Raw genomic sequence first — 72089 nt, 5'->3', positions numbered from 1 at the left:
TATCGAGTCTTGATGTTCTATGACTCTGAGCTGCGAGATGCGAAGATGGTAGGTAGATCGGACGGTGATGCGGAGGCAAGCGAGGAGCGACCGTCGGATGAATGGATACAACGAAACGAACGGTACTTGATGGAGTTAGGTACTGTAGTGTAAGGCGGAGATATCAATCTTCGATGCACAGCAAGGAAGCGACCGTTGGATTCAACTACCATCTAATCTGAAGGCTTGGAATTTCATCGCTGTGGTGCTTGGCAGAGACTTCAGATTTTGATGCTCTATGAAGGAGCGACCGTCGGATGCTCCTGAGAACCGATCTGATGGCTGAGAACGGAGGCGCTTTTGTGTGTAGAAAATGAGGTTGTGCGCACCATTCTTCGCGGCTTCCTTGCGTAATTTCTCCCGGCTTTTCACTACTTTTCTGCTCTTTTCGCTTCGCGACTCATCCGAACTTTATTACCTAAAAATGCAAAATTAATTAATAAAAATATTTATTCTTGAAAACAATGAAAATACAGAATATGGAATATGAGATAAAATGTAGAATTAATGCCCAAAAGATGAGTTAAAATGCCAACAAAAAGGGATAAATATATACAATATTTGGCACTCATCATGGATGAAGTGATGTTGTCTTCAATAAAAACACAACTACTCTCCTCAACTATCTCTTCAATGTGAATGATGAAAGTATCTTGAAAACCTACAAGTGGTGCTGCTCTTTCCTTTGGTTCTCTGAAAGATAATTGAGTATCAGAAGTTTTGTTGCATAAGGTTTGAACTGCAAAATTCTTCTTAACATTGATTATCACCTTCGAATGCACGTGTAGTTTCTTGAATATATGTCCCTCTATAAAAACCATATTTAGAAGGACTTTCTTGGTTTGATTTGGCATGCAATCAATACTTTAGATGAGATGGATGCTTAACTCGCCAAACCTCTTTTGCCTGTTGTTTCCATTTTTTCACCCGTCTTTTTTTCTTGCCATGGTGAACTGTCTTTCTCACATTCGAATTTGAATTTGGTAATTCCCCTGTAACAGAAGCCGCTGGCTTAGATGGGGTTATTTTAACGTTTTTTCGGAGCTTTTTACTCCTCCAGTTAGGTGATGCAGGTGGACTTTTTGACCTTATTCCGAGTATCATGATTTTTTGAAGATCCGATGATCAGATTATCATCTTTCTTTTTGATGATGTTAACTACTGAGATGAAAGATATATAGGTTCCTTGCTTGGTTTGTATCTTCACTGATCTGGGAATGAAATTGATGTCGTGTTTGTTTCTGATATTCATCTTCATAGCATATAGGTCAATCAGACTTAATGTTAGGGCATTGCTCGGCCGAACACACAAGTGTTGCTATCTCAAGTGTTGCATATAGGTCAATCAGACTTGATTTCTGGTCTACAATTAGTTAAGTCTTGGATTAGGATAGAAGATGTAGCTGAGAATCGAACATTTCGTTCTACCGTTTGAAGTCGAAGATCAACCGAAGCTTTTGGAAAACTTCTTCAACAAAAGGTAAGTGAATACTGAACCACCTATTTCTCAAGTGATATTCATCCTTCTATCTATGAGACGTTGTCGCGTTACTAGTTAGAATATCGTAAAAATATAAAGAATTTCGAGTCAAGTTTATCTTGGTAATTAGTTCTGGAAATATCTATGACTAAGCTTAATGAACATTTGTTCATACTTGATGAATTTTGGTTAAGAACAATTTATTATTCATAATCTAAATTATGTGTCAAGATTATCATTCAAAAATAGCCTGGAATAGTTATATGTGTCACTGATGTTATTTGGGAATATTTCAAATTGATCTAGAGAGAAATATAGAACTACTGAAAAAATGGATGTAGGACAGTATGCATACCATTTTCACAAACTGGGAAAACTGTTATTGGTCCGAAGCCGCAGTAATGCACCCAGTTAACATACCGGTATATCTATAGTTCGGTTGCGAATTAGTAGTACGCATATCCGATATCTATACCACAAAAGTATGTGAAATTGTGAACCTGGAATGGTACGCATACTTAGTATGCATACCGAAAAAGGATTGTTGGTTTTGAAACCGGTATGGTATCCATACCCGGTACGCAAACCGAAAAAGTTATGTATATTATGGAACTTATGTTTGTCTTAAGGGTACACATACCCGTCACATGTACCATGACAAATATAATCACGAACAAGGTTGAGTACACATACTTACAATGTCGAATATTTTCAGGTGCACATAAAATTATTTATGTGAGATAATTAGCATTTGAATAAATCTCTAAGAACACTACATAGACATGATTGGTTACATTATAACCTATGGTTGTGATTCAAACTTAAAGTCTTAAGTGTTTACAAAAATGATTAAGCTTACAGTTCAATCGGCTAGTTTCGGATAACTGTTTATGAACAATGTATTTATATACGGTCCGGTTACGGTTCATCCTAACCAGAGTGTATATCTTGATAGGTCAATCATATTTCAAATATTCATCTAGCGGTGGATATTGTTTGCTTGCTTCCAAAGCTATCTTAGCTTAAACTTAAAGTAACATATGCTTTAAAAGTCTATAAAAAGAGCACCTCGAGCGACTGAGATTTTGAATCCCGACACTATCTTTGTATGTCCTGGTTGTAAACTATAGTCGTCCTATTCCTAATAACCTTTTAGGGTTTATCGACTTCATAGGGATTCGTGAAGCTAGGTCCAACTATCTTTATCTTGATAGTTCGAGTATCCTGATCTTGTTTGATTGTTGAGCTTGCTCCATCAATCAAGATAGATAGAAATCACAAAGTTCTCTTCGTCTCAGACTTTGTTAAAGTAAGGTCACTCATGTAGTTCTCTTGGGAATGGCATCAAATGGGGGAGAGTTATTGAACTTGTTCTTAATTGTTATATGTTTGTGGGGTGTGTGTAGCTGTGGAATTTAGAGGGGATGCTTGTATCTTAAATCTTCTAGATGAGCGCTAAGTATTACATACTATGTGATATCATCTAAATAAAGTTGACATACGGAGTTACATATTAACTATGTTATTATGTATTATCTCTAATTTCCTTTAAATCTTGAAGTATCTTTTGGTTGAATTCATTATGATCCCATGACTTTCGTACATTTGCCAATTTTTATTGACAAAAATGGGGAGAATTAATTAGTATTTTTGTAATATATACATATATGGTTTACGAATCATTATGTAAGGAGGAGTGAATCAATATTTATAGGTTTCACCTATTATGCAAAATATGTAAGTATTGATTAAGGGAGAGAAACATGTATCCGTAGTATTACTTCCAAGTTATGATATAACTGAACTTTGGAGAAGATAATAATAATACGTTTATGTATAACGACGATTGAGATTATTTGTTTTCAAAGCTGTTATATCTAAGGATCTTCAACAACAACGATGCTGAGTTGAACAGTGTTAGATCACTGCTCGGTCGAACTCGCAAGTGTTGCTATCTTAAGCTTGTTTGTCAAGTTTAGTTGTCAAAACTATAAGTCTTGATTTGGATAGAATGTGTAGTTGAGCTTTAGACTTCGCGGCGTTCATAGATTGAAGACGAAGAAATACTAAGGGGAGCTTGTGGAACTTTATCAACAAAAGGTATGTGGAGACTTGAACTCATCTATCACTCAGAAGTTTATTTCTATTTTATCTCCTATTGAGACAAAAATCGTATAGTTATATAGACTTTATATTATACACATTTGATATTTCGAGCTGAGTTTAACTCGCTTACATATTTCTCGAAATATGTGTTGGTAAGATTTCGCTTTAACCAAGTTCATCTTTTATTCTTGGCGAAAGTCAAAATATGATAATGCGAAAAACGCCTGATAACATCTTACATGATTTGTTTGAGACGGTCATTTGATGTAGAATCGGAATGTTTCGTATTGATCATTTGATCACTTGAAAATTCCTTTGAATCTAATAGTTTGTGTGAGACAGCTATTCTCGTCTTCCAAGAATGTTTCAATGATTGAAATGGGAGTTTGGAACAATTAACATTTGATTGGATATAGCACAGTATGCGTACTTGTATGCTAACTGTTGCAAGTGTATTCCAAGCCCGGGAATTTAGTATGCATACCCGTATGCTTACCGATTCAACAGTTGAAGTCCAAGAACTATAGTATGCATACCCGTATGCATACTGATTCAACTGAGTTCGGTCATGAACGACAGTATGCGTACATGTTTGCATACTGGCGAACAAGACCAAGTCCTGGAACTTAGGTATACGTACCCGTTTGCATACCTGAGTGAGTTAAGTTCTAAAATCGGTTATGTATGTTTACATACTCATGAAAAAATATATTTATATAATAAGGAATGCAATCTTTGCAAACCGTAGCTATAACGTTCTTGAATCGATTCGAGTGAATCAAAACCGATTTTGCTTCAATTGTGTCTTGTATACTTCTATGATAATATAAACAATTGAACAAATATATACTAGCTTCATTTGAGTCATTTGAACTAGTTGTGTTTAAGATGAACAAGGTTGATATGAAAGTGTTCATATGACTAACTTCGGTTGACTATTGTTGATCCAACCAAGTGTACACGTTTAGGTACGGTTACCCATATCTAAATAAATGCACATTTCATTTGTGTATAACAAGCTAAGTCAATCTAACGGTTGAAAGACATTAGCTTCACTCTAATTAGGTTTTCATCTAACGGTGAATACTGATGCTTTGTTAGCAAGGTAACTGTTAGAGCATTGCTCGGTCAAACTCGCATGCGTTGCTATCTCAATCATGTTTGTCAATGTTAGTGATCAAAACTATAAGTCTTGATTTCTATCCTATTTGTAGATGTCTCGGACTAGGACATAGATAGTGTAGTTGAGCTTAAATCTCTCGACGTTCATCTCTTGAAGACGAAGAACTACTTAGGGTAGCTTGTGGAACTTCTTCGACAAAAGGTATGTGGAGACTTGAACTTATCTATCACTTGGAAAGTATATTTCTACTATCTCCTATATTGAGACATAAGTCGTGTTATAATATAGTTTTCTCTATACACATTTGAGATTTCGAGCTGAGTATATCTCGCTTACGTATTTCTCGAAATATGTGTTGGTAAGCTTTCGCTTCGACCAAGTTCATCTTATATCATGAGAAAATTTCCGAGTAACATCTTACATGGTTTGTGTGATACAATCATTTGGTATAATACTTGGAAGGTTTCAATAATGCTTATTTCAATATCTTGAAAATTGCTTTGATGTTGATAGTGTGTGAAAACTACTATTAACATTATAGAAGAATGTTTCAATGATTGAAATAAAGAGTTGATGATGTAACCATCTTCGTACATAAGCATATATAGTGTGTTCGCACATTAGTGTATAAGTCCATCAACCGGATGCCAAGAGTATGCATATCTGTGTGTACGGATTTGGTGAAGGAGACAAGTTAAGTATGCGTACCCATACGCATACTGGTGGAAGTTCTCAAACCGAAAATTTCTTCTGAGTTTGGTTTTGGCAAAACTCACAAACCAGACACCTTAAGTATGCGTACCCGTACGCATACTGGCGGAAGTTTTTGAACCAAAAATTTATGCTGAGTTTGGAAACTTTACAAACTCAAAACCGGTTGCTTAAGTACGCATACCCGTACGCATGCTTATGCTGGTTACTTTGTCAAATCGGTCAAGTCCATGAACTTAAACATTTAAATCATAAAGAATGCAATCTTTGCAAACCGTGGATAGAATGTTAATGATTGATTCAAGTGAATCAAACCGATTTGATTTCAAGTGTGTTTTCTAAACAATTGAACAACTCTTAACTAGTTTCATTTGAGTCATTTGAACTAGTTATGGTTAAGATGAATGAGATTGATATAAGAGTAATCATATGGATAACCTCGGTTAACTATTTGTGAACCAACATGGTGTACATGTTTAGGTACGGCTACATAAACCTAAATGAGGGTACATATCATTTTTGTGTAACAAGCTAAGTTCGATCTAACGGTTGAAAGATATTAGCTTGGTTGAATCAGGTTTTTCATCTAACGGTGAATATTGGATGCTTTGTTACCAAGGTAACTTGGATTACAAACCCTGATTTGAAAACTATATAAAGGAGAACTCTAGCAACTAGGAAACCTAATCCCCACACCTCATGTGTGTTACCAGTTGCATAACTAGAGTCGATTCTCCTTTAACCTTAGGTTTCTTCTCGAGACCCTGTAGGTTAACGACTTGAACTTCATTGGGATTGTGCAGCCAAACCCAACTATTATCTTTGTAGTTGCGTGATCTGATCTTGATGTTTCTATCGTGTTGAGTGCAATTGAAATAATTGGCTCGAGATTTTATATCTCCGATAGGCAAGATAGAAAAGTAATCACAAACAAACTTCGTCTCATTGTTTGTGATTCCACAATAACTTGTTTCGCTAGTCGATTAATTTTATTGTGAGGTGATTGATAATAATAGGTTGTTCTTCGGGAATATAAATCCGGTTTATCAATTGGTTCATGTTCACCTTGATTTATCAAAAGATGGAACAAAAAACTCTTGGGTATTTCTGTGGGAGACAGATTTATTCAATCCTATAGACTTTTCTGTGTGAGACAGATTTGTCTATCAAGTCTTCGACTTTGGGTCGTAGCAACTCTTAGTTGTGGGTGAGATCAGCTAAGGGAATCAAGTGCGTAGTATCCTGCTGAGATCAGAGACGTAAGGAGCGCAACTGTACCTTGAATTAGTGTGAGATTGATTAGGGTTCAACTACAGTCCAGTCCTGAGTTAATTGGTAGTAGGCTAGTGTCTGTAGCGGCTTAATACAGTGTGGTGTTCAATCTGGACTAGGTCCCGGGTTTTTCTGCATTTGCGGTTTCCTCGTTAACAAAATTCTGGTGTCTGTGTTATTTCTATTCCGCATTATATTTTGTTATATAATTGAAATATTACAGGTTGTGCGTTAAGATCAGTCAATTAGAATATCCAACCTTTGGTTATTGATTTACGTTGATTGACACTTGAACATTGGTCTTTGGTACCGTTCAAGTAATTTCTCTTATATTCAATCAGGCTCGCAGATTTCTATTTGTTGATTGCGGATTGAATTAAAAGTTAGAGATATTAAACTCTTTGATACACTTTAATCTAGATTGAGTCTGATTGTCTAGTTGATTTTCTAGAAAGTATATTGGAGTAAGTCCTCTCAGATTGCCAAACGAATTATTGGGTGTGGTTGTTGTACCCCGCATTTCAATTGGTATCAGAGCAGGAAAACACATTAAAGACCTTATAAGTCTGTGTTTGTGGCGATCTGATATGGACAAAGGTGTTGTATTTATAAACGTACCACCAGTCTTCGGTGGCTGTAATTACTTATGGTGGAAAATTGCTATGCGTGCCTTTCTTCAAGCGCGTGATTTTCAATCATGGGTTTATGTAGTTAATGGCTATGATGCTCCCGTTGTGGCAGTAGGGAATGTGAACGTTCCTAAGAACATTGGTGAATAAAATGTTGCCGAGATACTTGTTTCGAAGCAAAACGTCGACGGTTTGAATGCCATCATACATGCCATTACCCCAGATCTTTAGCACCATGTGACTACGTGCACTAGGTATAAAGATGCTTGGGATATCTTAGAAACCGTATTCGAAGGTAATACCAGTGAAAAGGAAGATAGGCTTCAAAACCAAAATTCCGATTGGGAAAACCTTCGTATGGCAGATGAAGATTCATTTGATGAGTTTAATCACAAAGTGTCTGAAATTGTTAATGCATCTTTTGCATTGGGTAAGACTATTCCTGAAAAGGACATTGTGATGAAAATTCTCAGATCACCGCCATCTAGATACAATTCTAAGAAGCATGCCATCATTGAAGGAAATAACCTTGATGCTCTTTCCGGAAACACGTGGTTGGAAAGATAAAGATCTTTAATCATGAGCACACATCCAAAATCGGAAAGGTTGTTGCCTTTTAAGCACAAAAGAACACTAAATTACTTGACAAGAGTAAAAGTGTTTATGTCTCTGAGGATGATCTTTCTGAGACTGATTCATCAGATGAAGATCTTGACAAATCAGTCTCTATGATCACAAGACAGTTTAGGGATCTTCTATTGAAGAGAAGTAAACGGTTTTCAAGAGACAAACCTAGGTCGTCAGTTAAACCTCACAATCGCGTTCCTCCTAAAAACAGGGATGCTGACGAGGCTGATGACGAGGATATGCCACAGTGCTTTAAGTGTAAAGGTTTTGGTCATTTTGCAAATGAGTACCCAAATCGTAGAAATACACTGGAAACAAAGGTCTTGCTGCAACTCTTGATAAAATGTCTGATCACTATGATTCCAATGAAGACGAAAAATCAAGTGTTGCACTTCTTTGTGAAGATATCGATTTTGATAACTGTAGCAATACATACATAAATCTTGATATTCTTCCAGAAAGAAACTCAACCAATCTGGAAGAAGAAATTAACCTTTCTGTTGGAAACTCTATGTATGATTTTTCAGGATCCACTGTGTGCCTAACAGCTTGCACATCTCGGGAGTTCGAATCAGCATATCCATTGACATGTTCTTATTGTTCACTTAAGGGTAATGAACTTTCAAAGTGTTTCAAGTATAAACACAAGATGAGACATGTCAAGAGACTTCAACGAAGAGCAAATCGCCTAGCAAACAAGCTCAAACTTGTTCAAAAAACCGCTGAAGTATGTAAGATTTTATCCTCTTCAAAGAAGTTGGTTTTCAAAGATAGGTCAAGACCATTAGAGAAAAGAGTATGGTCTAAACACTTTGATAGACAGGGATCTATGAATTCCTTTTAAAAGGGTCATGGTGGACAAATTGTTGCTCACCACAGCACAACTTAATTGTGTTGTTTTTGTGCATCTTGTCTCATGTGCCTGATTAAATGAGACAAGAACTTGCACACCTTAGGCTTAAAAAGAAAAGAAAAAAAAATATTTCTGTTTTGCTTTTCTTAGATTTGTTGTATGGTTTGGAATTCTTTCATATCTAATTGATATTGGAATGAACCTCCCTGTTTATCAAAAGAGGGTTATTCTCGACTATTTCACTCTCTTTAGGGTCGTGAATCGTGCATGCGTGAACCGGTGTTAAAAGGTTCCATAACCCTACATTCTTTTTTCTTTCTCTGAAACTCTTTTCATCTTAAGACTGCCTGTTGAGTTTATAGTGTGATTTCCTCTCACAAACCCATATATGTATGGAGACTCTAAGCATCATGAGTTACGATGGAAAAGATGTTAATATGATTGTTAAGCCATCAATCATAAAGGAAAAATAAAAATCTCCGTTGCCTCCGACTTTGAAAAGAAAAAGAAGGAATGTGAGGAAGCCAAGAGATGTTCCTTCAAATTCTCAGAAGTTTTCTGATATTCTTGAAGAGTTGAGAGAAGCAAGAAAGGATTAAGCAAATAAAGTCTTTTTTTATGAGAACTCTCGAAATTCAGAAGGCCCTGGTTCGACATCATCAGCCTAGAAGGTTTGTTGGAATGGACTCCTTTCTCCATGAACCCTATGTACCTATGGCTGTTAACGACAAGGAGTTCGGGGACGATAAAGAATTATTCAGAGGTCTCAATGTCTATCAAATCTTCTTTTTGTGTTTTTAGAAGAATAACTAGGGTTTGGAATAGCCATTATTGTGAGTACACATAGCTATGTCCAACGATTTTCATCTTCATTGTTTTTAGATTTATTTATTTAAACTCAAAAGTATTTTTTGGAAGATGATTTTTGCAATTTTAATCTTTATGATTTTATATTGCAAATTGTTATGGGATATGTTATTTACGTCCGTGAACCTGTGACTGTCCCATACTTGTTCAAAAGTTATCTCTATTATGTCTATATGAATGTATTGATGAAAGATAGAATGAACATTTGACATTACAAAAGTTAAAGCCTTTTATGTCATGTTTTTGATAAAAAAGAAAGGATAAAACTTTTGTTTACAAGGATTAAGTATATTATATGTCATTGTGCAAATAGTGATGCAAAATAGAATGAATCCTTGTCTATTCCGCAGTATTTGGTCGATCTCCGATCCACAATCCTTGTGAATATACTGTGTTGTTCCATAAGGTTTCTTATGTTGAGCACAATCGACTGAGTTGATTATTTTCTTATGATTAACTTAGTTGTTGCTCCGTGAGGTTCCCTATGTCGAATATGATCAACTAAATTAATCATTCTATTTTAGTTATTTAGTTGTTGCTTCGTAAGTTTGCTCATGTCGAGCATGACCAATTAAATTTATCATTTTTTGTGATTAATTTGGTTGTGTGTTCGAATTGAATTAATCATGGGTTTTCTTGTGGTTAATTTGATTGGTATTTTTTGATTGAACTAACTATGGGTTCCCTTGTGGTTATTTCAATTAAATTTTATGGATACAAATTCATGTTTTCATGTGATTTGTTTGTCCAAAAGAAATCCTTCTTTTCTTGTGAAAGTAAGTTCGCCTTTGTTGTTCCTTCGGGGATGACATTTTATGGGGGAGAGTTCATTTTGAACTTGTGTTTAATTTCCAAATCTTTGTGGGGAGTGCGGCTGTGGAATTTTTAGGGGTTATCTTGTATCTTCTTTAACTCCTTGACGAATGCATTTAGCTTCGGCTTTATGATTGCATCTAAACTTGTTGGTATGTTAATACACCTTTTGGTCATGATGTATCTCCGTGGAAATTTCATTAGGATCCCACTAACTTTCGTACCTTTGCCAATTTTGTTGACAAAAAGGGGGAGAATTAATATTTAGTTCACACTACAAATACATATGGTTTGCGGATCATTATGAAAGAGGAAATGGTTTTCATGTTGAGATATGTATTGACTAAGGGGGAGTGATGCATATCACCATAGTGTTATTGTCAAAGTTGTGATACAATCGAACTTTGATGTTGTGTAATAATACAATGACACTGTATAACAATGATCGAGAATATTTTGTTTTCTCATTGTTATAGCTACGGATCTTCAACAACTGTGATGTTGAACTTACAACCTTTAGGATCATGGAGTACTTAGAAGTGACGAAGATTTCGAGTCGCGTTGAAGATGCCAAGGAGATCAAGCATGTGGATAAGAAGCTTTTTTTATCTTTTTTGTAATCCATATGTATTGATAGTTTTGTCACTAAAATTGACAAATAGGGAGATTGTTAGAGCATTGCTCGGTCAAACTCGCATGCGTTTCTATCTCAAGCATGTTTGTCAATGTTAGTGATCAAAACTATAAGTATTGATTTCTAGCCTATTTGTAAATGTCTCGGACTAGGACATAGATAGTGTAGTTAAGCTTAAATATCTCGACGTTCATCTCTTGAAGACGAAGAACTACTAAGGGGAGCTTGTGGAACTTCTTCGACAAAAGGTATGTGGAGACTTGAACTTATCTATCACTTGGAAAGTCTATTTCTACTATCTCCTACATTGAGACATAAGTCGTGTTATGATATAGTTTTCTATATACACATTTGAGATTTCGAGCTGAGTATATCTCGCTTACATATTTCTCGCAATATCTGTTGGTAAGATTTCGCTTCGACCAAGTTCATCTTATATCATGAGAAAATTGCCGAGTAACATCTTACATGGTATGTGTGATACAATCATTTGGTGTAAGACTTGGAAGGTTTCAATAATGATTATTTTAATATCTTGAAAATTGTTTTGATGTTGATAGTGTGTGAAAACAGCTATTAACATTATAGAAGAATGTTTCAATGGTTGAAATAAAGAGTTGATGATGTAATCATTTTTGGATATAAGCATATATAGTGTGTTCGCACATTAGTGTATAAGCCCATAAACCGGATGCCAAGAGTATGCATATGTCTGTATATGGATTTGGTGAAGGAGACAGGTTAAGTATGCGTACCCGTACGCATACTGGCGGAAGTTCTCAAATCGAGAATTTCTACTGAGTTTGGTTTTGGAAAAACTCACAAACCAGTCACCTTAAGTATGCGTATCCGTACGCATACTGGCAGAAGTTTTTGAACCGAAAATTTCTGCTGAGTTTGGAAACTTTACAAACTCAAAACCGGTTGCTTAAGTACGCATACCCGTATGCATACTTAAGATGGTTACTTTGTCAAATCGGTCAAGTCCATGAACTTAAACATTTAAATCATAAGGAATGCAATCTTTGCAAACCATGACTATAATGTTCATGATTGATTCAAGTGAATCAAACCGATTTTATTTCAATTGTGTTTCTAAACAATTGAAAAACTCTTAACTAGTTTCATTTGAGTCATTTGAACTAGTTATGGTTAAGATGAATAAGGTTGATATGAGAATGGCTAACCTCGGTTAACTATTTGTGAACCAACATGGTGTACACGTTTAGGTACGGCTACATAAACCTAAATGAGGGTACATTTCATTTGTGTGTAACAGCTAAGTTAGATCTAACGGTTGAAAGATATTAGCTTGGTTGAATCAGGTTTTTCATCTAACGGTGAATATTGGATGCTTTGTTAACAAGGTAACTTGGATTGCAAACCCTGATTTGAAAACTATATAAAGGAGAACTCTAGAAACTAGGAAACCTAATCCCCACACATCATGTGTGTTACTAGTTGCATAACTAGAGTCGATTCTCCTTTAACCTTAGGTTTCTTCTCGAGACCCTGTAGGTTAACAACTTGAAGACTTCATTGGGATTGTGCAGCCTGACCCAACTATTATCTTTGTAGTTGCGTGATCTAATCTTGATGTTTCTATCATGTTGAGTGCAATTGAAATAATTGGCTCGAGATTTTATATCTCCGATAGGCAAGATAGAAAAGTAAACACAAAAAAACTTTGTCTCATCGTTTGTGATTCCACAATAACTTGTTTCGCTAGTCGATTTAGTTTATTGTGAGGTGATTGATAATAATAGGTTGTTCTTCGGAAATATAAGTCCGGTTTATCAATTGGTTCCTATTCACCTTGATTTATCAAAAGAAGGAACAAAAAACTCTTGGGTATTTCTGTGGGAGACACATTTATTTAATCATATAGACTTTTCTGTGTGAGACAGATTTGTCTATCAAGTCTTCTACTTTGGGTCGTAGCAACTCTTAGTTGTGGGTGAGATCAGCTAAGGGAATCAAGTGCGTAGTATCCTGCTGAGATCAGAGACGTAAGGAGCGCAACTGTACCTTGAATTAGTGTGAGATTGATTAGGGTTCAACTACAGTCCAGTCCGGAGTTAATTGGTAGTAGGCTAGTGTCTGTAGCGGCTTAATACATTGTGGTGTTCAATCTGGACTAGGTCCCGAGGTTTTTCTGCATTTGCGGTTTCCTCGTTAACAAAATTCTGGTGTCTGTGTTATTTCTATTCCGCATTATATTTTGTTATATAATTGAAATATCACAGGTTGTGCGTTAAGATCAGTCAATTAGAATATCCAACCTTTGGTTATTGATTTACGTTGATTGACACTTGAACATTGGTCTTTGGTACCGTTCAAGTAATTTCTCTTATATTCAATCAGGCTCGCAGATTTCTATTTGTTGATTGCGGATTGAATTAAAAGTTAGAGATATTAAACTCTTTGATACACTTTAATCTAGATTGAGTCTGATTGTCTAGTTGATTTTCTAGAAAGTATATTGGAGTAAGTCCTCTCATATTGCCAAACGAATTATTGGGTGTGGTTTTTGTACCCCGCATTTCAATTGGTATCAGAGCAGGAAAACACATTAAAGACCTTATAAGTCTGTGTTTGTGGCGATATGATATGGACAAAGGTGTTGTCTTTATAAACGTACCACCAGTCTTCGGTGGCTCTAATTACTTATGGTGGAAAATTGCTATGCGTGCCTTTCTTCAAGCGCGTGATTTTAAATCATGGGTTTATGTAGTTAATGGCTATGATGCTCCCGTTGTGGCAGTAGGGAATGTGAACGTTCCAAAGAACATTGGTGAATACAATGCTGCCGAGATACTTATTGCAAAGAAAAACGTCGACGGTTTGAATGCCATCATACATGCCATTACCCCAGATCTTCAGCACCATGTGACTACGTGCACTAGGTATAAAGATGCTTGGGATGTCTTAGAAACCGTATTCGAAGGTAATACCAGTGAAAGGAAGATAGGATTCAAAACCTTAATCCCGATAGGGAAAACCTTTGTATGGAACATGAAGATTCATTTGATGAGTTTAATCACAAAGTGTCTGAAATTGTTAATGCATCTTTTGCATTGGGTAAGATTATTCCTGAAAAGGACATTGTGATGAAAATTCTCAGATCGCGGCCATCTAGATATGATTCTAAGAAGCATTCCATCGTTGAAGGAAATAACCTTGATGCTCTTTCCAGAAACACGTTGGTTGGAAAACTAAAAATCTTTGATCATGAGCACACATCCAAAATCAGGATGTTGCCTTTAAAGCACAAAAGAACACTAAATTACTTGACAAAAGTAAAGGTGTTTATGTCTCTGAGGATGATCTTTCTGAGACGGATTCATCAAATGAATATCTTGACAAATTAGTTTCTATGATCACAAGACAGTTTAGGGATCTTCTATTGAAGAGAAGTAAACGGTTTTCAAGAAACAAACCTAGGTCGTCATTTAAACCTCACAATCGCGTTCCTCCTAAAAACAGGGATGCTGACGAGGATATGCCACAGTGCTTTAAGTGTAAAGGTTTTGGTCATTTTGCAAATGAGTGCCCAAATCGTAGAAAATACACTGGAAACAAAGGTCTTGCTGCAACTCTTGATGAAATGTCTGATCACTATGATTCCAATGAAGACGAAAAATCAAGTGTTGCACTTCTTTGTGAAGATATCGATTTTGATAACTGTAGCAATACATACATCAATCTTGATATTCTTCCTGAAAGAAACTCAACCAATCTGGAAGAAGAATTTAACCTTTCTGTTGGAAACTCTATGTATGATTTTTCAGGATCCACTTTGTGCCTATCAGCTTGCACATCTCGGGAGTTCGAATCAGCATATCCATTGACATGTTCTTATTATTCACTTAAGGGCCATGAACTTTCAAAGTGTTTCAAGTATAAACACAAGATGAGACATGTCAAGAGACTTCAACGAAGAGAAAATCGCCTAGCAAACAATCTCAAACTTGTTCAAAAAAACCGCTGAGGTATGTAAGACTTTATCCTCTTCAAAGAAGTTGGTTTCCAAAGATAGGTCAAGACCACTAGAGAAAAGAGTATGGTCTAAACACTTTGATAGACAGGGATATATGAATTCCTTTCAAAAGGGTCATGGTGGACAAATTATTGTTTACCATAACACAACTTAATTGTGTTGTTTTTGTGCATCTTGTCTCATGTGCCTGATTAAAAGAGACAAGAACTTGCACACCTTAGGCTTAAAAAGAAAAGAAAAGAAAATCTTTCATGCTTTGCTTTTCTTAGATTTGTTGTATGGTTTGGAATTCTTTCATATCTAATTGATATTGGAAGGAACCTCCCTATTTATCAAAAGAGGGTTGTTCTCGACTATTCCACTCTCTTTAGGTTCATGAATCGTGTGTGCGTGAACCGGTGTTAAAAGGTTCCATAACCCTACATTCTTTTTTCCTTCCCTAAAACTATTTTCATCTTAAGATTGCATGTTGAGTTTATAGTGTGATTTCCTCTCACAAACCCATACATGTATGGAGACTCCAAGCATCATGAGTTCTTATGGAAAAGATGTTAATATGATTGTTAAGTCATCAATCATAAAGGAAAAAGAAACATCTCCGTTGCCTACGACTTTTAAAAAAAAAAAAAAAAGGAATCCGAGGAAGCCAAGAGTTGTTCCTTCAAATTCTCAGAAGTTTTCTGATGTTCTTGAAGAGTTGAAAGAAGCAAGAAAGGAGATTAAGCAAATAAAGGCTTTTGTTATGAGAACTCTCGAAATTCAGAAGGCCCTGGTTCGACATCATTAGCCTAGAAGGTTTGTTCGAATTGAATCCTTTCTCCATGAACCCTATGTACCTGTAGTTGTTGACGACAAGGAGTTTGGGGACGATAAAGAATTCTTCAGAGGTCTCAATGTCCAGCAAATCTTGTTTTTGTGTTTTTAGAAGAATACTAGGGTTTCGAATAACCATTATTGTGAGTACACATAGTGTACACGTTTAGGTACGGTTAAGTATTTGTGAACCAACATGGTGTACACATTTAGGTACAGTTACATAAACCTAAATGAGGGTACATTTCATTTGTGTGTAAAAAGTTAAGTTCGATCTAACGGTTGAAAGATATTAGCTTGGTTGAATCAGGGTTTTCATCTAACGGTGAATATTGAATGCTTTGTTACCAAGGTAACTAGGATTACAAACCCTGATTTGAAAACTATATAAAGGAGAACTCTAGGAACTAGGAAGCCTAATCCCCAAACCTCCTGTGTGTTACTAGTTGCATAACTAGAGTCGATTCTCCTTTAACCTTAGGTTTGTTCTCGAGACCCTGTAGGTTAACGACTTGAAGACTTCATTGGGATTGTGAAGCCAGACCCAACTATTATCTTTGTAGTTGCGTGATATGATCTTGTTGTTTCTATCGTGTTGAGTGCAATTGAAATAATTGGCTCGAGATTTTATATCTCCGATAGGTAAGATAGAAAAGTAATCACAAATAAAATTCGTCTCATCGTTTGTGATTCCACAATAACTTGGTTCGCTAGTCGATTAAGTTTATTGTGAGATGATTGATAATACTAGGCTGTTCTTCGGGAATATCAATTGGTTCCTGTTCACCTTGATTTATCAAAAGACGGAATAAAAAAATCTTGGGTATTTCTGTGGGAGACAGATTTATTCAATCCTATAGACTTTTCTGTGTGAGACAGATTTGTCTATCAAGTCTTCGACTTTGGGTCGTAGCAACTCTTAGTTGTGGGTGAGATCAGCTAAGGGAATCAAGTGCGTAGTATCCTGCTGAGATCAGAGACGTAAGGAGCGCAACTGTACCTTGAATTAGTGTGAGATTGATTAGGGTTCAACTACAGTCCAGTCCGGAGTTAATTGGTAGTAGGCTAGTGTCTGTAGCGGCTTAATACAGTGTGGTGTTCAATCTGGACTAGGTCCCGGGTTTTTCTGCATTTGCGGTTTCCTCGTTAACAAAATTCTGGTGTCTGTGTTATTTCTATTCCGCATTATATTTTGTTATATAATTGAAATATCACAGGTTGTGCGTTAAGATCAATCAATTAGAATATCCAAACATTGGTTGTTGATTTACATTGATTGACACTTGAACATTGGTCTTTGGTATTGTTCAAGTAATTCCCTTATATTCAATCAAGCTCGCAGATTTCTATTTGTTGATTCCGGATTGAATTAAGAGTTAGAGATATTAAACTCTTTGATATAATTTAATCTAGATTGAGTCTGACTATCTAGTTGATTCTCTAGAAAGTGTATTGGAGTAAGTCCTCTCAGATTTCCAAACGAATTGTTGGGTGTGGTTGTTGTACCCCTGCATTTTCAGTAACATTGATTTTTAACCCTGGTTTGAAGAATATATAAGGGAGAACTCTAGCAATTGGGAAGCCTAATCCCCACACCTCCTGTGTGATACTAGTTGCGACTAGAGTCGATTCTCCTTTAACCTAGGTTTTTCCTAAAACCATTATTGGTTAACGACTTGAAGACTTCATTGGGATTCTGAAGCCAGACCCAACTATTTTCTATGTAGTTGCGTGTTTTGATCATACTTTTTTCTATCGTAGTGAGTACTATCTTCTCTAATATTTTCTCGAGATTTAATCTTCGATACGTAAGATAAAAAGTATTCGCAAAGCTCTTCGTCTCATTCTTTGTGATTCCACAATATCTTGTTTCGCTACCATACGATTAAGATTATTGTGAGGTGATTGATATTACTAGGCTGTTCTTAGGGCATATAAGTCTGGTGTATCAATTGGTTCCTGTTCACCTTGATTTATCAAAAAACAGGACAAAAACTCATAAGTATTTCTGTGGGAGACAGATTTATCTATTCAATAGACTTTTCTGTGTGAGATAGATTTGTTTATCAAGTCTTCCACTTTGGTTCATAGCAACTATTAGTTGTAGGTGATATCAACGAAGGGAATCAAGTGCGTAGAGTCCTGCTGGGATTCAGAGGCGTAAGGAACGCGACTGTACCTTAATCAGTGTGAGATTGGTTAGGGCTCAACTAAATTCCAGTCCGAAGTTAACTTGTAGTAGGCTAGAGTCTCTAGCGTTTTGATACAGTATGGTGTTCAAATCTGGACTAGGTCCCGTGGTTTTTCCGCATTTGCGGTTTCCTCGTTAACAAAATTTCTGGTGTCTGTGTTATTTCTTTTCCGCATTATATTTTCTATACAATTGAAATATCACAGGTTGTGCGTAGTTCAATCAATTAGATAATCCAACCTTTGGTTGTTGATATAAATTGGTTGACACTTGAACATTGGTCTTTGGTACCGTTCAAGTTATTTCTCATATTGATTCGGCTCACAGATTCCTATCTGTTTGATTGCAGATTGATTTGAGAAATGAGATATAACTCTTGGATATATTTTGCTTGATTGAGTCTAACTCACAAGTGTTGATATCTTAAGCTTGTTTTCAAAACTATATCTTGATTTCTAGTGTACAATTAATTAAGTCTCAGATTTGGATAAAAGATGTAGTTGATAATTGGACATCACTGTATTCTATCGTTTGAAGTCGAAGATCAACCGAAGCTTTTGGAGAACTTCTTCAACAAAAGGTAAGTGAAGACTGAACCACCTATTTCTCAAGTTATATTCATCTTTCTATGAGACGTAGTCCCATAACTAATTAGACTATCAGAAGTATATCAAGAATTTCGAGTCAAGTTTGGTAATTAGTTCTTGAAATATATACATGACTAAGCTTAATGAACATTTGTTCATACTTGATAAATTTCGGTTAAGAACTTTATTATTCGTAATCTAAATTATGATTCAAGTTATCATTCGAAAATAGCATGGAACAGTGATATGTGTCATTAATTATTTTTGTGAGATAATTAGCATTTGAATAAATCTCTAAGAACACTACATAGACATGATTGATCATATTATAACCTATGGTTGTGATTCAAACTTAAAGCCTTAAGTGTTTATGAAAATGATTAAGCTTAAACCTAAAGGAACATATGCTTTGAAAGTCTATAACAGGGGAACCTGAACCAACTGAGTTCTTTGAATCCAGACACTATCTTTCTATGTCCTGGTTGTAAACTAGAGTCGTCCTCTTCCTAATACCCTTTTAGGGTTTAGCAACTAAAAAGACTTCATAGGGATTCGTGAAGCCAGGTTCAACTATCTTTATCTTGATAGAAATCACAAAATTATCTTCGTCTCAGACTTTGTTGATTCCACAATTTTAATACTTGTGATGTGAATAATAATCTAGGATGCTCTTCGGGAAGCATAAGTCCAGCCCGAAGTTAATTGGTAGTAGGCTAGTGTCTATATCGGCTTAATATAGTTTGGCGTTCAATCAGGACTAGGTCCCGTGTTTGTTATTTTTTGCATTTTCGGTTTCCTCGTTAACAAAATTTCTAGTGTCTACGTTATTTATTTTTCCGCATTATATTGTTTATATTTATAATTGAAATATCACAGGTTGTATGTTAATTAATCAAAGTAGATACATCCATCCTTGTTTGTTGGATACGACTTGATTGATTATTGGATATTGATCTTTGGAATCGTCCAAGTATCTTATACGCAAATCATGTTCACAGACTTGTCTTTGTAAAATTTGTGATTGTGGGAGAAAGAAATATAACTCAAAATATTATTCCTTGATTGAGATTCATTAAATTGAACTCTCGGAATCGTATTTAAGTTTGTCCATACAGGTTTCCTAAGAAAAAGTTGGTGGTGTATTTTTGTAATCTCACGTTTTCACTTAGTGTTGCCAGATCAATGCATAAAACCTCGCCACATATTCTACCCACTGCATGCATAAGATCCGAGGGCCATAGCTGGTGCGGAATTCCATGTATTTCTATCCGGAAATCAACATCTATAGCCACCATATTGGAAGTCCAAAAATTTGAACTTTTTATTATAATCATTATACAATTGTTAGTTTCAACAATTTCAATTACTACCGATTGTACAATAAACACCAAATGAAAAAAAAGAATTCTTTCTTAATTGGCAGTTTCGTCAAGTTATATATATAGAAGTACTCTCGTCAAGTTACCGATTGTACAATCATAAAACTACTGATTATGGAAGTAGCCCCAAAAATAAATTTTCTCAATAAATTTTCTGGATTTTTCAACATTCGTAATCTGTAGTTTTAGCAAATTAATTATCTACCGATTATGAATGTAAGCCGGAAAATAAATATTTTCAAATTTATAAAGTTTCGAATTTTCTACTTTCATAATTAGTTGTTCTACTAATTAGATATCTAACGATTATGAAAGTAGTCTCAGAAACAATTTTTCCCAAACTTTTGAATTTTCAAATTTTTCTACTTTCATAATTGGTAGTTTGGCTAAATTGATATACACCAATTATGAAAGTAGTCCCAAAAATAAATTTTTCCAAACTTTTAAATTTTCATATTTTTATACTTCCACAAATCCATTGTTTTAGCAAAATTAGTTATCTATAGACGAGGAATATAGCGTCTGGAAATAAATTATTCCAGATTTATAAAATTTCAAAATTTTCTACTTTCATATTCGGTAATTTGGCTAATTAGATATATACAGATTATGAAAGTAGTCATAAAAGTAAGTTTTCCCAAACTTTAATTTTTTTGAATTTTTCTTCTTTCATAATCGGTAGTTTTAGTAAATTACATATCTATCGATTATGGAAGTAATCCCAAAAATAAAAAAAATCAAATATTAAAATTTTGAATTTTTCCACTTTCATAATCGGTAATTTGGTTAATTAGATATCCATTGATTATAAAAGTAGTCCCAAAGATAGATTTTTCCGAACTTTAATATCTTCGAATTTTTCAACTTTCATAACCGGTAGTTTTAGCAAATTATTTATCTATTGGTTATAGACGTAGCCTCCGATATTTTTTTTCCAAATTTTAATATTTTTTTATTTTTCTATTGTCATAATCGGTAGTTTTAGAAATTTTTTGACTTTCTTATTTTTATTTTGTCTACCAATAATAACAATCGGTGGTAATTAAAACAATATCTACCGATTATGCCAAAAATTAGGAGCAAAAAGAAAGCTACGGGATATAAGCGGAAGATTATAACTAACTCAATCTACCGATTATAGTAGAATAAAATAAAAATTAAGAAAATGTAAAAGAAATATATACAAATTTGTAAACAAATTATAAAAACACCAGGATAAAACCAGGTACATTTGTCTGTCGTTTTAAATTTTCGTGGGGTGTAAACCTTCACGCTCAAAGAGGGTGGACATATTGCGTTCTAGATAGCATGTGGTGGATTCAGGTGAGCACCCTATTGTACCACAGTTGCGAATTCGTTTCCACGTTATCACTTTCAAGCGTCTGACTTTGGATTTTGATTACGCATCAATTTTCAACGTAGTGGTTTGGTTTCTTTTCTTTTTTCCAAGTACTGTGTGCTTGCATTTGAAGGCACATGATATGAAGTGGAGACATTTAAAGAGTACAGGTGAAACAACTAAAGTAAATGTGTGCACATGATCATAGCCCTAAAACTATACCATTATTCATTTCACTAGCACTAACTTTTATAAATAGTCTTCCCTTCTTAAGCCTTAAATCTGTTACAAAGTTCCTTAAAATGAATAGTAATTGAATGTGTGCACATGATCAATGCCCTAAACTATACTACAATTATTCATTTTCACTGACACTAACTTTAAAAATATTCTTCCCTTGTTAAGCCTTACATCAGTTACAAAGTTCCTTAAAAAAATAAGTTGTTGTAAATCAACATCAGCGACATCAATACGCACTACTTGTCAATTAATGATATTCCCTAGCCCCTCTATAAGTACTGGACTAATGAGCTTTATTTGCTTCACAACCAAAACCTCATATCTCTCTCCATCTTCTACATCTACAATCTTTTACAGTTATGGCACTCAGAGTTTCCTTGGTTTCTTCTCCTCTTCTTTCCCTTCTTCTTATTTTCCTCCTCTCTAACAACCATCATCAACCTGCTTTAGCCGTCCCACCACCACAAAATTTCATATTAGCGATTCAATGGGCTTACTTACACTGTATGCACAAACAGACCTGACTGTCTATCAACCTTTTTCCGGACAGAGTTTACTGTGCACGGTTATGGAGTCATCCGGAAGCAAATCCATGTGTAGGTCCATATCCTTTTATTTATGAAGTGTTGTTGCAAAATCCTACTCTCCTGTATACGATGAAATGGACCCATGGAATATGTATCAAGTTCGGAACAAAAAAGGCCGATACCAAAACGTATTTTCAGAAAGGAATGGAAGCTTACGCTACGGTACCTCCTCTCGGTAGCATTCTACATCCAATGTTTAACATTCAACCTGTTATCGACGAAGCAACTGTCTATAATACACTAAGACCATGGTTTCAGAACAAAGATTACGCGATGATTTGCAACAATAATGGGCAACTGCAAGAACTTCGAATTTATTTTAAATACCAAGATGGAGGTGCTAATCCTGGTTGGACTTTTGAAGATATCCCACCAGAAGATATGAAAAGGTGCTCTGGAAGTATTACTCTTCCTGTTTCATAATCCCATGTTTATCTATTGATATGCGAAGAATATGAGGAGATAATATAAAATCTTTCAACTTTCTTTATTTATTGTTATTTGTTAAAGTTTGTTGATGTTAGGGTTCTAGACCTTTTAACACTGGAGAAAGCTTAAACACAAGGAAAAGAACCGGATTAACCCTTTGAGTTGGGGGTTAGCCTCCAGCTTGAGAAGAAAACTAATAAACTTAACTTTGTTATATTGATTGATGTCTCAATTACAGGATTCGAGCAGTATTTAAAGCTGCATAAACTTGCAAATAAAGAAAACTAGTTTGAACTAACTAAGGAAACCAAACTATACTAAATATAGGAAAGCTAAAATAAGTAAATTGTTGTAGATAGGTGTTGGACCGTAACATCCCACCCTGCTTGAAAGAAGGCTTGTCCTCAAGCCTCAAATTCTGGAAATCGGACAAGGAAATCAGCTGCATCTTCCCAAGTTGCTTCATCTTGTGCATGATTTTTCCATTTTATGAGCCATTTGGTACGAGCTCGATTACCTTTCTTATACATCATTCTGTCCAAAATAGTATCAGGATCCCACTTATCGTAATCGATGATTGCAGGCAAAATCTGTTCCACATAAGTAGTCGTTCCTAACTTAAGTTTAAGCTGCGACACATGAAATACTGGGTGAATGCGACTAGTTGTAGGAAGATCTAATTTGTAAGCAACTGAAACAATTTTCTCCAAGATGCGAAAAGGACCATAAAATCTAGGAGATAGCTTAGAAAAAGTTTGAGTCGACATTGTTGTTTGTCTGTAGGGTTGTAACCGTAAATAGACCCAATCATTTACTGAAAATTCACGTTCTGTACGGTGAGAATCAGCAGATTTCTTCATTCTGGATTGTGCATCATGCAAATGGGATTTCAGTAGTTTGAGAGTATGATCACGAGCCTTTAAATTTAAGTCAACATCATTCACAGAAGTTGAACCAGGTAAATAAGTTGTAATTGATGGCGGAGGGCGACTATACAAAGCTTCATAAGGAGTCATTTGAATAGCTGAGTGAAAGCTTGTATTATACCACCATTCAGCCCATGGTAGCCATTTAATCCTATCGGTTAGCTTTACTCCAGCAAAACACCTCAAATAACACTCCAAAGTGCGATTAGTTACCTCTGTTTGCCCATCAGACTGAGGATGGTACGCTGAATTGCGACATAATTGTGTGTTCTGAAGTGTAAAGTATGCCTCCCAGAAATTTCTCATAAAGATTGGGTCGCGATCACTCACTATAGTTCTTGGCATGTCATGGAGTCTGACAGACTAGCAGAATTTGGGTGAGTGAGAGTGTATAAAATGAGCATACTTTGACAAACGATCAACTACCACCAATATAGAGTTTTTTGTGTTTGATGAAGGAAATCCATCGATAAAATCCATCGATATATCGATCCACACATCTGTAGGAATAGGCAAAGGACTTATAAGGCCTGGAGGTGAAACAGCTTCAGATTTGCTTCTTTGGAAAACATCACAGTGAAGAACAAAAGTCTTGACGAACTGCTTAAGCCTTTTCCAATAGAAACTATGTTGCACACGTTTATACGTACGTAGAAATCCTGAATGTCCACCAATTGGTTGAGTATGAAACTCTTCCAATATTTTTGTGCACCAAGAAGAAGTTGAGACTACCACAATTCTTCCTTTGTAACGCAACACACCTTCAACATAAGAAAAATTTGGTTTGTAAGTAGGATCTGCAATTAACTTTTGAATGAGTTCTTTGTATTCAATGTCAGTGTGACATTCTTGCACTATCTCAGTAACTCCACCGAAAATAGGTGCACTTAAGCTATAATGTAAGTTGGATTGTCGTGATAGAGCGTCGGCTGCAGCATTGTCTTTTCCTGGACGAAAAATGATTTCATAATCATAACCTAAGAGCTTACATAACCACTTTTGTTTCTCTAAAGAAGATAATTTCTGGTCTAAAAATACTTTAGACTCCTGTGGTCTGTGTAAATTTTGAAATGCCGCCCAAGTAAGTAATGTCGCCACTTCTGAATTGCAGATATAATATCCAACATTTCTTTATCATAAACCGATAAATTTCTGTTCTTCTCAGCCAACGGTTTACTGTGATAAGCAATAGGCCTGCCCGATTGTAATAAAACAGCACCCAATCCAAATCCAGACGCATCACACTCAATTGAAAATTCCTTACATAAATCAGGAAGAATCAAAACTGGTGTTGTAGTTAACGCACGTTGTAACAATTTAAAAGCACCAGTAGCCTGATCAGTCCATTCAAAGGCGTCCTTCTTAAGCAGCTTAGTCAACGGAGCACTGATCTTACCAAAATCCTTCACAAGTTTTCTGTAATAGCCTGCTAATCCTAAGAATCCCATTAATTCTCTGATTGTACTAGGAATGGGCCATGAAACTATACACTCTATCTTATCGTTTTCAACTGAAATACCCTTCTCAGAAATTACATGGCCTAAATAACCAACTGAAGACTGAGCAAATTGGAATTTAGACTCCTTGACAAATAGTTGGTTAGAACGAAGGATTTCAAATACCAATGACAAGTGAACTAAATGATCAGACATGTTCTTGCTATATATTAAAATATCATCAAAAAAGACTAGCACGAACTTACGCAGATGTTGTCTGAAAATATGGTTCATCAAGCTTTGAAAAGTAGTCGGAGCATTGGAAAGACCAAATGGCATAACTAAGAACTCATAATGACCATCATGAGTTCGAAAGGCTGTCTTAGGAATGTCAGATTTATGCAATCCTATTTGATGATAGTCTGAGCGTAAATTCAATTTAGAGAACACAGTTGCACCATGTAACTCATCAAGTAACTCATCCACAACCGGTATTGGAAATCTATCTTTGATTGTAAGCTTGTTCAAAGCACGGTAATCAACACACATACGCCAAGAGCCGTCTTTTTTGCGCACCATCAAAACTGGAGAAGAGTACGGACTAGAGCTTGGGCGAATAAATCCAGCTAATTGTAGCTCAACAACAATTTTCTCAATCTCAGATTTTTGAAAATAAGGATATCGATATGGTCTCACATTGACCGAGTAGAACCAGAAACTAGTGGAATACGATGATCGTGTATCCTTTCTGGAGGAAGAGAAGTTGTTGTCTCGAATATATCAGAAAACTCATGTAACAACTGTTGAATTTCAGGTGAATGACGTACACTTGGAGTGGAAGAAATAACTGAAGTAATCTGGAGAAAAATTGCATAACTTTCTTTGCTCAATAACTGTTGCATAGGTGTAGCATCTAATAACCTAATCGAAGCAGAATTAGTGCCCTGCAAGAATACCTCTTTATCTTGGTTTTGAAAATGCATAGTAAGCTTAGAAAAATCCCATGTAATAGGACCTAATGTGCGTAGCCAATGAACACCTAAAACCGCATCGCATCCACTGATATCCAATAGATGAAAATCTGCTGAAAAAGAATAGCCCTGTAGTGTGAATGGAATGCTATGACAGGAGCCCTTAGTCTGCATCTGACCACCATCTTCTGCTGTAACGCATAAGGCAGTATCGTTCACTTGTGGAATGTAACCACATTGCCTAGCCAAGTTGGGGTGCAAAAAGTTATGAGTAGAACCTGAGTCGATCAAGAATGTGAGGGGCTGACCCTTCATATAACCCATAATACGCATTGTTCTAGGAAAAGAAGATCCCATAAGTGAAGTAAAGGAAATCTTTGGTTCTGATTCTGAAACTTCAGCGTGATCAAAGGAAATAATTTCTTCAGATTTCTCAGCAGGAATATCAGTGTCTTCCGCATCGATATCCAAGAATGTTAATCTAGGGTTCACACAAACTTGAGTAGGTGTGTGCAATTGATCACAGTTAAAACAAAGACCTTGAGATCGTCTCTCTCATTGTTCAGCTGGTGACAGACGTCTTGCTCCTGGAGGTAATGTAGATTTATTGTAAGGAGTAAGTTGTACATTAGCATCAGTCCTGATATGAGGAGGACGATATGGTTGTCTAGGTATAAACCTAGTAGCTGCATATGCTTCTTCTTGGTGAATTGCTTTGGTAAAAGCCTCGGATACGGATTGTGGTGCAAGCAATTTGACCATACAACCAATATGTGGTTTTAATGAACGAATAAAGCAGCTAATCAAATAGTCCTCTGGAAAATCAACGAAATTTAACAATCTCTCAATTTCAGGAATATGTTCTCGTACTGACCCGTTTTGGTTGATTGTGCTAATGGCGAGCCGAGCATCAACAAACTTGTCAGGAACAAATCTAGCACGAACATGCGAACAAAATTCCGCCCATGTAACTATCGTAACTTTGGTTTGTTTCCAACGATACCAAACATTATGATCACCTTTCAAACTAGCAGCAGCAATAGTAATCTTGAGAGCATCACCAGCTGTATGCACCGAGAAATATTTATCAGCGTTAAAAATCCAGCCATCAGGATCCTCTCCGTCAAAGTAAGGAAACTTGAGATTAATAACACTAGCTCTGGCAGGCGGAGGTGGAGGAGTTTCACCACGATTGTTACCATTACCATTGAGGTGAGAAGACAAAGCAGTGGATATACTTGTCGACAGAGTCGTGTACAAATTAGTTAGAGCTGTGGTTATACTGGTTGTAATGGTATCTGCGAGAACCTTATTATTCTCAGTTGTTTCTTGTGTGCGAGCAACTCGTTCCTCTTCTCTTTGTTGGCGTTTTGCAACAGCTTTGGTCTTGCTCTTTTCTTCATCCTCAAGTTGTTGTTTAGCTAAAGCCGTAATTAGGTTATCAAGGTTTTTAGACATATCAACAATGTCGTCGCTCGTGAGTTTCATATTCTCCGTATAATTTTGACCCATTGAAGAAAAAAAATTGGTAAATTTAGGGTTTGATCTAAACCTGCTCTGATCCAGGTGTTAGGGTTCTAGACCTTTTAACACTGGAGAAAGCTTAAACACAAAGAAAAGAACCGGATAAACCCTTTGAGTTGGGGGTTAGCCACCAGATTGAGAAGAAAACTAAATAAACTTAACTTTGTTATATTGATTGATGTCTCAATTACAGGACTCGAGCAGTATTTAAAGCTGCATAAACTTGCAAATAAAGAAAACTAGTTTGAACTAACTAAGGAAACCAAACTATACTAAATATAGGAAAGCTAAAATAAGTAAACTGTTGTAGATAGGTGTTGGACCGTAACAGTTAATCAACTAGTACTAGTAAACGAAACAATCAAATTGACAAGCTTCTCTTTGCAATTCACAAACTGAAGAGTGTTTTGCATCAAACACAAGCAAGCGACTCAATGTAATGATGAAGGAAACCCCATAATCCCCCCATTCGGGCTGCTGTAGGATAACTAATCTGACTAAAAGTATGGATTTCTGTAATGCTCAGATCTTTAAGATTGTAAGATATAACCCTTCTACCATCTACGAGTACCACCAGCTTTGACAATGATTCTTCTTCAGCTTCCACTAGGAGCAATACCATTCTAGAAAGCACAAGAGTCTTATTATCAGAAGCATGAGAATCGAACCCTGGATATGCATTTATAAATATTTCTATGTCGAGCTTGCACATAAGTTTCCACCCTGAATAATCAGTCTCCATCTTCAAAATATTGTAATTAGTATAACATGATGCAAGAACCTCAATAAGATACAAATCACCCCCGCATTCCCCGAAATACACATCATTCGACTTATCATCATCAGGCGTAGTGGGAAACGGAAATGGCTTTACTACTTATTGTGCAATATCAAAAATCAAGGACGATTCTCGCATTGCATTTTGCTCAGTTGCAATCCAGTGCAAACAACCATTCCAGTAGACACCGGACCTCGGAAAACTACTAGGAAGCGCATATAAAGGACTTACAGATGAAGAGATGACCTCCCTCCAGGAATTCGTCTTAGAGGAGTAAATTTCGATATAATAATTGCGAAGGAATTCATCATCACCAGATACCAAGAGCCAACCTTTCTCAACATCATTCCAAATGCAGATAACTTGATACTGATATGGTGACTTAATTGGATCAAAAGCTAAGCTGATACTACAAACCTTGAAGCAACAATCGTCCCGAACCTCATCTCTAAAAGGGGACGGAGGAAGAATTTTGTATTGTCTTGTGGTTGGATTATAAATGTAGGTCTTTGTTGTATAAATTCGAGGTTTATCCTGACCTCTGTAAACTTCAATCTCCTTAATGCAACATAAAAGACCATTACAAGACTGGGCGATTCGGACACCCTTTTCAATAATGTGGACACCATTTTCAAATTTAACAACTTGCTTAGGATTTTCAAAATTCAGAGTTTGGAAGAGGGAAGCACGGCCAACCTCAGCAGCAACAACAGTTTTGGTGCCAAATATCACATCCTATTCAATTCTACTTCCATCAAGAAGGATAAAATCATATAGAGGGGGTTAGTCGTGGGAGAGTTCGAGAGATTTTAATGTATTTTGGTTTTCTCCTGTTAGTCCTGAGGGAGTTTGAGGGAGTCTCTCCAAATCCCCGTTAGTCGTGGGGGAGTTTAGAGGAGTCTCCTAAACTCCCTAGAAAACACCTGTTAGTCGCTAGGGAGTTTAATAAAATCTCTTGAACTCCCTGTTAGTCATAAAACCCTACAATATTAGGGAGTTGGTTTCTTTGGGGAGTTTGAAGGAGTTTTTAGTGTATTTTGGTCTCACAACAAATCTCTCAAAAGAGTAGAGATTTTAGTGTATTTTGGTCTCACAACCAAATTTGGTTCAAAATCTTTCTTTTCAAATCATACGGATTTCTCAAATCTCAGCAACAAAAATGTTGTTCCCAACATGATGAAATGATTATCAGATGATGGCCATTATGATACGATGAAACATTTCTATGAAGATATTAGGATAGTGATCTAGAGTCCATGAAAACGTGTGGATATATAGATTTGTTTAGATCTACATATCCCGTAAGATGCACCAGCAAAAAAAAATGTAGAAGTCTTCACAATTAGCGCTTCCCTGAGTTGAATTACATTACCACTTCTGCAACCACCGTCAAAACTATTTTCTCACCACTACCATCACCACCTATAACCGACCACTACTCCCTTAACCACCCCAAATAAGAACCCTAATTTCAGAAATAAATAAAGGGAGTTAGAATTGTATGGAGACCGTTAAATTGAAGGGGGAAAAAATTATCTCGTTGCACAAAATAACATATTATTGATACAGAGATATGATCATTTTCATTTATTTTTTTTCTTTTGATTAAAGATCAATGTTATTTGCAAGTGAGGGTTTATTGTTTCTTAAAAGAGAATGAGTTAGGAGTGAACTCTCTCAAACTCCCCCAAACTCCCTCTAATAAACTCTCTCAAACTCCCTACACTCCCCCAAACTCCCTGAACTCAAAAATACCAAACTCTCTCAAACTCCCTACACTCTCTCAAACTCTCTCAAAATTCCTGAGATTTAAAATACACTCAACTCCCCAGAAATCACTCGAGGACTAACCCCCTGATAGACTTTCAGAATTGGGGTTCAGTTTTTCAAAGAATAAGCCATGGATTTTAGGGATGCGGTTACGACTTATATGCTTAATAACGAAGCTTCGATCGGTAATGAGATGCAACCATTGTTTTGACACAGATTTGAATATAAGCAGTGATTTTACAGATAGACATAATAAAATTTCTGTAATCAAATCAATATCATTACCTACTTGTATAACAGAAGAAAAGGTTGTCGTTGCTGTTGATGATGATGATAAATTCTCAGTTTCAGCAACAGAATTTGCCTGATGGTCACCAATTGAATCATCATCAGAAGAAGAAACTGCAGAATTCATTTTCTATTTTTCTCAGCGGTAGCAGTTGTAAAGGAAAAAAAATCAGAATCTTCTCTCTTATGGGAAAGAAATTGCTTTCAATCTCACCCTTTGTTACTGGGCCGGTCATTTCTTCTTAAAGCCCAATGACACAAAATCCAACCACAGTGACAATACAAAATTCTTGTAATGTCCGCGTGGGTGTGAAACTTCACAGGCTCGAAGAGGGTGGACAAAACTGTGTCATTTCCTGCATCATAGAACCCCAATCCGTAAGAATCATTGTCATCTGGATCACATGCGGATTCTGGTGAAGGACTCAATCGCAACCCTAGTAACTTCCGATGTACCATTCCCCTAGTGGTCTACAACTTCAAGAAAGCACTGAAACAATTGCTACACACAATGCGAGCATAATAAAAATGCACATAGCGGGGATTGCGAGTCCGCAAAACACGGTTTTGCCTTCCCGTTGAGTGGTTTCTTTCCATACATTTTTATGGATCAAGAAAGCTATTGCTCTTCCCACTCCGTCACCCCGACTGAAAACGTTGAAATACGAACCAATCATCGTACAATGTGTGTTTATTCTATTACTGCTCTTGAAAAGTGCGGATTAATAAAATAAAATCAACATTTTCTTTTGTTAAAAGTTTTCAAAGTTTCCCCAACAAAATATTAAACAGCCTCGAGTCAAAAGTGTCATTTAAATAACAATGAAAGCAAAAGAAGAGGGTTAAGGTGTGGACGAGGCCCTTAACCTATGGTAGATAGCAAGACCCACAAATTTTTGTTTTCAAGAACACAAAATTGGTTATAAAGATCAAAATCAACAATTTCTTGGTGAAAATGACATTTAGATTTTGATACTGTTTAAATGGACAAAAATGTAAAAATAAGCAGAATGTAAACAGTTTCATCCTACCCATTTTCAAATACTTTTTCTTATTTTTAATTCACAAAATTGGTTAAAAAGACCAAAATCAACAATTCCTGGGTGAAATGGACAGTTAGATTTTGATATTGTTTAAATGGACAAAAATGTAAAAATAGTCAGGATGTAACCAGTTTCATCGTGCCCATTTTCAAATATTTTTTCTTATTTTTAATTTACACAAAATGTGTCCAGTTTCATCCTTGCTATTTTTTACTATTTAAGCTAAGGATGAAACTTACTACTTTTTTTTTTTGGCCATTTCACCCATACTATTTTTTACTCGTCTATTTGAACCGTGATTTAAAAATATTTGGACAAATGACCCATTTTCCGTTTTTAATTTACATCAGGATACATCCAGTTTCATCCTTGCTATTTTTTAAGTTTAAGTCAGGATGAATCCAGTTTCATCTTTGCTATCTTTTGTGGTGCCCACTTCACCCATAATAATTTTTACTCGTCCATTTGAACCATGTTTTAAAAATATTTGGACAAATGACCCATTTTCCAAGAACAAGAACTATGCATGCGTGTATTTGACGATAGAAGAGATGATATAGAGACAATTAAAACAATCTTTGGCGACAAGAAGCGGAATAGTTTTCAGAAGTCGAGAGCAAAGTCTTTCTATTTCTTAAAATTATTCTCAAATTTAAACTCATATTTGATTTTCCGATTTGATTTTGTTAAGTGCTATCCAAACACCCTGCTAAAGCGGAAGAATGTTTGATGTCAAATAACATGAAGATGTCTGAAATCAGTCGATGCTATTACTATCCCAGTTTCTTCTTCTTTTTCTTTTTTTTTCTCCTTTGAAGCATATTGACCATCCAATTGATAGTGTACCATACAAGTCAAACTGTGAAGTGTGAACTTCCAGAAAATTTTGAAACATTGTTAGTTCAGGATAAGCACTTACGATTTTAAAAATGTAAGACATTGGTTAGAAAGTCTCTAGACTCATGAAGACTCTCAAAGTCTTCAATTACCTCTAAAATGGGTCATGGTAGGGATGCTCTGAAAATAACCTACTTTTGGCCTGACAGTGGTTCAAGCCTTCAAGAGTTCTAAGGAATTAATTTTTTTTGTTGCTTCATCTTTTAAAAGGCATAAATCCACTTATTCTTGGCGAGTTTGGTAAGAACCCCTTTTTAGCATAAGGTCAACATATGAATGTGAACGGCTTTTGCACCCCAAATAAACATTTAGGGAGCTATTTGGATTTTGGAAGCCGTTTTCAACAAGATGGGGACAATCTTGGGATTTATTTCTAGCATCAGAGATTCGGAGCAAATATTTTGCCATAAATTACTAGTCAAGAGTCAAGAGAGTCTGCTGCCTCTGCAGGTTTGCTGCTTTCAATGTAAAAATTTCTGCAGGAGTGAAAAGGACACATAGTACAGGCGCTTCAAATTTAAATCACCCGTACGGCCCGAATTAAGTATTGCGAGTAAATTTTTTCATCTGCGGGTTTTCTGCTCGCACATATAAATGTGGAAGCCACTGTAGCCCAACCTCAATAGGATAAATTTCTGGCAAAAATTATCGCATTTAGAAAAAGGAAAGAACTACTATAAGATCAAGGACTAGGAGCATCATAAGCCAAGTTCGAAGTGGAGGTCTCCTTAATTCCTCTTTTTGCAAATATTTGATAGGCCACTGATTCCACTTGATCTGCTGCAACATTGTCCATGAAGGCGTGATTTATCTTTTTTTCATAAACAGACTCTAATGTGGCACCTGCTTGAACGGGGAGGCACGCAATAGGCCTCCAATTTCTCGGCATTAAACACTGCTGCAAAATACATAGTACAAGTCGGGCCAACTTTAATCGCTCGCCAAGAACTTTAATCGCTCCTACTGCCAGTATTGAGTAAAGTTTTTCATCTGCAGGTTTACTGCTTGGGCACCCTATAGATGTAGCTCAACTCAGCAGAACTGTTCTGTACTTATTAAAATGCATTAAGAGAAGGGTTATGGCAAAAACGTCTTACTGCAATTTTTTTGATTTCTTGAATTTACTTAACAAAGAGTCCAAACATAGAGCAAAAAAATAACATCCATCAAACACAACTTAAACTATTACATCAAAATCGAACAAAACATTCGATTAAAAAAGAAAAATACTGGACATTTTTTAATTTGAAATCAAGATTCATCACATCACTGATCAAGTGCATTAGGACCAGAACAATACTTCAAGTAAGGATTCCAAACCCACTGCACTAAAAACCTCCGTCTGATTCCATTCATATTAAACGTAGCACCATCATGACCCTTCAACATTTGCCCGGTATAAGACCCACCACCACCGGTCCCATAAATACCTTCACACAAATCAGCAATCTCAGTAGGAAAACTAGGATCAGGCCCTGCATACCAAGCATTCACCAATGGGTTTGTAGCCAATTCTGCAATCTCATGAGCAATCACACTTATCATACCATCAATCCCGATATCACCATTTGGCGATTTCAAAGGTTTCAAATTTGGTATATAATCGGGCACCGCAAATGGATACGCACATGTACCGGCACACAACTTTTCGGAATTCCCGACCCAAGCATAAGGTAATGTATACCCAACTATTGACGGAAATGTAAAATAATGAAATCCACATACTTGCCCACAGAAATCTTCAACGTGTACATCATCTGCCGTTAAGAGTAAATATAACCCACTTTTCGGATTAATCGGAAGTGGCTTCTTACGTACACTCACCGCACTTTTGATTACCGATTGTATTGAAAGACGTGTAAGTGACCGGCCGTGGGAGTAAAACCGGTCATTCTTTTCTTCCCCGAGATGTACCGCTCTTGAGATATTAGCACCGGTTTGATCAGTGTAGAGCTGAACTGTTTTCCACCATCCGGAAACTGATGGATGTTTTGAATCATCAGATGAGATTGAATTTATGAACTCACGAATGATTTTCTTCTGTGAGTTTTTCCATGTTCCATACCAGATTGGATGAACTGTGATGGTTGAAGTTAGAACTGGACCCATATGGTATTTCAGATGTACAAATTCTGATGAACCTTCATACTTCTTTGAACTCCCAAAATCAAGATCTTTACCATCACCACTGATTTGTTTCACATGATGAGGCCATGGAGTTGAACTGAAGACCGGTTTTGTGAAGATTGTGAGAGGAAAAACGAGAGAGAAAATGAAGAGAGTAAACAGAAGATGAAGACTACTACCACTCTCTTTCATTTCCTGTCTCAGTGAACTGAACTTGGGGGGTGGTCTGTGTTTGTTTTGTTGTGTTTGAATGGTATTGAGGGTGTTTAAATATAGAGGAAGAAAAGAGAGATCATGACTGGGTGTGGCAGAGTTTAATATGATTATCTTGCAACGGAACTGAGAGAAAACAGGATAACCATTGATTTTAAAGAGTAATGGAGGACAGTGAGATTCTTTATGTCTTAGCTGTAAGTGGGGGCCAGAGAAAAATAGACACTTTTCTAGTTCTTGTTTTGTCTAGTTTTAGACTGTTTAAGTGCAGTTTTCTTCTTTCTTTTTTTTTGGCTTCTTTAAATCTATGCTCTCTCAAGGCGGGAAATGTTTGTATGTACGGGAAATGTTGATTTTTGGAGATGGATTAAATTTTGTTAAATAAGAAAATAAAAACTTTATTGGGTTTTGAATTTGGTTTTCCCTTTGATCGTCTATCTTTTTTCTTGTCAATGTGGGTCATATTTAATGTGTCTTCTAGTATAAGATACATAGGGGAGTAGCTTGTTCAAGTAATGCTGCTGCTAGGTGATGAGCATTCAGATAGACAAGACTGTAGAGAATTATGGGGTATGTTTACTGTAACAAACAGTCTTTGTTGTTTGTCATGCTTTATGCTTTTTCATATCCAGTTGTTGATGTTTGAAACCGAATCTGTTTGTTTGTTTTCATTAGACTAATTCTTGATTTTCTTTTTTTGGTTGAGAATTTGAGATTGATTAATCTAATTCTCCGTTAACCATTTTGGCATTTCAAAAGTGCACACATAAACAATGTCAAAGAGCGGTAAAGATCATATTAGTTCAATAGGACCTATCAAAAATACATTATAGGGTGTTTGTATATATATTCGTATACTGCTCAATTTCTGAAAATCGAAAAGTCAAAAATAAGTTTGACAATAATTTTTCAGAATGATTTCGTGACATTAAAAATCAACTATTCGTGAAATAAAATAATTTTACTTCTACTATTCAAAAGTGATTAAAAATACAACATTACAGGTGTGTTCGGTTTAGAGTGTATAATATAAAACTGCACTATGCGCGGTCAAAGCATGCACATTGACCTAAGCTAAAGAGTTTTACTATGAGCAAGTGTATAAAAACTTTTAACAAAAATGTGGCTTATGGGGCAATTGCACTAACATGCTCTTAGTTCTGCAGCTACTAATTTAATTAAATCCCTAATTTGCCACTAATCATTCTCAGACATTTAGTGACTTCCCATTTCTTAAAAAGTTAGAAAAACTATTAAAGTAGGTCTTGGACATTAAGCAACTGATATGCTATTATATTGTTTTGTGCTATTTTTGAACAACACTGTCTTAAAAATTTAGCATCTTTTTAATATAAGCCGAATTTGTCTTAAGATTAGGTTTACATATAGGTCCACGTATATGAAATTTTATTAGGATGTGGGTCTGGAACCTCGGTTGTTTAATAATTGAACTATCTATAATTGTTGTTTTTTTTTTTTCTGAAAAAGAGGCTACTCTCAAATATATTGATAGAGCCGATTTAGAAAAGCGAAAACCTTACAAAGATGTTTCAAGATCATAAAATAGTCATACCAATTATAATATTTTCCTCAATTCTTGCCTATCAAACGTATCCCTTCGGAACTAAAAACCGTTTCAGAAAACCTTCTTCTCTCTCGCAAAGGAGAGGATCAAACAACATGTAGGGACACATTGATTTTGAAAATAAAATCAGTATGTGTCAATGCACAAGGCAATGACCGGAACAAATCCAACCAAATGTTCTTCAAAACATGTGAATAACATGAACTGGAGTTTTTTAAATTTAGACTGCCTAATGCAATCAAGGTAGCAATGACCCAACTAATAGTAATAGTATCCCAAAAGTAACCATAGTGTCTCAAACGGTAACCAAAGTGTCTCAAGTAGCGGTGGTGATCGATATCGGTCTTTAAGTGTTTATATCAGAACAACGAATCGGGCTGACTCGGCTTGGAAGATGTTGTAACTGTTCATGTAATAGATGAACTGAACGACGATCTTGATCGAGCTGCTGTTGTCTTTCTTTTCAGTACTAAACCTAAAACAAGCAGATCTAAAACTATAGCAGCGAAGACTAACATATTAACCATACACATAAAAATTAAAACGAGATATGTAATCCTATCAGCCCCGCAAACAAAAAAGATAATAGAAGTTCTGAAACGGTTTGGAGTAATTGAAGCCACTGCCAAAGTTGTTGCCGGTACTCTGTTTTTCCCAAAGATTTGGTCTGGAGATTGTGATATACCGCAGAGCATACTTGCACCGTAAAAAGCTCGCCGGAAAAATCCTTTAAATTTTCCTGCCCACTGTAACAGACCACAATCGACAACCCATATGGCTAGATCTAAGAAAAGGATCTCATGATTGCTGCAAGATGATTGACTTGATATTTTCCTCCACATAACACAAAGAACTCGACGAAAAACACGTCGGAATCTCTGAAACTGTCGGAGAGATTCACCACCAAGCTTGAAGCAAATTACAATTAAAGTACAACCCAATCTTAAAAACCCAATTACATAGAAGATTACAGGACTCAAATAAGAAAATAAAAAAGCAATCACATAATGCATGAGACTGGTCCTTTCAGTCGAGAACAACCAAAGATCTAAGAAAAACTAAAACAATAAGATCCTAGAAGAGGATTAAGAGCACATCTAAGTCTGCTGATGTGAGCAGAATCTAGAGAAAACAAACCCTAAAAAAAATTTATAATCGGGAAATAGAAGAATAGATTTAAGAGTACAAACTAGAGAAAACAGATGGAAAGAGGTTGGGTGGTATTTGATCTTCTCATATTGACTCCGAATGAGCCGATCTGAGAAGAGATGTTTCAATTGGTTTTGGTTTTCGTCGCTCTGATTTTGGAAAGAGAAAGTCGCCCTGGTTTCTTAGAAAAGAACAATCATGTCGTCAAGTCGCCCCGGTTTTGGAAAGAGAAAGTCACCCTGGTTGGGGTGGTATCGGAGAACTATCTATAACTGCTAGTTATCAAGAATTGTCATAAGATATATACGATCTACACTATTGGAACGTATAAATACGGAAAACTTCTTTTTTTTTTCTTGTTATATTTCCCGAATGATGTTCTCCGATAGTTGCTTTTTTTACTTATAGCGCGTTTGCATACCAAGAAAGCTATGCTTTTCTTTCGGGAGTCAGAAGCAAAACTGATTTCTAGAAATCGTGTACTTAGCTTTTCGATTTCCAGAAATCGTGTCTTCAAAAACAGATAACTTTTCGATTTCTAAAAATCATTTTGAAATCTGATACCCAACTAATTTTTTCATGTAATATCCAAACAGGCTAATAGCAAATCAGTCATTCAGAATAAATAATGAAACGGAGCATGGTGGGTGAATGTAGTAGTTCCTTTCATAGTTGGTCTTTGCCGTGGAGTTCCCTTTAAATGTATTAATAGAAAATTCGCCTTTGACATTGGCCTTGGAAACATTTAGATGTTGTTTGGATGATATTATAGAAATTACTTTCTAGTCTCCATAAACAAAAGAAAAAAGGAGGAACTAAATTTGAGCTCAAAATTTCAGAATAATACCCGGAAGCAAAACAGTTACCAATTTGGGAGTTCAGTTTCTGCTTTGGTATATAAACAGTTAGTCAGTCCGGTGATTATCTCATTTCACCGTGTAATATACGCTGGTGTAGTGCCCATGAACTCAATATTTACCAACCAAAACCGAATCGCAAAGGGCTTGATGATGGGAGCGCAATCGAGGGAGTAAATTCCGGGGCAGCAAATGATTAAAAATTACAACAGTATCCATTTCAACAGCTGAGATTGAAAGTGACACTGGGCCCCACAAAAAGGTACCCACCAAAATTTACTTCCCTCTTTCCCCCCACTCCTCAGTCCTCTCTACCATTTGAATCCTCCTCTCAAAACACGAAAGGCGTGACAAAAATAAGAGCTCCAAAAGTTGGGCCCCACAAGAGACGGACCCACCCCATGGTGGGACCCAATAGGGATATGGACCACACATGAGGAATACGGACGTTATTTGCTGCTACTTACGTATATTTGTGCTTGTGTCCTTCAAATTTAGTTGGTTGATGATATATTGAAAACTCACACGCGCGCATTGATAATGAAACGTATGTACCATCAAACTCGACAGCATTTAAGATACACGATATCTACGCCGTTGATTTAGAACCATTGATCGATCAGGACGTCAGAAAACTGAACATTTTGGTCAGAAATGTGTCGATGCATGGACTGGCTATTAGAAGAACTTTTCCATGCACGCCAATGCGATTCTACTTGTGTTTCTTTGGATCCAGTGGTGTCGTACTCATGATAGTACGGTAGGTAGTCAAAAAGAAGTAGACATTATCTGTGTATGAGTGGGACCCATCAGAGAGGAAGAACTATGGAGTATGGACCACTGTGATCAGATTAGACATCAGACTAATTCAGAGTCATCATCGCATCATCTTGTCTAAATTTATTGGATAGTAAAATTTGGAAAATTAAGACATCTTTTTACCAAAGGTAAATCTTCAAATCACAATTACGATGATAGTAATTATGTTATGAAGAAATTTTCAAATCAGCTTTTTACCAAAGGTCGTTTTCTTTTTCAAATCATAATTTTTAAGATTATAATTAAAAATGAGTCTATTATTGAAACCCAAATCATTGCTAAGTTCTTAAAAAGTTGTTCTAATTCAATAATTATTGGCTACACAATAATTAAATGATGACATCTTAATTATTCTTTCTTTTGTTTCGGGATAATCATCTCTTTTCCTTTAATTTTTCCTTATCTATTGAACACACCCGAACAAACATTCTAAAGAGAACCAGAAGTTGAGTTCCCATTCGCCTAACTAGTAACGGGGATCTTGCATTTTTTTAATCCTGGTATCTTTAGGGGCGATCCCAAAAGAATTAGAACGACACAAAAAGACAAAAAAATGTCACACAAACCTAAAACAAAGCCACCCCTTATCTCAAAATTTTTAAAATGGCAAATATGTCCTCCATAATCGATAATTAAGTTTACAATCGGGAGAATTTTGTTATATAGATGAGATTCCATTTTCACATGATTGAGAACAACCCAGATTGTAAACTACTGAGCTAAAATATATCTATAATCGGTACAAAATGATATTTATTGGCTTCCGATTACAATGTAGCCCCAAATTCAAATTTTTCAAAAACCAATGAGAATTTTGGATTTCTCTATTTTCACAATCGGTAGTTTCATGGTGTTTATTTCCTACCGATTGACAACCGGTAGTTTTGTGATGTTCCTTGTCTACCGATTGTGGTAGTAGCCCCAAATTCAAATTTTTCAAAAACCAACGGGAATTTTGGATTTCTCTATTTTCACAATCGGTAGTTTCATGATGTTTATAGCCTACCGATTGATAATCGGTAGTTTCGTGATGTTAATTATCTACCGATTGTGGCAGTAGCCCCAAATTCAAAATTTTCAAAAACCAATGGGAATTTTGGATTTCTCTATTTTCACAACCGGTAGTTTCATGATGTTTATTGCCTACCAATTGACAATCGGTAGTTTCGTGATGTCCATTATCTACCGATTGTGGTAGTAGTCCCAAATTCAAAATTTTCAAAAACCAATTGAATTTTGGATTTCTCTATTTTCACAATCGGTAGTTTCATGATGTTTATTGCTTACCGATTGTACGCATTATGTTCATTATCTACCGATTATGGTAGTAGCCCCAAATTCAAACTTTTCAAAAACCAATGGAATTTTGGATTTCTCTATTTTCACAATCGGTAGTTTCATGATGTTTATTGCCTACCGATTGTACAATCGGTAGTTTTATGATGTTCTGATTATGGTAGTAGCCCCAAATTCAAATTTTTGAAAAACCAATGGAATTTTGGATTTCTCTACTTTCACAATCGGTAGTTTCATGATGTTTATTGCCTACCGATTGTCAATCGGTAGTTTTATGATGTTCATTATCTACCGATTATGGTAGTCGCCCATATTCAAAATTTTCAAAAACCAATGGAATTTTGAATATCTCTTTTTCATAATAGGTAGTTTCGTGATGTTTATTATCTACCGATTGTGATAGTAGCTTTAAATTTAAATTTTCAAAATAAAACAAAGAAGAGAAGAACACGGTCATAATCGGTTGATAAAATCAATACTAAACTACCGATTGTAAAAAAAATGTAGATTTCAGAAAATGTGGTTAGATCATCCTACATTCATGAAAGTGGTGCAAGATAGCTGGGCTGTGCATATTCATGGTGATGCTCCTTATATTTTTCATGCAAAAACTTAAAAATCTCAAGCATATTCTCAAGGAATGGAACTGGAAGGTTTTTGGTGATTTAAAGGTCAAAATTCAAGAAGCAGAACAGAATGTCAAGGCAACAATGGAGACTTCAGATCATAATCCTCGTGATGAACAAGCACTGCATGATTTGGTTAATACTCAAAATGAACTCAATTCAAGAGAAACTCAATACAATACAATGTTGCAAAAAAAATCTAGAATAAAGTGGGTGAAGGAAGGGTCAGCAAACACTGCTTTCTTCCATTCTAATATTAAAATCAGACAAACAAGAAATACCATCTGTGAATTGGAAGATGAAAATGAAAATCTGATATCTGATCAGAAAAAGATTGCTGACATATTGGTTGATTTTTTTGAAAAAAGATTTCAAGCTCAAGATATTGAAGTTAATGAAGATATTCTTGATGTCATCCAAAATGTTATTACTGAATCAGATCAATTTATGCTTGAAGTAATTCCTGAAGCAGATGAAATAAAGGCAGTTGTTTTTGATATGGATGGAGATAGTGCCCCTGGACCAGATAGCGTCTCTGGAATGTTCTATAAAGCATGTTGGGATATCATTCAACAAGACTTCATTAATGTTATTCAATATTGCTGGAGGAGAAGGTATATTCCTAAAGGTCTAAATTCTAATTTTTTTAGTTCTTTTACCTAAAGTTCAAGGTGCAAAGAAACCAAATCAATTCAGACCTATTGGTCTGAGCAATTTTAGTTATAAGGTTTTTACCAAAATTATTTCACTAAGAATGGCTTGTCTCATGCATAAGCTAGTTTCTCCTCAACAAGTAGCATACATTAAAGGTAGAAACATCCATGAACAAATTTTGCTAGCTTCTGAACTAGTGAATGAGATGAAGAAAAAAAGAAGGGGAGGTAACCTAAGTTTGAAACTTGATATCTCACAAGCCTATGATTCAGTAAATTGGAAGTTTCTTCTCAATGTTCTTAAAAGATATGGTTTTTCTGAGGCATGGTGTGATTAGATAAAAGTACTTCTATCTTCTGCCAAAATTTCTGTAATGGTCAATGGTGGACCAAATGGTTTTTTCTATTTGCACAGGGGGCTCAAGCAAGGAGATCCACTATCTCCATTTTATTTGTTCTAATTGAGGAGGTTTTAAGCGGAGGGTTAACTAAACTGGTAGAAACAAGAAAGTTACAACCAATGGTTACAAGAGATGGAATTGCTCCTACCCACATACTATTTGCTGATGATATTTTTCTTTTCAATAATTGCTCAAAAAGAAGTATTGAAAATCTCTTGAATCTGATTGAAACTTATCAAAATTGCTCTGGTCAAATTATTAACAAGAACAAAAGTAAGTGTTTTGTTGATGGGTGTTCCTTGGTCAGAACATCTCAAATTTCTAATATGTTGCATATGGAATTAACTTCTTTCCCAGATAAAAATTTGGGAATCATTATTCATCCAGGCAGAATCAAATCTGCATCTGTGTGTCCAATGGTAGAAATAATGCAAGATTATTTGGCAGTTTGGAAGGGTAAATTATTATATTTTCATGACATATTAATGTTGATTAAACATGTACTGGGCAGTATTCCTATACACAACATGGTTGTATACAGATGGCCCAATTCAGTGATTAAGCAATGTGAAAAAATAATGAGAAACTTTCTCTTGTCAGGTGATGCAGATGTTAGAAAATTTAAAACCATTTCTTGGAGAAGAGTATGCACTCCATTTTGTGAAGGAGGATTGGGTATTAGAAGGCTCTCAGATGTAAACAAAGCATTACTGATGAAAATGATGTGGAAGCTTTTAACTTCTAAAGAATAATGGTCTCTATTTTTTGCAGCTAAATTCAAAGACAAAAATGGCCAATTGACATCTCAGTGGAAATTATCCTCAGTCTGACCTGGATTAAAATGGGCTTGGCAGTCTCTTAAAAATGATGTCAGATGGATATTAGGCAATGGAGAACATATCTCAGTTTGGTTTGACATTTGGACTGGTGACTGTCCTATAATTGAGAAGATTGGTTTTACTGATTATGTTAACAATAATATTCAGATGAAAGTAAAGGATCTATTACAGAATAATGAATGGGTAATACCGACTGAATTGAAAAACTTCATTTCTCTGCCATTGCCTATTATAAGTGGTGCTCATGATAACATTATTTGGAGTGGTGATATAAAGGGTAATTTCCCAACAACAGCAGCAGTCAACAAAGTTAGACACAAAGAACAAAAGATTCATTGGCCTTCTCACATCTGGAAATCCTTTCTTCATCCTGGTATCTCAAGCAACATTTGGAAAATCCAGCAAGGTGTTTTCATAGATGATCAGAAGAAAATTACTCAAGGCTATGATACGGTGTCTATGTGCTGTGTATGCAAACAAGATCAAGGTAGCATGCCTCATCTTTTATGGTCCTGCAGTTTCAGCCTGAACATTTGGCAATGGTTAGGTAATATCTTCAACTTTCCAACACCTTCTTCATTTGATAGCATCATACAATGTGCAAAACTTCAAAGCCCCATAGTCAAAGAAATATGGATGACTGCAGCTTTTTCCACCATGAGAGAACTTTGGTTTCTTAAAAATAAAATCATGTTTGAAAATGTTAAGCCAAGTGAAAATGCTTTCAAGAGCAGGATTCTAAACTTAGTTCACTATGGAGGATACATAATGAAGTAGACTAGATGGAATCATGATTATGATTCAAAAAATTTAAATTTTTTTCATCTGGGTCATAGAAGAACTAAATTTACTACCATTAGAGTGTTGTTGGTTGAATCCTCCAAAGAATTTTGTTTTGTTCTGCTGTGATGGTGCTGCAGCAGGAAATCCAGGATTAGCAGGATTTGGTGTAATAGCAAGAGACCATGATTGTGCAGTTATTGGTACCGTTTCAGGAGGACTTTGAATTGCTTCAAACTACATAGCAGAATCTCTAGCTGTAATTTGGGCTTTGGGATGGGCAGTTAAATTACTATGTGATAAGATTATCATAAGATCTGATTCCAAAACAGTGATCGAAGATTTTCAGAGAGGGAATATTCCATGGTGTTTCATGTCCAGATGGCTTAGAGCTAAAGCTTTGATATCTCAAATCTACTATGAACACTGTTATAGAGAAATTAATTTCTCTGTTGATAGTTTGGCCAAGGTGTGAGTCTGCAAATGGGGGAGATAATATATCACATTGGAAGACCAACTCACTTAATCCAACTAGAGATGCCATATAGGAAATATTATAGATTTTGTTGATTCTTTTTAGTTTTTTTGTATCTCCTGCTTCGGTTGTTGCTGTGAGCTTCTTTCTTGTAATAACTCTTTAGCTTTTTCTTATTTCAATAAAATTGGTGATTCAGCAAAAAACAACTACCGATTGTAAAAGGGCATATAGGTATTTTCTAACCATTAGGACATCCCATAACCACACCTATGGGTTGAGAATAAAAAAATCGCCCGTAATTCTTTCGAGGTCGCCCTTAAAAATGCTAGGTTTTTTATTCCCAAGGAACAAACTTTTGCTCAAAACAAAGCACATGAAACTGAAACTGTAAAACATTATTTCTGTTTTAGAAGATGTGAAAATAAACACGCCGATATAAATAATATCATAACTAAAATACTTTGTGTTTTCTTTGGCGCTCATTTCTTTTTATGGATTTACAAGAAAATCTGGAAAATTTATAATCCAAACAGAGCCTTGATATATCTGGCTAACTTAATTTGCTAAAGAGGGCTGTGGAATCGTCAGCTACGGCCTACGGCATGGTACTTGGTACGTAACGTAGGCGGTGAAATAAGCTTGCCTACAAAAGAAAACAGCTCATCTCTAGAGTAAAGATAAGATATGCGTATACCAAACCCACTTGTTGTATTCAAGACTGAATTGATCATCATATAAATAAATATTTGTGAGCCTGGGCAGGGTCATTGTGCATATGTTTCAGGTGCAGTGACCTATATATATTTGAAATGGGGACTCTATGTGGTACTTGGTACTAATAATTTATGTGGTGGGTTCAAAATGTTTGCCCTCTTATTTATTAATGCACCGGATGGGGCTTGGTGCCTAACTTAGACGAGATAATATCATATTCACCGGATGGCCTAGGGTGTTCTCCTATAAGGGGAATTCTACGTCAATACATGGACCATGGGAAACACTAATTCACTAGATAAGATTAGCATACAGTTTGAGGGGAAATGACTTGTTGGTGACGGAACCAGGGGTTGGCGGGGCCATTTAAGTATAAGTTTTATTAGAAATTTTTCACAATGCCGCCTATTTTTCTTTTCCTTTTTAAATCTATGGACCAGTTAATAATTTGCCAGTTCATGCTTCAAAAATTTTTGCCAGTTAGGGAGTTCCCCATAGCTAAGCTTTTCATCCTGCTTTCATCGCGGGTGAAAAAAAACATGACCTCAATGTTTATTTCATAAAGTTAAAGTGGACGTTAGATGTCACGCTAATCGTGGTACTATACCAACAGGAATGTTCGCTAAATCTAATCTTTGGATGCCTAAATTATTACCTCGAATGCAACAACCTTTGGAGTTTTGTTCTTAACTTGTATTCAAAATTAACGTCAAAAGTGAAGTGAAAATTAAAGCAAAAATAGAAAACGAGTTGAGATTATAAAAGGTTAATAATTTGGAGATTGAAAAAGTCTGATGGATGGGCACCAGGAAAAAGTATCAAATAAAAGGTGGGAAAACTTCTTCTTTTGATAATGAAGCGTAAAAATGAAAAAGACTAGTTAGTTTTATATTTTAAAATGAACATACTTTTGACTACACTAACCATCCCTACGACGAAATCGGATCGGTTTTCCTTATAATTAAGAGTCGCTAAGAGCAAGTTTAGTGTTGTTGCTATAAGTCATATATGGCAACAAAAACAGGTGTAATCTTGGCTGTTATAGGTCTCATATTTCTATATTCTCAAAGGGATGTCCATATACGAGAACTTTTTTTCTTTTTTTGGCAAATCTCATATATAGCTTCACGCAGTTAAAAAGTGCGTGCGACGACAAACATAACTAAAAATTGCATGGAACAATAGACGCAATTGTAGTTTACGTTCGATAAATATAACGTAATTTAAAACTCCGTCTGGCATGAACGTATTTTAAGAAAGCGTTTATGGAAATGTAGATTTTAATAGCGTCTAACAACGGACGTAAGTTATATTTGCGTCTCACTGCTACATAATTTATAATTACGTTGTGTTGAACGTGGCTGTCAACTGTGTCTACACCAAACGCGTTTTATAACTGCGTCCATAGTGGGACGTTACTCAAACAACAATTATAGAAAACGTCTCATAGTGGGATGTTCGACTAAATGTTATTATAGCAACCACATGGAGAAAACGTAGTTATAAACCACGTTTTATACTTGAACGTGTTTATAAAAAGCACCCGGGGTCAAACGCAGTTTTTAATGTCGTTGGATTAAACATCGTTGTAAAAAATGTTTAGAGGACAAACGGTATTTTAAACCGCGTTGTATAACAGACACAATTATAATTTGCGTTTCATACCACACGTTATTCCAAAATGTGTTTGACTTGGACGGATTTTTTGATCACGTTTCTGATGAAACGTTGATATTAACTACGTTGATTTGTCTCCCACTGCGTCACATACCATATTGCTAAGCCAAAAAAGCCATATATGTCTTGAGAATTTGAGAATGTAGTAACTCAACACTAAAGTTGCTCTAATGAGGTTGTGCTGCAGTGCCGTTGCTAACTTTTGTTCAGGGGAGGAGTCAGGTTTTAAGAAATGGATAGGCATAATAAAGAAGAGATTTCAGAGTGCATAACAAAAAGAATCGAAACTCTTCTCGTAACAAACTATTTCCATAAAATTGCTTTCATTTTTAATCCTGAAATTGAACAGAGCATAATAAATCTTATCCCTATTATTGTAAATCATGAAGATAATGAAATGTTGTGTGTCACTCCTCTAGGATTCGAAATCAAGAAAACTCTGTACTCAATGGAACCATACAAAAGTCTGGGACCGGATGGATTTCCCAAAAAAAAAAATTCAGAAGAATTGGGAAATAGTCAGAACTGATGAAATAAATATGGTTCAAAGTTTTTTCATTACAGGGCATATGTCAAAAAAGACGAACGCGTCTTTCATCTCTTTAATTCCCAAAATCCTAAATCCGACTACTCATGTGGAGTTCAGACTAATGCATTAGCTAATACCTGTTATAAAATTATATCTAAGTTGATGGCGGGGAGAATGAAGGCCCTGCTAGAAAAACAATTTCCCCCTATCGATTTGCCTTCACCATGGGAAGGCAGATATCTTAAAATATTACCCTGGCTCATGAGATAATTCATAAAATGAAGAACTCTAAATCCAAGAAGGGATTTATGGGGTTAAAAATCGACATGTCAAAAGCTTTCGACAGAGCCGAATGGGACTTATTAGTTCAAATAATGGATAAAATGGGATTCAACAGTAAATGGTGTAACTTGATAAACCAATGTATCTCGACAACGACTCTAGCAGTCTTGTTAAATGGGTCTCCTACTAAATTCTTTAAACCTACTAGGGGATGAGGCAGGGAGATTTTCTTTCTCCTTACCTTTTCTTGTTTTGCATGGAGACTCTATCTCGTACTATTTCGCAGACTAAAAACTTGGGGTTGATTAAGGGTATAAAACTAGTTCACAAGGCACCCTCTATAAGCCACTTACTTTTCGCAGACGACTGTTTACTTTTCTGTAAAGTCAGCGAAAATACGTGTGAAAGTTTGGTTAAGCTATTTAAAGATTTTAGCCTAGTTTCTGGGCAACTAATAAATCTAAACAAGTCTGGGATTTTCTTCAGTTCTAAGACAGAAACCAATATCAGAAGAAGAGTAAAAGATATCTTAGGAATAACATCAATACCCTTATCTGATAAATATCTAGGTTCTCCCCTTTTTACAAATAGATCCAAGGTAGAATATTTTGAACCTTTAGTGGATAAAATGAGAACTAGAGTAATAGGATGGAAGAATAACAACCTAAATAATGCTGGAAAAATTGTTATGATAAAAAATGTCAGCACTTCTTTGTACGTTTATCCAATGAACTGTTTAAAATTCCGGTCAAAATTTGTGATAAAATAACAAAGCTTCGGAGGGAATACTGGTGGGGAAAAAATGAAAATGGAAAAAATTGAGTATGTTTAAAAATATTGAAATTCAATCTTTAAAACTCTTAAAGAAGGAGGCCTAGGTATTAAAAAAATGTTAGAAAGTTTACCATTGCTATGATAGCGAAGATGGGATGGAACTTAAAACAAAATCCCAAATCTCTGTCCGCTATTATTTTAAAAGAGAAGTATTACCCGAACTATGATATCCTTCGTATAGATATTAAATTCCAAATAGAAAGGACAGGTAGATTTGGGAAGGTTTGTTAAATGGGATAGACCAAATCAAGAAATGTTGTTATTGACAGTTAACAAATGGCATGAATATTAATATATGGGAAGATCTTTGGATCCCAGACACTAAAATACCTATGCAGAGACCTGATACAAACAATGAGGGCTTAAAGAAGGTCAGTGATCTGATAACTGATCACAAAACTTCGGATTTAGTGAAACTGGCTACATGTTTTGACGAACAAACAATATGAAAGATAAAGAAACTTAAAATACTTGTGGAGGAAAAGTTGGACACACCAAGATGGACTCTAAATGAGAAAGGTATGTTTTCGGTTAAGTCACTTTATAACCATATAAACTCAGCTGGTATTGCTGATAAAAATGGAATATGATACGGAGTATGGAGACTACCCCTTCTATTAAGAGCTTCATCTGACTGCCCATTTTATACTTTCAAATAGTATGCGAGTGGCAGCCGTTATCCCATATATAGAAAATGTGTGTAAACTCTGTAATGAGAATGATGAAACCCTTACCCATATGTTTCTATAACGCAACTACATCTCACAGGTATGGATGCACTTTAATTTTGATATGAATTCCATTAGAAATGGTTGTTTTTTTCCATGATTGGCTAACTGACTGTTTTGCTAACCCACAAAGAGAAGAGTATGATATCGATTGGCAAGTATTATGTAATATGGTAGTCTGGTTCATATGGAAAGCGAGGTGCAAGCTAGTTTTCAAATATGAAAGACATAACAACGCAGTAACAAAAAATAACATAATCAAGTTCATTAATAGTTACAACACAATAAGAAAACTAGGTCATGGTTTAATGGATGTTTTGTATTAAAACCTAAAAAATGATGAGACACTGCAGATTACCACAACTCTGAGAAGTTGGACCCAACATAATACTAATATAAGGGAACAAAGAAAAATGACTCTTAATATAAGCATTGTGAAAACGCGGGGGTACCAAAATACACCAACACTTTTTTTCTTAGGCAATCTGTATGGACAAACTCAATACAATACTAGAGTTAAACTCAATCAAGGAATAGTATCTAGAGTTATATCTCTCTCTCCCTTGCGATTAGAACGTTAACATAATCAAACCCGTGAACCTAATCACAAAGAGATTACTTGGAGGGTACTAAAAACCCTGGGACCTAGTCCATCTTGACCAAACTATATTAAGATGCTACAAACACTAGACTACTACCAATTAACTTAGGACTGGAGTGTAGTTGAGCCCTGAAAGGTATCCCACCAATTAAGGTACAGTCGCGCTCCTTAAGCCTTTTGAATCCCAGCAGGACTCTGCGCAATTGATTCCTTTAGATGACGTCACACCAACTAAGAGTTGCTTCAACTCAGTTGAAGACTTTTACAATCAAATAGTTTGATTAAAGGTGATGTAAATCGATAGCAATAGACAAAGTCTAGCTAACCTCAAAATCCGGACTTATGCAACCCGAATTGCATCCTAGATTATTATTCACCTCACAAGTATAAAACTTGTGAAATCAACAAAGTTTGAGATGAAGAGAACTTTGATGATTTCTATCTATCTTGATCAAGTGAGCAGCTTAACAATCGATCAAGACCAGGATACACGAGTTATCAAGGAAAGATAAATGGACCTGGCTTCACGAATCCCTATGAAATCTTTGTAGTTGCTAAACTCTAAAAGTGTTAGGAAGAGGACGACTCTAGATACAACTAAGACACACCAAAAAGTAGTGTCGGGATTCAAAGATCCCACTTGCTTGAAGTTTCCATTTTATGTACATTCAAAGCATAGGTTGCTTTATGTTTAAGATATGATAGCTTTGGAACCAAGCGAACAATATCCACCGTTAGATGAATCTTTGAATCTGATTTACATAAACAAGATATACACTTTGGTTAGGTGAAACTATAACCGAAACGTGTACAAATACTATGTTCAACGTGGTTAGTTGAAACCATCCAATTTGAACTTAAAAGCTTAATACTCATTTTCATGAACACATGAGACATTATCCTTGAGTCACGATCATGTGATCAAATAAGTCTAGTGTCTTAGAGAAGTAATCAAATGCTAATTATCTTGTAGAAATAATTTAATCGCACTTGAAGATAATCGAAATGGTTAGTAAATGCACAAAGTACAAATACATTAGTCGTTCGTGACTCAGGTCAGTTAGAGTACGTGTACCGGTTTGTAAACATTTAACAAAACCAAGTTCCGAAATTAATAGAACTACTTAGGTATGCGTACCAGTTTGGAAACCTTAAGACTATGACCGCTTCCGGAGTTCACATAACTTTTTGGGTTTGCGTACGGTATAGGTACTAAACCGAGTTCGGGAACACGAAACTATTTTGGTACGTGTACCGGTTTGGATACTAATCCCGGTTCCGTAACCACAGTTCCAAAATGGTTTGCATATGAGTATGCGTACCGATCGGGTTCACGAGTTGAACAGATTTTCACATGATGTGCATAAGAATACGCGTAACACAAATCTGCAAGTCGATATATATAGATACTTCGCTACGTGTACGAGTACATGTAATACGGGTTCAGACTTATACCAGTTTTCATAATTAGTAAGAATGATAACACTGTCTTGTATCTGAATCTATAGTTGTTATATATCTATCTCTAAATCGATTCGAAATATTCCCGAATAACATCAATGATACATATCACTATTCCAGGTTAATTTTGAATGATAAAACTTGAATCGTGATTTTGGTTCCGAACAATAAATTGTCTTTAACCGAAATTCATCAAGTATGAACAAATGTTCAGTAAACTTAGTCATTATATTTTGAGAACTAATTATCAAGATAAACTTGACTCGAAATTCTTGTCTATGCATAATAGTCTAATTAGACATCGTCTCAATTATAGAAGAGTAAATATAACTAGAGAAATAGGTGGTTCAGTCTTCACTTACCTTTTGTTGATGAAGTTCTCCAAAAGCTTCAGCTGATCTTCGCCTTCAAATGGTAGAACGCAATGATGACTGTCGTGATCCACCGTTTCTCAACTACATTTTTATCCTAGTTCGAGGCTTAACTAATTGTAGACTAGAAATCAAGATATAGTTTTGACAACTAAATTTGATAACAATCTTGAGATAGCAACACTTGTGAGTTCGACCAAGCAATGCTCTAACAATCTCCCCGTTTGTCAATTTTAGTGACAAAACTATTAATACATATGGATAAAAAATAAAGCTTTGACAATTCCCTGAACTCTTCGTAATTTCAAGATGCAATTATTCTGAACTTGTTCAACTCAACATCGTTGTTGTTTAATAACTTTGAAAACAAATATTCTCAAACGTCGTTATACGGAAACATAATATTATTACTTCCCAAACATTCAATTGTATCCCGACTCTGAAGTAATACTACGGTGATATGTTTACCCCTTAATCAATACTTATATCTTTTGCATAATAGGTAAAACCTATAGATTATTGATTCACTCCCCCCTTACATAATGATCCGTATACCATATGTATGTAGTATGAAAATACTAAATAATTCTTCCCCTTTCTGTCAATAAAATTAACAACGGTACGAAAATCGTGGGATCGTAATGAATACAACCTAAAGATATGTCCAGTTTTAAGGAAGTTTCGAGATTCTACATTATAACATAGTTAAAATGCAACTCCTCGTATCAACTTTTTTAGATGATATCACATATTAATAATTACTTAGCGCTCATCTAGGAGATTTAAGATACAAGCATACCCTTTCAAATTCCACAGCCACATTCCCCACAAAGATATAACAATTAAGCACAAGTTCATTTAAGAACTCTCCCCCATTTGATGTTATTCCCAAGAGAACAACACGAGTTACCTTGCTTTAAGAAAAAGAAGGATTTGTTTGGACATTAACAAATCACATGGATTTGTATCCGAAAGTCGACTTAAAATAAAATCTATGCCAGTTACAGACAAAGGATTTTTTTTGATCGATATGGCTCAACATAAAAAAATCTTAAGGAGTGTGTCAAGCAGTAAAAACAAAGAAGTGTGATCACAAGTAGATCAACACTGCGAGAAAATTCTCAAATATATTTTCCGTTTATGAAAAACATAATAGATTAACTTCTAAGCATATATGAAATATCAGCTCGATTCACAAAAACGTAAAGGCATATATATTTCATAAAACTTTTGCAATAATTAAATCAATAATGATTACATACTGCAAGTTCATCTTCTAACAACTCTAGAATTTAAATAAATAAACCTAAAAACATGTAAGATGAAAAACGTTTCAAATAGCTTGTGTAATCACAATTTTTTCTATACCAAATCCTAGTTATCCTTATCAAAAGTAAGAATAAATTCTCACAAGAAGTTTCCTAGTATTTAAAATCTTTGAAGAATTCTTTATCATCTCCAAACTCCTTATCAAAAACTGGCATATGAACATACGATTCATGAATGAAGGTGTTAGTTCCTGCAAACCTGGTGGGTTGTTGATTGACAAGTGCTTCTTGTAGATTGAGAGATTTCTGTAGAATCTTCTTCAGTCCCTGCACCTCCTTCTTGGTTTTCTTAAGTTCTTCAAGAAAATTTTCAAACCTTTTCTGATTGGAGTAATCCGCTCTAGGTTTCTTCTTATTCTTCATTTTCCTCTTAATCAAAAGGAAAAGGCATCCCTTCTTCCATTTTAGTTGGATAAGTATCAACGACCATTGGACCTAGGTTCCACGAGAAGATATTGGACTTGGATCCTGCATTATTCGTAAGAATAAAATGGATTTGTGAAACAAATATATGGCTCAACAGGCAAAACTTCTTGTGAAAGAGATATGAGTCTTGAAGTAAAAGATATTTACCATGCAGGATTTCGGAACCATAAAAGTTCACGTCTAGAATACATAAAACCTAAAATGGAATGAAAAAGTTATTTTTATCCTTCTTAAGATTTCGTAGATCAACATTTCAATACCATTACTTGAGACATAGATTAAGATGCACAAATAAGATGTGGAGATCTAAGTAATAATATTCAATTATGATCCAAAGCCCTGGTGTGCATAGTTCTTATCTCTTTTAAGGGCACATGATATAATATGCACCTTTCAACACAATTAGATTGCGTTGAGGTGAGCGTTTAATTGCTCACCACTAGATTCCTGCACGGAATTAATAACATCCTTCAATACGGAACATTTAGCCCGAACTCTTCACTTCGTTTGAGATTTTACCTTATCCTTAAAATCAATCAATCTTTTAGAAGAGAAATAGTAACTTTGTGTACCTCATGATTGGACTTTTGAACAAGTTTAAGCATATTTGCCAAACGATTAGCCCTCTGTTGCAGTTTGTTGACATACCTTAGTTTATGTTTGTACTTGGAACATTGTGTAAATCTGTGAACTTCACTGGAACAATAAGGACATGTCGGTTTGAAAATTGATTCAGGAACAACATTAGCAGTTAAACATAGGGTACCTGAAACATTACAGAATTTTATTTAGTACTTCTTCCAGTGATTTTGATGAAGAGTCATCAATTAAATTATTAAGATTGATAATAGTATTGCTACATCCATCAAAATTGACAATTTCTCCCAAGAGTGCTACACTCATACCATCTTCCTCTTCGGAATCATAATGATCATGTGTTTCATCAAGTGTTGCAGCAAGACTCTTGTTGCCAGTGTATTTCTTACGATTTGGAAACTCATTAGCAAAGTGACTGAACCCTTTACACTCGAAGCATTGTGACATATCCTCATTGTTAGTGTCATTAGAATCTCTGGTTTTGATAGAAATACGATTATGTGGCTTAGTTTATGTTTGAGATTTTTCTTTGGAGAATCGTTTATTTCTCTTCCTAAGAAGTTCTCTAAACTGTCTTGTGATCAACGAAACTGAGTTACCAATATCTTCATCTGAAAAATCAGGATCAGCAAGATCATCTCTAGAGTTGTCAACACTTTCACTTTTAAGAGTTTTAGTGTGTTTCAGTGCCTTGAATGCAATATCCGTTCCAGATTTGGATTGCATTTCATGATCAAAGATCTTCAACTTTCCAACAAGAGTATTTCTGGAAAGTGTTTCAAAGTTATTCCCTTCCATGATGGCATGTTTTTTAGACTCGTATCTTCCTGGTAAAGCTAGAACAATATTCATCACAATGTCCTTTTGGGAAATAGTTTTCCTAACCCATAAGATGCATTAACAATTCCAGACACTTTTTGATTAAACTCATCAAACAAATATGAATCAGACATACGAAGATTTTCCCTGTCAGAATTTAGGTTTTGAAGCTTAGCTTCTTTCTATGAGGTATCTCCTTCAAATATGGTTTCTAAGATATCCCAAGCATCTTTAGACTTAGTGCACGAAGTCACATGGTGCTGAAGATCTGGGCTTATGGCGTGGATAATAGCGTTTAGCCCGTCAGAATTATGCTTTGCAGCACTTATCTCAGATTCACTATATTTTCCTAATTGTTTCGCAACAATGTTTCCGTCTTTAATAATTGTTGGAGCGTCGTATCCAATAACTAGAAGTTACCATGTCTCAAAGTCACGGGCTTGTAAAAAGGAACGCATATCAATTTTCCACCATAAGTAATTTGAGCCATCAAATGCTGGCGGTACATTTAATGAGATTGTCCTCCTGTCCATATAGTCATACTGCTTCAAACACAGACTTATTAGGTCTTAGCGTGTTTGCCTGCTCTGAAACCAATTGAAAACGCGGGGGTACCAAAATACACCACCACTTTTTTTCTTAGGCAATCTGTATGGACAAACTCAATACAACTCTGAGAGTTAAACTTACAGAATCAAATCCATGAACCTAATCACAAAGAGATTACTTGGATGGTACCAAATACCAATGTCTAAGAATCAATCAAGTTGTATCCAACAAACTAGGTAGGACGTATCTATTATGATTGGTTGACGCACAACCTGTGATATTTCAATTATAAAGATAAACAATATAATGCGGAAAAAAAATAACACAGATACCAGAAGTTTTGCAAATTAGAAAACCACAAATGCAGAAAAGCCCGGGACATAGTCCAGATTGAACACCAAACTGTATTAAGCCGCTACAGACACTAGCCTACTACCAATTAACTTCGGACTGGAACGTAGTTGTGTCGATGGTGGATTTTCGACAAAGGGTAAAATCGTAAAATCATGATACTGCATGTTTCTGACCCGACTTCAGGAATGTATGTGACAATTCATATTTTATGATCCGTGAACCATTTTGAAAAAGCGGGGGTCAAACAACCTCACCCAATATTTCGATTAGCAATCTATATGGACTAACTCCAATATACTTTCTAGAGAATCAACTAGACAGTCAGGCTCAATCTAGATAAAAGTATATCAAAGAGTTAATATTTCAATCTCTCGATTTGATCTTTACTCAAGCAAATGGAAATCTGCGAGTCTTTATCAAATACTAGAGAGATAAACTTGGATGGTACCAAAGACCAATATCCAAGTGTCAATCAATTTAAATCAACAACCAAAGGTTGGATATTTTAATTGATTTATCCTAACGCACAACCTATGATATTTCAATTATATAACAAAATATAATGCGGAATAGAAATAACACAGACACCAGAAATTTTGTTAACGAGGAAACCGCAAATGCAGAAAAACCCCGGGACCTAGTCCAGATTGAACACCACACTGTATTAAGCCGCTACAGACACTAGCCTACTAACAACTAACTTCGTTCTGGACTGTAGTTGAACCCTAATCAATATCACATTGATTCAAGGTACAGTTGTGCTCCTTACGTCTCTGATCTCAGCAGGATACTATGCACTTGATTGCCTTAGCTGATCTCACCCACAACCAAGAGTTGCTACGACCCAAAGTCGAAGACTTTAATAAAAAAATCTGTGTCACACTGAAAAGTCTACGATGATAGATAAATCTGTCTCCCACATAAAAACCTAAGAGTTTTGTTCCGTCTTTTAATAAAATCAAGGTGAACAGAAACCAATTGATAACCCAGACTTATATTTTCGAAGAACAGCCTAGAATTATCAATCAACTCAAAATAATCTAAATCGTATGGTAGCAAAACTAGATATCGCGGAATCACAAACGATGAGACGAATATATTTGTGATTTCTTTTTATCTTGCCCTATCGGAGATATAATCTCAAGTCAATTATTCAGTTGAACTCGTACGATAGAAAATGGCAAGATCAGATCGCTCAATTACAAGAGAAGTAGTTTCGTCTGGCTTCACAATCCCAATGAAGTCTTACAGTCATTAACCTACAGGGTATGGAGAAGAAACCTAAGGTTAAAGGAGAATCGACTCTAGCAAACCAATTAGTATCAACATGAGGTGTGGGGATTAGTTTTTCCAGTTGCTAGATGTCTCCTTTATATAGTTTTCAAATCAGGTTTTGCAATCCAAGTTACCTTGGTAACAAAGCATTCAATATTCACCGTTAGATGAAAAACCTGATTTAAGCTAATATCTTTCAACCGATAGATCGAAACTTATCTTGTCACACACAAATGAAATGTATTTCATTTAGGTTTGAGTAACCGTACCTAAACGTGTACACTTAGTTGGTTCATAAATAGTTAACCAATGGTTATCCATATGAGTACTTCGATATTAACCATATTCATCTTCTTCAGAAAACTAGTTCAAATGACTCATAAGAACTAGTTGAAGAGTTGTTCAATTGCTTAGGTATTTATGAATAGACACAATTGAAACAAAATCGGTTTGATTCACTTGAATCAATTCATGAACAATATAGCCATGGTTTGCAAAGATTGCATTCCTTATTGATTTATTGTTTAAGTTCATGAACTTCCAATTTGAGAAATATAACCAGCTTGGGTACGCGTACGGGTACGTATACCATAGCTACCAGAGTTGAGTTTACAAACTCAGCAGAAATTTTCGGTCGAAAACTTCTGTGGGTACGCGTACGGGAATGCGTACCCAAGGTGACTGGCTTAACATGTTTGCAAACTTACAAACTCAGCAGAAATTTTTGGTTCGAAAACTTCCGCTGGTACGCGTACCCAACCTGTTTCCTTCACCAAGTGTGGGATCCCGTGTAGAGCCTCAGTCCCCAAGTGTGGTTTACATGTTTCTATCTTGTATGGTCGGTGATTTGACCATGATAAAGACATCATCTTGCATCCGTACTAGTGACTCTATTACTTCTTCCGCGTGAAACTTTGTAGTGGTTGTTGCTATGGTAAAGCTATGGATGGTATCGACAAACGAGGAGCAACAATTCTTGGCAACAGATGTGATCAGAAGAGACAGCATCGTTGTGGGAACCAAAATAGGTTGGTTAGAATTGCATGGGCGTCCGTGGAAGCAAAAGGATCGGCTGGATGCGTAAGCGAGTAAACTGTCCACGACCACGAGGTTTGGCGAGATGGATCAAAAAGTGGCCACAACTGTGATCCTTGACTGGTTGTGATCATGATCCTTGACAGGGAGGAGTGTGGTGGCTACGGCACGATCCTTGGCAGGAAGAAGTGGCGGCTGCGGCACGATATTTGGAAGGAAGGAGGCGTTGAAGCGGCTTCGGCTCCTGGAGAGGACGTTGAAGCTTATGGAGCAGAACGCTGAAGCTTCGACTTCGGATCTGGGAGAGAACATTGAAGCCTCGGCTTCGGTTTCGGATCCTGGAGCAGCTTATGGAGAGAACGCTGAAGCGGAGCGGCTGCTGGAGCGAACGTTGAAGCGGACTTCTGGAGAGAACGTTGAAGCGGCGCGACTTCTGGAGAGAACGTTGAAGCGGCTCCGGGAGAGAAACGTCGAAGCGGCTCCTGGAAAGGACGTTGAAGCTTATGGAGCATAACGCTGAAGCTTCGGCTTCGGATCTGGGAGAGAACGTTGAAGCCTCGACTTCGGCTTCGGATCCTGGATCAGCTTATGGAGAGAACGCTGAAGCAGAGCGGCTGCTGGAGCGAACGTTGAAGCGGAGCGACTTCTGGAGAGAACGTTGAAGTGGCTCCTGTAGAGAACTCCAGTGAGGGCGCCATTAACCCTTGACTTCGAAAAACGAGTTGATACGATATGGCATATGGGAAGACGACGCACAAATAGTGCTGGTCGGCAAGTTGTGTTTTCCTCCTCAGGGAAAGAATACGCTTCTTATGTTTGATTTTCCCTTGCAACTCTCAGAGTCTTGACGGTTACAATGTTGAAGTCGGCGGCCGCGTCGTGCTGTCAAACTCGACATCCTTTAAGTGAACAGTGGTTAGGAGTCCCCAGTTCCATCTATTAATCGTGCTTTCCAGGAGGGGTTGGGGTTTGGAAACGGCTTCCCTGGATGGAAACAACTGCTTTCTTGATATAGTGCGGTTGAGGGCTGCAAATATGTCTTGACGATGCACCTTGGAGAAATACATAATCTCACACAAATGTTTCATCATAGACTACATGATTTTGTAGATGGAGTCCCCAGAAATTATGCAACTCCTGATGGGAAGAGGGTCTCTGTGAACTCAGGAGGGTTGCTGATTTTCTTTGCCTCGATTTTGGAGAAGTCGTTCCTGATCTTCTCGTGTGATGAAATTGGATTGCTGATTCCTTTCTACTGGGCGTTCAGGAGCAACGCGAGCCTCTTCATCTATAAAGGCGCGTCCTGCTGAAGCGCTTGCGCCGGATGTTAAAAGTATTCCTTGTCAGCTCCATCTGGGGTTGACGTGACTCTTGTGGTAGCCGATCGTTAGTGTCTTGAGGAAAATAGGTAAATCTTTCTGAGTTGTAGACATGTATGTCTTAGTCTTACGAGAACCTTTTGTCTTTCCATAAAATCAACAGTGGTAAGGGGAGGTTGGCTTCCTCAGGCTCCTCCAGTCTCTCGTCACGGTAGTGGAGTGGCGGCGGCTCTGGCGATAACTGGGGGTGTCATGCTTGAAGAAATATTGGGGGTGGCGGCGGCGACCCTGGCTCTGGTGATCGGATGTTTAACGCCTGAGAGAACGTTTCCTGCGCCGTTGGTGTTGATCATACTGACAGGTGGTACATTGATGTCACTAGAAGAAACGTTGATACCAAGGATGTTCTCAGCGCCGGTGGCATCAGGGTTTGTTGCTGACCCGGACCTGAGCTCTGCCATCTTGAAACTAGGTTTAAAAAAATGAAATTGAAAATTGAAAATTGATATTGCAACCGAGAGATTAATCTCCCACTGTGGTCGCCAATTGTTTGTGGGTGAAAACTGTTTCTGCTGGTTTTGGTAATTTTGTGTGTGTAGATGAGAAACGAGTCTAGACTATAAACAATGCACTGCACATGGGAGTACTTTTGATTCGAGAAATCAATCTTTACAATCCTGGCCTAAACCAAGAAATGGCCGTTCCAGGCTTGCTTCGTTCACAAAGTGAAGGAGAAGGGTTGGTGTTAGGGAGGGAAGCGAAGAAAGTGTTGAGACCAGAATCGTTGATTCTGAAGGTGTGGTTGTTTACGACTTATATCAGAAAGTAGAACTGGCTAGCAGAATGGAAAGCTATCAGGTGATTTCTGGATACTGTGTTGTTCTCTGACCAAAACTTGTCGTCTAGTGAAAATATGTGAAACCTATTTATACAAGTCGTAATAAAACGTACCCTGATCTCGTAGGAAGTGGAAACGATTGAGTGGTGGAAGAGTGGAGTAACGTGTAATGTTAGAATTTATGCTTCCATGATGAAGGAAACATTTACACCATTACTTCTTGCCATTACTAACTGCCCTTCGTCATGACACTTTCTTGTAACGGGTGTATTGCACGCCGCACGCTGTAAACCGCCAGACCAATACCTTGATGACTATCCCCTAGTTTGTGACATGTTTGATGTCTCGAGTGTTTTCGTGGAAAACATGTAGCACTTTGCTATGTGTGGCAAGACAAAATCAAGAGTCTTCCCGCAGGAAAATAGCATGTGATGCTATTAGATTCGCCTTGGCTGGTCCACCTAAAACTTGTCACAAGTCCGTCATTTCGGTGGAGAACTTGGATGGTTGAGATTGCATCTCATGAGGAAGGGTAGCCGTTGATTATGGCTACCTTCTGTTGGCGCCTGGTAACGGCACAGTGGCGCTTGTGGTGTATGCCAGTGGCACTGCGGCATGACTGGCATAGCTCGTGCATGCCAGTGGCACGGTGGTGTAAGTGGCACCTGACGTAGCCATGGCCACTAGATTTAAGCGGTTGGTCGCCTAAAACTTGCCACAAGTCTGTCAGTTCGGTGGCAAACTTGGATGGCTGAGATTGTAATTCAGGAGAGAGGGTGGCCGTTGATTATGGCCACATTCTGCTGGCACCTGCTAATGGCATAATGACATAGCCGCGGCGTAGTGGCATGCTCCTACGGCATGGTGGCATAGCCGTGCCTGTGGCATTGTGGCATGGCCAAAGCTAAGATTTGGCTCCGTGGCCAAAGTTAGGGCTTGGCGGCATGGCCAAGGCTAGGATTTGGCGTCGTGGCCAAAGTTAGGGCTTGGCGGCATGGCCAAGTCTAGGATTTGGCGTCATGGCCAAAGTTAGGGCTTGGCGTCATGCACAAGGCTAGGATTTGGCGTCGTCGCCAAAGTTAGGGCTTGGCGGCATGACCAAGGCTAGGGTTTGGCGTCGTGGCCAAAGTTAGGGCTTGGCGGCATGGTAAAGGCTAGGATTTGGCGTCGTGGCCAAAGTTGGGGCTTGGCGGCATGACCAATGCTAGTATTTGGCGCCGTGGCCAAAGTTAGAGCTTGGCGGCATGACCAAGGCTAGGATTTGGCGCCGTGGCCAAAGTTAGGGCTTGGCGGCATGGCCAAGGATAGTATTTGGCGTCGTGGCCAAAGTTAGGGCTTGGCGGCATGGCCAAGGCTAAAGTGGCTCATAGCATGTTATGGACTATGACCAAAAATTAGGGTTTCGGATAATGCTACTGAAGCAAAAGTCTTGTTTCGATCATGAGATCCGAACTAGAGTCCGTTATGGCATTGGCCACGAACAGAAAGTGGATTAGCTCGTAGTGGCGTCTTTTGTGGAGCATTGGCATGTTACTGCAGCAGAGTGGAATGTTGGCATGCCGATTAATATGTTGTTGTGGCAGAGCGCGTTTGTATTGCCAGTTAGTATGGTGGCGCGGCAGGATGCGTTTGGCCTTTAATGTATGGTGGCGAGTTTAGAGCGACTTGATTGGTCAAGAAAAGTGGTCGACCAAACATAAGGCACGGTCACACCTCTAATGCTCGTGGCGTATTTTAAAGTGACCTGATTGGTCGGTAGAAAGGAGAGGGGCCGGCTAAGCATGGGCGTGGCTACACTTATGGTGTGAGTGTGGCGGCTTTAGAGCAACCTGATTGGTCGAGGGAGATGGGTCCGGTTTAGGATGGGGCGTGGCCAATGGCGCCGGCTGGCCTAAGGAAAGGCCACGCCTCCCTTTGCGGCTGCTTCTATCATGCGGCTCCTTGTTTTTTCTGATTCTGGGCTAGATTTTGCACCTGCTAATCCATGGCGGATTAATTACCTAGTTTTCCTAGGCTTAATTTTGACAAGAAAGGTCTGATATACTGCGCAAGGCGCAAAAACCCTAACTTTTGCAAATTAGTCAGGATAATTGATTGAATTCTATGTGTTGACACAGAGTTCTTTTATGTTCATTGCCAGAGAGAAGCATGCTTTCTGATTGAATACCTTATGGAAAGACCTTATCCTTGATACTTGGAAATTCGTGTTACTCTGCTGCGAGTGAACAAAAATTTTCATGCAATATCAACATCAAGGGTTCAGCCGAGGAACATAGCACAGAAAGCATTCAAAGAAACTTATATTAATTGAATGTAGGCAAGGTGCCGAAATTTACAGAATGCCTGGGATTGTTGCTACATGCACCATTCTGGGTAAATTTCATAAGAAAATATTGAGTTGATCAATAAATGTGTCAGTGAAGAGGTTGACACTCATGGCTCCATTTCCTTACAGAATGACGTCACATCAGATGCAAGGTTTTACAGTTTTAACCCTAAGCTAAAAAACACCATCAACATTAAGTCCCCTGCTTAGGTCGGAACAGTGGCATTGTTGCGGGGTAAGCATGAGATGGTGACAGACAAGGATAAAATCGAAACGGCAAGTCATGAAGAGATTGTCAGGAAGATTTGGCTAACCTTTGTCAGGAGGCTTGAAGAATCCGTGACCCTTGCATTGGTGGCTTTGCATAAATTCGGTTTGGCCATGGGGTGTTGGCATCAGCGCTGCAACTTTAGCTACTGATCGCAGAGGTGGCATTGCAACTTGGTTCGTGGAAAGGTGAATGGCGCCCGCTAGTTAGGTTACGGAAGTTCGGATATGGCGCTGCTTTGAACGGCTAAGATGGCGCTGCTTTGGCTGGTGAAGATGGTGCTGCTTTGAACGGCTAAGATGGCGCCACTTTGGCTGGCTAGGTCAATGGCGCTGGAAGGGTGGATGGCGCTGCTTTGGATGGCTGTGGAGCGGAGTAAGATGGTGCTGCAACTCGGACCGCGGAACGGGCGCTGGCTGGTTAGGTCATGGGACATGCGGATATGACGCTTGGCCTCAGTCTGTGGAATGGTGGAAACTGGCTTCAGTCCGCGGAATGGTGGAAACTGGCTTCAGTCCGCAGAATGGTGGGAACTGGCTTCAGTCCGCGGAATGGTGAAAATGGCACTTGTAAGACTTGCTGGCTGGATCACGGAATGCTAGAGCGTTGGCGCTAACTTAACCACAGAGTGCTGGAGCCATGGAGAGTTGGCTTGACCACGGAGTGCTGGAGCCATGGAGAGTTGTCTTGACCACGGAGTGTTGGATCCATGGAGCGTTGCATGTTGAGTGACTGGTGTTCCTCGTTGTGGAGCGCTGCTGGTTCGGTCATGGGGTGGAGATATTGGCACACTACTTATTCGGATATGGAGCATGAGTGTGGTGCGCCCAATCATCTATTCCCGTTCATGGAGCAATAAGGAATCCTTATTCTTTTCAAACTCTAGAAACTGCGTTCGTATGAAAAGGGGTATCGACCCTCTTCTGTTTTTGTTGTTCGTCCGGCTCCGTGCTTTCATCTGCAGTATCTGGCTCCTCTTCGTCATTTGTTAGCGGTGGTAGAGCGAGCATTAATGGCAAGAAAGCAATCTCCAATAGTTATAATCAGCAGCAAGGCGAGCCAGGAGAACTCAAAGTAGGTGCTCTCGCATGTATCCACCCAACAATACTATCGATCTTCTCCAAAATGTGTAATAAGGTTCTGACTCCAGAAGAATGAGTATCTGACCTCTCCAGTAGATTTCAAAATTTACCAAACCCCAATGCACTCTTGGGATGGATGGATGAAATAATGTCAGCGCTAATCTTGGAGATTGTGGTTGCGTTGTTGGTTCATCCTTGACTTTAGGTTATTTAGTACCTAGACTTTCTGATTGCGATGATGATATAATGTGGATGCTTGTATGGTCGAAATCTTCCGGAGCCATTAGGTGAAATAGATGAGTTGAGAGACGTTCCATTGCCGATGTGCTGCTACCAAGTCTTCAAGGACTTCGTTCCAAACGATATCCTTTGAACCATCTTCTGAATCTTGGACTATTATATGGAATGGGATCCGGTTAGCAGCACCCAGTTATACTTCTGTTAGATCTGATGGCGTGGCCGGATATATGAGTGTATCTTTGTGGAGTGCTTTTGGAGTCTTTGATGCACGTGTACGGCTTCATGTTGAGAAATTATTGCGGCTCATAAAACTTCGACAATGATGATGTTGAAATCGGGAATAACCTGGTTGAGGGCATTGAAGGCATCCCATTCTGGTAGTCCCCATGTGTAATTATCCTGAGCCTATTTCCTCATAGAAGATGTGCTTCTGCTACATTCACTGGTAAGGTGGTGACTGCGTTTAAGCTTCTAAACATGAAGGAGGCTTCAGTCCCCAGGTGTAGCCTACTTCAATTGCATCGCCTTGAATCCACGCCTATGGGATTTGATACAATCTTATCATACTCTCCTGGATGTGATGCTGGGATGCTTGGAATATCACATGGACGAAACATTCTGGATAACTAAGAGGTAGAAGTGAGAGAGTTATGTCGTTAATCGTGGCTCCCTCTGTCTCTTCAAGAAAAAAATTTTCAGCCGCGTCTCTGGAGTTATCTCATGAATGCTTGATTGTTGTCGAGGATGGACCGTGATGAGCAGTCCCCAGTCGCACTTCTCTTTGGTTACTAAAGTTATTTTCTATGAATAGGCTTGGGATCCGCCGCGGCCTCATAAAGTTTTGCAGGCGCCTTCTAGACAGAGAGGTGATGATATTCTTACACTACACCTTTGAAGGGTGGATGACCTTGTCGGGGCTATGACTTTTTGGTTGACCGTGTCTTCTGAGATTTGACAGTAAAGGGATCCCGTGTAGAGCCTCAGTCCCCAAGTGTGGTTTACATGTTTCTATCTTGTATGGTCGGTGAGTTGACCACGATAAAGGCATCATCTTGCATCCGTACTGGTGACGCTATTACTTCTTCCACGTGAAACTTTGTAGTGGTTGTTGCTATGGTAAATCTCTGGCTGTAGGGGTGTAAATTGGGCCGGGCCGGGCAGCCCGGCCTATTTATTAAATGGGACGGTATAGGGTGGGCCGGAACATCTCTTATCCATGAAATTAAAAGGGTCGGGCGGGCAGGGTTATTTATCTACAGTAAGTACCCATGGCCTATCCAAGCCTGTTTTGTAATTTGGGCTCGGGCGGGTAGGGCCGGAAGGGCCTTGAATATTACAAACAAATATATATTATACATATATATTGTTAAAAATAAAAAGAAAGTAGTTATAATACACAAGTTTTACTTAAAATTAATAATCAACTACGAGAATTGAGATGGGAATAAGATAAACCAAACTTCCTATAATTTTTCCTGAATTGAATCATCAGAAAAGGAAAGTGCCTTAGATTTTGCTCAATATTTTCTCTGTATGGTTAACAAAATTAGACTCCTATAGAATAAAAGTTAAGAAATACATATGAAATCTATGAGGGTTGACTGTATTAAGTATATGTACCAAGTATGTTCTAGGATAAAACAAAATTGGAACAGTCACTTAGGCTAGGTAAATGGATAACACTGGCGGGTAGCATTGACGGGATAATAGGGAGGGTATTGGGCCGGGCAAGAAAATTTGAATTGTGGCCTATTCCCGCCCTCTTATTTAAATGGGTTAGGTCGTGCCAGCCCGTAAAGGGCCACGGTCACCCATGGGATGTCATGGGACAGGGCGGACGGTACTGGGCCTCGGGCTGCCGGGCAAAATTTACACCCCTATCTGGCTGGTATCGACAAACGAGCAGCAACATTTCTTGGCAGCAGATGTGATAAGAAGAGATTACATCGTCGTGGGAACCAAAATAGGTTGGATGGAATTGCATGGGCGTCCGTGGAAGCAAAGGGATCGGCTGGATGCGTAAGCGAGTAAACTGTCCACGACCATGAGGTTTGGCGAGATGGATCAAAAAGTGGCCACTACTGCGATCCTTGGCTGGCTGTGATCACGATCCTTGACAGGGAGGAGTGTGGTGGCTACGACACGATCCTTGGCAGGAAGAAATGGCGTCTACGACACGATCTTTGGCAGGAATGATGCGTTGAAGCGGCTTCGGATCCTGGAGAGGACGTTGAAGCTTATGGAGCAGAACGCTGAAGCTTCGGCTTCAGATTTGGGAGAGAACATTGAAGCCTCGGCTTCGGCTTCGGATTCTGGAGCAGCTTATGGAGAGAACACTGAAGCGGAGCGGCTGTTGGAGTGAACGTTGAAGCGGAGCGACATATGGAGAGAACGTTGAAGCGGAATGACTTCTGGAGAGAACGTTGAAGCGGCTCCTAGAGAGAAACGTCGAAGCGGCTCCTGGAGAGAACTCCAGTGAGGGCGTCATTAACCCTTGACTTCGAAAAACGAGTTGATATGATATGGCATATGGGAAGACGGCGCACAAATAGTGGTGGTCGACAAGTCGTGTTTTTCTCCTCAGGGAAAGAATACGCTTCTTCTGTTTGATTTTCCCTTGAAACTCTCAGAGTCTTGACGGTTACAATGTTGAAGTCGGCGGCCGCGTCATGCTGTCAAACTCGACATCCTTTAAGTGAACAGTGGTTAGGAGTCCCCAGTTCTAGCTATCAATCGTGCTTTCCATGAGGGGTTGGGGTTTGGGAACGACTTCCCTGGCTGGAAACAGCTGCTTTCCTGATATAGTACGGTTGAGGGATGCAAATATGTTGTGCCTTGGAGAAATACAAAATCTCACACAAATATTTCATCATAGACTGCACGATTTTGTGAACGGAGTCCCTAGAAATTATGCAGCTCCTCATAGGAAGAGGGTCTCTGTGAACTCAGGAGGGTTGCTGATTTTCTTTGCCTCGATTTTGGAGAAGTCGTTCCTGATCTTCACGTGTGGTGAAATTGGATTGCTGATTCCTTTCTACTGGGCGTTCAGGAGCAACGGGGGCCTCTTCATATAAAAAGGCGCGTCCTGCTGAAGCGCTTGCGCCGGATGTTAAAAGTATTCCTTGTCAGCTCCATCTGGGGTTGACGTGACTCTTGTGGTAGCCGCTCGTTAGTGTCTTGAGGAAAATAGGTATGTCTTTCTGAGTTGTAGCCATGTCTGTCTGTGCCTTACGAGAACCTTTTGTCTTTCCATCAAATCAACAGTGGTAAGGGGAGTTTGGCTTCCTCTGGCTCCTCCAGTCTCTCGTCCCGGTGGTGGAGTGGCGGCGGCTCTGGCGACAATTGGGGGTGTCATGCTTGAAGAAATATTGGGGGTGGCGGCAGTGGCTCTGGCTCTAGTGATCGGAGGTGTAACGCCTGAGGAAACGTTTCCTACGCCGCTGGTGTTGATCATACTGACATGTGTTACATTGATGTCACGGGAAGGAACGTTGATACCAAGGATGTTCTCAGCGCCAGTGGCATCAGGGTTTGTCGCTGACCCGTACCTGAGCTCTACCATCTTGAAATTGGGATTGAATAAATGAAATTGAAAATTGAAAATTGATATTGCAACCGAAAGATTAATCTCCCACTGTGGTCGCCAATTGTTTGTGGGTGAAAACTGTTTCAGCTGGTTTTGGTAATTTTGTGTGTGTAGATGAGAAACGAGTCTAGACCCTAAACAATGCACTGCAAGGGAGTACTTTTGATTCGAGAGATCAATCTGTACAATCTTGGCCTGAACCAAGAAATGACCGTTCCAGGCTTGCTTCGGTCACAAAGTGAAGAAGAAGTGTTGGTCTTAGGGAGGGAAGCGAAGAAAGTGTTGGGACCAGAACTATCGATTCTGAAGGTGTGCTTGTTTACGACTTGTATCAAAAAGTAGAACTGGCTAGCAGAATGGAAAGCTATCAGGTGATTTCTGGATACTGTGTTGTTCTCTGACCAAAGCTTGTCGTCTGGTGGAAATAGGTGAAACCTATTTATATAAGTCGTAATAAAACGTACCCTGATCTCGTTGGAAGTATAAACGATTGAGTTGTGGAAAAGTGGAGTAACGTGTAACGTTAGAATTTATTCTTCCATGATGAAGGAAACGTTTACACCATTACTTCTTTCCATTACTAACTGTCCTTTTTCATGCCACTTTCTTGTAACGGGCGTATTGCACGTCGCATATTGTAAACCGCCAGACCAATACCCTGATGAGTATCCCCCAGTTTGTGACATGTTTGATATCTCGAGTGTTTTCGTGTAAAACATGTAGCACTTTGCTATGTGTGGCAAGCCAAAATCAAGAGTCTTGCCGCAGGAAAATAGCATGTGATGCTATTAGATTCTCCTTGGATGGTCTCCTAAAACTTGCCACAAATCCGTCAGTTCGGTGGCGAACTTGGATGGCTGAGATTGCATCTCATGGGGAAGGGTAGCCGTTGATTATGGCTACCTTTTGTTGGCGCCTGGTAATGGCACATTGGCGCTTGTGGTGTATTCCAGTGGCACTGCGGCGTGACTGGCATAGATCGTGCATGTCAGTGGCACGGTGGTGTAAGTGGCGCCTGGCGTAGCCATGGACACTAGATTTAAGCGGTTGGTCGCCTAAAACGTGCCACAAGTCTGTCAGTTCGGTGGCGAACTTGGATGGCTGAGATTGTAATTCAGGATAGAGGGTGGCCGTTGATTATGACCACATTCTGTTGGCAGTTGCTAATGGCATAATGGCATAGCCGCGGCGTAGTGGCATGCACCTACGACATGGTGGCATAGCCGCGCCTATGGCGTTGTGGCATGGACAAAGCTAAGATTTGGCTCCGTGGCCAAAGTTAGGGCTTGGCGGCATGGCCAAGGCTAGTATTTGGCGTCATGTCCAAAGTTAGGGCTTGGAGGCATGTAAAAGGCTAGGATTTGGCGTCGTGACCAAAGTTAGGGCTTGACGGCATGGCCAAGGCTAGTATTTGGCGTCGTGGCGAAATTTAGGGCTTGGCGGCATGACTAAGGCTAGTATTTGGCGTCGTGGCCTAAGTTAAGGCTTGGCGGCATGTCCAAGGCTAAAGTGGCTCGTGGCATGTTATGGAGTATGACCAAAAATTAGGGTTTCGGCTAATGCTACTGAAGCAAAAGTCTTGTTTCGATCATGAAATCCTAATTGGAGCCCGTTATGGCATTGGCCACGAACATAAAGTGGATTAGCACGTAATGGCGTCTTTTGTGGCACATTGGCATGTTACTGCGGCAGAGTGGCATGTTGGCATGCCGATTAATTTGTTGTTGTGGCAGGGCGCGTTTGGCTTGCCAGTTCGTATGGTGGCGCGGCAGGGTCCGTTTGGCCTTTAATGTATGATGGAGAGTTTAGAGCGACTTGATTGGTCAAGAAAAGTGGTCGACCAAACATAAGGCGCGGCCACACCTCTAGTGCTGGTGGCGCATTTTAAAGTGACCTGATTGGTCGGTAGGAAGGAGAGGGGCCGGCCAAGCATAGGCGTGGCTACACTTCTGGTGTGAGTGTGGCGGCTTTAGAGCAACCTGATTGGTCGAGGGAGTTGGGGCCGGTTTAGGATGGGGCGTGGCCAATGGCGCTAGTTGGCCTAAGGCATGGCCACGCCTCCCTTTGCTGCTGCTCCTATCCTGCGGCTCCTTGTTTTCTGATTCTGGGCAAGATTTTTCACCTGCTTGTAGTTGCAGGAAATCCTACAACACACCCCTTGTATTATCATGACTATGATTTCTAGATCTAAACTTATTTGATATGAAAATAAATATAAAGATAATGAAAATAGAAAATAAGACACAAGATTTACGTGGTTCGATCAATGTGATCTACATACACGGGGTTAGGGATCTTCACTATGATTGTTTGTAATTACATAAGGATTACAATTGAGACTCCATTAATGAATATTTGGAGCTCTAGGTTGATGAAGGAAGAAGAAGATAATAATACAAATTCTACTCTCTCTTTCTCTACAAATGTGTCCTCCCTAAAGTGTCTCTCTCCTTTTTCTTTTTTGATTATTCTCCTTTATCTCTCTTGCCTTTCTCTTTATATAGGTATTACATAGTGGATGACAGCTCATATGTAGTGGAGTACAGCTCATATTCCCCCATTTTCGGATCCCGTGCTACGTTCTCTCAGGCTCTCATTACAATTTCGCAGGCTCTGCTACATTCTCGCAAGCTTTACTATTGTGCGATATTTGGATCCTACATCTTGCCTCTTTTTCCTTGAATATTGCTTGAAGAGCGATCTTTAAGGAAAAATCCACTTTGTAGTCGTAGTTGTTGGAGGAAAGAGCGAAAGAATATTGGACTTGAAAAGTACGTACTTGCCTCTATTCTTTTGTGAAGTTCCGGAGCGTTGCGAAGTAAATAAGAAGTATCATCTCTTGAAGTATAAGAAGTATGAAGTATCCTTGAAGAAGTATGCAAAGTATGAAGTATCCTTGAAGAAGTATAAGAAGTACTTAATCCTCGAAATATAAGAAGTATCCATCCTTGACTGCGAATAAGATGTATTGCGAAATTATTACCCCGCGTTCTCTGCCTCATGTTGTGTTGTAATGCAAATAAGAATTTAGATTAGTATTCAACATTTCTTTTATCAAAAATTTTCATTTAATTGCAAGTTCAAATCATTTTTCTTTGTTTTGATTTCCTTTGTATAACTTGTTTTGTCTCATCCGATAAACATCTTTCATGGAAATGATCCTAATGAGGTCTTATGCAGCCTGTTGATGGAAGGTCTTACTAGCCTGTTGATGGAAGGTCTTATTTTGCCTCCTACTACTCTCCATGTTATATATCATTCTCATTTGAAACCAAGCAAATTTTTAAGAGAAATATATAAATTGATATGTGCGCGATTTTTCTCGGTTTCTTTTGTAATTGTGGAATCTTTGTAATTCTGAAATTTCTGCAATTCTGCGATTATATCGCCTTTTGTAAATCAAATCAAAAATCTTTTATTTTCTGTAAAAGTAATATGTTCAAGGAAAGTGGTACTTAGCTTTTATGTGATTCGTTGTTGTTGTCAATCTCGCGCGAAAAATACGTTGCATGAAGTATAAATGTCGCTTAGCAAAAATAGATGCGAGAGGCAAGAATTGAACCCGCGACCTGCTCCTTGCATATTCTCACACCATACCAACTGTGCTAAGCCTCTTGCGAAATAATCAAAGTTCTTGCGAAGTAATCAAATTCCAACTGTGTGAAAGGAAATTCTGTATAAATTTCGCGTAACAAAAATAAACATGCGAGAAGCAAGAATAGATCCCGCGACCTGCTGCTTGCATTCATGCCTCCTGACCAACTGTGCAAGTTTCTTCTTTGCGAAATATCTCTGCGAAATTATCATCAACTCTCTTCTGTGCGAAATAATCAAAGAAATATCTGTGCGAAAAAATACGCATGTGTTGGGACTTGATCACACGACCATGAACTCATTAACTTCGCAGATGACCAATTGTGCTGCCTCTTGTTTGCGAAATAATGAAACAATATTGCGAAATAATTCATTTTTTCGCTATCTTTAAAAAAGAAGAAAACTATGTTCGCAGGCGAATTCGAACTTGCGACCACGAACACACATACTGCTCTCTGGACCAATTGTGCAAGAACCTCTCCGCATAACTTTTTTCCTTATTATTTTATTCTCCCATGCAAATGAAAAGAAAATGAAAAATATGTGTCTCTGCGAATTCGAACCCGTGACCTATTTGTTGTTCGCTCAACCTTAAACCATCTTTGCGAATTTCTGTTTATGACAGAAATTATAGCGCCTGCCTCTTATCTTATCTTCGTCTTTCCCTTGTTTCTTCTCCTGAACATGAAAATCTTCCACTGAAACTTCCATTTTTTCCTTAAATTTCACCACACCAACTAATTTTTTCTCTCACTCTTTTCATGTCTTTGAATTGTTGATGATGTTTACTCCCTTAAAGTGTGATTTCTTTCATGAAATTTCTATTTTTGAACCTAAACTTTGTAGATCTAGAAAAGTATGAACAATAGCTAATCTTCATGGAATTTTTTTGAACCAACAAGCTACAGGAGGGATAAATGCTTTACTCCTCTCTGTTTCTAGCGCCAAAATGTAGTTGCAGGAAATCCTACAACACACCCCTTGTATTATCATGACTATGATTTCTAGATCTAAACTTATTTGATATGAAAATAAAGATAAAGATAATGAAAATAGAAAATAAGACACAAGATTTACGTGG

General features: G+C 37.6%; 3 protein-coding genes across 3 annotated transcripts; 1 reads left to right on the top strand and 2 right to left on the bottom strand.

The window, feature by feature from the left end:
* Window positions 1-25773: 25773 nt before the first annotated feature.
* On the bottom strand, window positions 25774-27564 carry LOC113272389. The gene is made up of 2 exons (XM_026522231.1): window positions 26631-27564; window positions 25774-26549 (listed from the first exon to the last, which is right to left on the bottom strand). Exons 1-2 carry the CDS (start codon window positions 27562-27564, stop codon window positions 25774-25776), a joined length of 1710 nt encoding a protein of 569 aa, XP_026378016.1.
* Window positions 27565-33432: 5868 nt separating this feature from the next.
* Window positions 33433-34713, bottom strand: LOC113275216 (protein EXORDIUM-like 3). Its single transcript, XM_026524670.1, has one exon. The coding sequence runs from the start codon at window positions 34669-34671 to the stop codon at window positions 33619-33621; it is 1053 nt and encodes a 350-aa protein (XP_026380455.1). The 5' UTR covers window positions 34672-34713; the 3' UTR covers window positions 33433-33618.
* A 6263-nt stretch (window positions 34714-40976) lies between these two features.
* Window positions 40977-43923, top strand: LOC113272387. The gene is made up of 7 exons (XM_026522230.1): window positions 40977-41638; window positions 41778-41949; window positions 42093-42351; window positions 42436-42534; window positions 42679-42773; window positions 42933-43404; window positions 43754-43923. The coding sequence occupies exons 1-7, from the start codon at window positions 40977-40979 to the stop codon at window positions 43921-43923; spliced, it is 1929 nt and encodes a 642-aa protein (XP_026378015.1).
* Window positions 43924-72089: the final 28166 nt, after the last annotated feature.

This window comes from Papaver somniferum, chromosome 4 (genome assembly GCF_003573695.1).
Source record: "Papaver somniferum cultivar HN1 chromosome 4, ASM357369v1, whole genome shotgun sequence".
In the NCBI taxonomy this organism is placed as follows: Eukaryota; Viridiplantae; Streptophyta; class Magnoliopsida; order Ranunculales; family Papaveraceae; genus Papaver; species Papaver somniferum.
This window is presented reverse-complemented; position numbering and strand designations above follow the sequence as displayed.

Excerpts from the sequence above, each read along its gene's own strand:
- LOC113275216 (XM_026524670.1), bottom strand. The coding sequence starts at position 34,671 with ATGAAAGAGAGTGGTAGTAGTCTTCATCTTCTGTTTACTCTCTTCATT.
- LOC113272387 (XM_026522230.1), top strand. The coding sequence starts at position 40,977 with ATGGTGATGCTCCTTATATTTTTCATGCAAAAACTTAAAAATCTCAAG. Across the intron at positions 41,950-42,092 it reads TCTCACAAGCCTATGATTCA|GGGGCTCAAGCAAGGAGATC; the intron begins GTAAATTGGAAG and ends CTATTTGCACAG. Across the intron at positions 42,535-42,678 it reads TTATTTGGCAGTTTGGAAGG|GTGATGCAGATGTTAGAAAA; the intron begins GTAAATTATTAT and ends TTCTCTTGTCAG.
- LOC113272389 (XM_026522231.1), bottom strand. The coding sequence starts at position 27,564 with ATGGGTCAAAATTATACGGAGAATATGAAACTCACGAGCGACGACATT. Across the intron at positions 26,550-26,630 it reads ATTACCTCCAGGAGCAAGAC|TTTGTGTGAACCCTAGATTA; the intron begins GTCTGTCACCAG and ends CACCTACTCAAG.